The sequence below is a fragment of the Chelon labrosus genome (assembly GCF_963514085.1).
Source record: "Chelon labrosus genome assembly, chromosome: 17".
Taxonomy (NCBI): domain Eukaryota; kingdom Metazoa; phylum Chordata; class Actinopteri; order Mugiliformes; family Mugilidae; genus Chelon; species Chelon labrosus.
This window is the reverse complement of record NC_140350.1, coordinates 8,844,154-8,913,333: the sequence shown is the minus strand read 5'-3', so window position 1 is coordinate 8,913,333 and position 69,180 is coordinate 8,844,154. Positions and strand designations below refer to the sequence as shown.

At 41.4% G+C, this 69,180-nt stretch overlaps 7 protein-coding genes across 8 annotated transcripts; 5 read left to right on the top strand and 2 right to left on the bottom strand.

Annotated features, from left to right (window-relative positions):
* Positions 1 to 13,253: 13,253 nt before the first annotated feature.
* On the top strand, positions 13,254 to 18,191 carry b3gat1b (beta-1,3-glucuronyltransferase 1 (glucuronosyltransferase P) b). 2 transcript variants are annotated; one of them, XM_084565469.1, is made up of 5 exons: positions 13,254 to 14,299; positions 15,815 to 15,957; positions 16,150 to 16,661; positions 17,131 to 17,427; positions 17,737 to 18,191. In XM_084565469.1, exons 2-5 carry the CDS (start codon positions 15,846 to 15,848, stop codon positions 17,821 to 17,823), a joined length of 1,008 nt encoding a protein of 335 aa, XP_084421595.1. In that variant the 5' UTR covers positions 13,254 to 14,299; positions 15,815 to 15,845; the 3' UTR covers positions 17,824 to 18,191. The 2 variants fall into 2 exon arrangements, with proteins under 2 accessions (XP_084421595.1, XP_084421594.1); XM_084565468.1 differs by lacking the exon at positions 13,254 to 14,299 and having other exon boundaries at positions 15,685 to 15,999.
* Positions 18,192 to 19,837: 1,646 nt separating this feature from the next.
* On the bottom strand, positions 19,838 to 28,990 carry LOC311502226 (beta-galactosidase-1-like protein 2; the record flags this gene model as incomplete). The annotated part of the gene is made up of 19 exons (XM_084564352.1): positions 19,838 to 21,310; positions 22,198 to 22,314; positions 23,392 to 23,503; positions 23,587 to 23,674; positions 23,778 to 23,856; positions 23,967 to 24,038; positions 24,602 to 24,748; positions 24,833 to 24,942; positions 25,025 to 25,105; positions 25,287 to 25,424; positions 26,351 to 26,435; positions 26,746 to 26,810; positions 26,886 to 26,967; positions 27,096 to 27,188; positions 27,286 to 27,394; positions 27,692 to 27,787; positions 28,091 to 28,159; positions 28,242 to 28,430; positions 28,899 to 28,990. The coding sequence occupies 19 exons, from the start codon at positions 28,988 to 28,990 to the stop codon at positions 21,224 to 21,226; spliced, it is 1,911 nt and encodes a 636-aa protein (XP_084420478.1). The 3' UTR covers positions 19,838 to 21,223.
* Positions 28,991 to 29,350: 360 nt separating this feature from the next.
* On the top strand, positions 29,351 to 36,412 carry ei24 (EI24 autophagy associated transmembrane protein). The gene is made up of 11 exons (XM_084564979.1): positions 29,351 to 29,621; positions 30,805 to 30,941; positions 32,107 to 32,252; positions 32,706 to 32,766; positions 32,866 to 32,932; positions 33,018 to 33,142; positions 33,536 to 33,655; positions 34,487 to 34,598; positions 34,686 to 34,797; positions 35,339 to 35,413; positions 35,498 to 36,412. Exons 2-11 carry the CDS (start codon positions 30,900 to 30,902, stop codon positions 35,658 to 35,660), a joined length of 1,023 nt encoding a protein of 340 aa, XP_084421105.1. The 5' UTR covers positions 29,351 to 29,621; positions 30,805 to 30,899; the 3' UTR covers positions 35,661 to 36,412.
* Positions 36,413 to 39,947: 3,535 nt separating this feature from the next.
* stt3a (STT3 oligosaccharyltransferase complex catalytic subunit A) lies at positions 39,948 to 45,829 on the top strand. The gene is made up of 18 exons (XM_084564460.1): positions 39,948 to 39,989; positions 40,765 to 40,885; positions 40,968 to 41,028; positions 41,114 to 41,235; positions 41,369 to 41,514; positions 41,846 to 41,936; positions 42,042 to 42,148; positions 42,233 to 42,397; positions 42,556 to 42,736; positions 42,829 to 42,984; positions 43,070 to 43,161; positions 43,358 to 43,513; positions 43,815 to 44,003; positions 44,138 to 44,254; positions 44,362 to 44,464; positions 44,705 to 44,893; positions 45,088 to 45,203; positions 45,467 to 45,829. The coding sequence occupies exons 2-18, from the start codon at positions 40,798 to 40,800 to the stop codon at positions 45,503 to 45,505; spliced, it is 2,118 nt and encodes a 705-aa protein (XP_084420586.1). The 5' UTR covers positions 39,948 to 39,989; positions 40,765 to 40,797; the 3' UTR covers positions 45,506 to 45,829.
* A 135-nt stretch (positions 45,830 to 45,964) lies between these two features.
* LOC311502295 (uncharacterized protein) lies at positions 45,965 to 48,967 on the bottom strand. The gene is made up of 7 exons (XM_084564461.1): positions 48,921 to 48,967; positions 48,684 to 48,766; positions 47,754 to 48,565; positions 47,265 to 47,664; positions 47,110 to 47,170; positions 46,729 to 47,008; positions 45,965 to 46,617 (listed from the first exon to the last, which is right to left on the bottom strand). The coding sequence occupies exons 2-7, from the start codon at positions 48,726 to 48,728 to the stop codon at positions 46,353 to 46,355; spliced, it is 1,863 nt and encodes a 620-aa protein (XP_084420587.1). The 5' UTR covers positions 48,729 to 48,766; positions 48,921 to 48,967; the 3' UTR covers positions 45,965 to 46,352.
* Positions 48,968 to 49,760: 793 nt separating this feature from the next.
* thap12a (THAP domain containing 12a) lies at positions 49,761 to 54,848 on the top strand. The gene is made up of 5 exons (XM_084565341.1): positions 49,761 to 50,262; positions 50,833 to 50,950; positions 51,158 to 51,256; positions 52,005 to 52,041; positions 52,164 to 54,848. Exons 1-5 carry the CDS (start codon positions 50,177 to 50,179, stop codon positions 53,963 to 53,965), a joined length of 2,142 nt encoding a protein of 713 aa, XP_084421467.1. The 5' UTR covers positions 49,761 to 50,176; the 3' UTR covers positions 53,966 to 54,848.
* A 912-nt stretch (positions 54,849 to 55,760) lies between these two features.
* Positions 55,761 to 68,818, top strand: LOC311502923 (uncharacterized protein). Its single transcript, XM_084565379.1, has 11 exons — positions 55,761 to 56,280; positions 58,832 to 58,952; positions 59,961 to 60,065; positions 60,167 to 60,203; positions 60,383 to 62,181; positions 62,272 to 62,302; positions 62,571 to 64,324; positions 64,457 to 64,505; positions 64,607 to 66,405; positions 66,512 to 66,548; positions 66,644 to 68,818. The coding sequence occupies exons 1-11, from the start codon at positions 56,186 to 56,188 to the stop codon at positions 68,173 to 68,175; spliced, it is 7,359 nt and encodes a 2,452-aa protein (XP_084421505.1). The 5' UTR covers positions 55,761 to 56,185; the 3' UTR covers positions 68,176 to 68,818.
* The last annotated feature ends 362 nt before the right edge of the window (positions 68,819 to 69,180 follow it).

The following is a 69,180-nucleotide window of genomic DNA, read 5'->3' as shown; positions in this document are numbered from 1 at the left end:
ATGAAGCAGGATGCTAACTCCTCTGAAGTTCCCTCTGAGCTGTACTCTTTCATGCTATATGTAATATAAGGGATGTGTAGATGACAGGAACAGAATCATCATAGCTAACACTGAGAGCGTTCTCTCTGTGTTATGAATGACCGACAGATTGTATATTTATTTGTATAGCTTCCAGTCACAGGGGAGCAAGTGGTTGTAATGAGATCCTTAAACAATCTTTCACCACTTATTCATGTCTTCAAGAAAAATCACACCAGTCCAGTTGCTTTTGGTTTAGCTATGTTTTAGATAAACCATGATCTGGATGACTGTGAATCCTTAAAACGAGTATGTACTATCAGGCAAGGAAGTCCCACTTAAAACTAATCTGGAAATACAAAGGTATTAAGCTTTTTTGAGTGAGATGTAAGTATTTGCAGCACTGACAGCAGCTTGGTGGTAATGACAGTCAGTCGGTCTTGTAGAAATTAATATTTTTGATGATCCCTTTTCCCTTTGCACCACTGTGTTTCATCTTTAGCCATCACCAGGTCATACGATTAGGTTGATGCTTAAATATCTGCAATACCTTGTACTTTGGATGAAGTGATAACTAGCGGATGTTAGCATGCTAACACACAAATCCAAGATGATATGTGATATGAAAACTGGCATGCTAATGCTAGCATTTAGCATTAGCATCCTGTTCCAGACAAAGTTAATCAAATTTGTTGCCAGAAATTCCCAAGTTCCCTTTTCGCTCTAAACCAAGCTAAAAAATAAACCAATAATATGTGCCAAAAACTGTTTTTCATCGAATGGTCACCTGAGGCTGGCTCCAGAACGCGAGTCAGTCCCCATAGACCTCCATGGTAAAATCTCCAGCTTTAGAACAGTAATAAACATGTCTACGACTGGCGATATATATATGAAAGGGCTGATTTCTTTCACATAACTCACCCGTTTAAATATTATTGATGCTTCAGTTTGTGCATAATTAAGATGTGGCCACTTTCATTACCTGCCCATCTCAGCCTTGTTCTCGCGACATATCTTTGCTCATTTTTGACTGAGCCAGGAGTTATGTGGAATCAAGCACTGCCAAGATGTGGACAGGGCAGAGTACTTCTTTATATGCAATCTAATAGACAATGACCTCTTGTATGTGGGGTGTGTGTGCTTGAGTACACATTAGAGTCTAATGCTGAAGGTTATAGTGTTGTTGGAGTCAGGTAAATCGTCATAAGGAAGGAGTTAGGAACAAAAAGAAAAGCTTTGGAAAGCCATCAGCAGCAGTCAGAAAATAGTTTAACTCTGTGAGTCAGTCATCATATGACCTTCATTACTATAATAGGATATTATGGTTCAGTCGGCTGGTATATACAGTATAACGTTCCATGCGCAGATTACTAATATACTTTACATATCTCTATGATGTAGTAAGTGTTACAAAACAAAATATGTGGCACAGTTCCTAATGTGAAATGTCAATTGGCTCATCATGGACCGTGTGCTCGCACATAAGACTGTTGGAATCAACAACACATTTCACACTATGAGTCTGTTCACACATCCTAATAAAACATAAGTGTCGTGGTGTGAAACTGGCGCATTTCTCAAGTTTTGAATCAGTTTATTCAAACACTGAAGGCTTCCACAAAACTCTCTTCAACAAGCCTGATAGATATTTGTTCACTGATTAACTTTAAATGGGAAGCAAGAGTGACTTCTCAAGAATCAGAAGACTGAACATCCCAATGTATTGCCTAAACTGACATGAAAATTTGCACAAAGCCTCACATCCCCAGATGAAGCTGCCTGGCTTTTCCTCTAGGGCCAGCATGACTGGGTCATTGTTGATAATATCGAAATATTTCTGCAACTATTGGACGGCCTGGCATGACAGCACGCACAAAAAATCCTCACAAGCAGTGAATAGCCCTTTGTCCAGAATGTAAATAATAATAATATAATAAGTCCTCAGACCTTTAGAGGAGAGAGTTCCTAAGAGTGTTTGCTGAAATAGAGCATAGACATTTTGTGGCCTTGTTAAGGTCATGGAAGAGTCCGGGTTAAAAGGTAAATGATGACAGCAATCTCAGTCTCAAGAGCATTGTTTTCTTTTCTTTACCTCAGTCTCCTCAAAACACTACATTTATGGCTATAACTAAATAATTTCCCTTACTATCTTCCTCCTGCAAGATTACAGATTAGATTAGAAGGTAATGATTACAATGCACATTGTAACTTGATTGCCATATTTCTGCAGTTGACTTCACAATCACAACAATATAGAAAATAATGGGTGCAGTAATAACTTTGCAACGTTTAATCCCAGAATACTACAGAAACTGTTATGCAGTGTTTCAGTTTGAGAGAAGCCTCCAACCTGGATTTTATTTCATGTCTCACTAGAGTGAAGAAACCAAAATAAAAAAAACTGATTGCTGACTTTCAGTGGGCTTGAGCTCGAGACCGGGAAGGACAGTTAGAGACAGCACTGCAGCGTGAGTTTCTTCACCTAAATGTGCCATTCTGATTGAGACTGGTCTACTTAAAACTTACTGCACTACTTTTGAAGTTTCTTCCCCCGGGTAAAACACTCTCAACAACAGAGTAACAAGTAAACAAGTTAATATATGCATGTCCTGTATGTGTGTGTTTTTGTAATCAGGATGACGGGCATGCAAGTGGTTGTTTATAATGGAAACGGCCAGCAGTTTGTGTTAGATTGGTGTGATTATTTTCAATGTACTGGAAGATAAAATTGCCTTCGTGGGGGTGCACAGTACTTTCAGACAGTGATTGAATGGTATTCAGTTTTAAAAAGGATGTTAGACGCATCACAATATATACATTTTGTATATACATTTTGCCTACAGTTTCCTTTATTCGAGTGCTTTAAATTCTGCAATTAATTAATCTATAGTTTAATGATTTTTTTAAGGCATAATCTACCGGAAATCAAACGAAATCCCCTTTACTGATTTATACACTGCACATCAGCTACACTGATCTCCTATTTGTGGCTAATACCTAATTTCTTTGAGAAGTGAAGACAAGAACATTTTATTGTCTCTTCAAGGCAAAATGAGAAGCTACGTCGTTAGCCGTAACTGCACAGACTTGTTGTTTCTCACTTTGATCACGAGAATAATTGGATTAAACTAATTGCATGCCCAGCAGAATGTTACACTTTGTGTATACACTGTGATTTTTGATGGAACTAATTGTCTTTGCCCTCCGGCTGCCGATTTGACTTCTATCATAGGGCTGTAGCAGTTCCGACATGGTCATATAAGCATCTTAACATAATTGTGGTCATATTTAGCGGATTGATTCAGCGATAAGTCATGAATTTTGATGAATGTTGATTGCCTTTGGGGAAACAAGTGCATTAGTATTTACTCCGTCAACTAATTTCAGTACGCATACTAGCACAAAAATGGGAATATTAACTGAAGGAACAGCTTTATCAAATTATTCTCAGACCAATTATTCTGTCCGAGTACATGCTGTAATTAGATTGTAGCGTACACATTATCAAACCGGTAAACGTGAATAGGTGCAGACAGTGTTTTGGGTATATGGTAAATGGTAAATGGTCTTATGTTTATATAGTGCTTTTCTACCAACTGGTACTCAAAGTCCAATCTACCTACTTGTTTGCAGACATTCACACACCAGTGCGAATGCCAGACTCAGAACCATATATAAAAGCTAGTTGTCAGAAAAGTTGCTAGTTTGCCATCAAAGTCACATTTAAAGAAGTTTGAGAATTAATGTGGTTTTTATTATTGTAAAATGGGACTCCTCGTACGGGAAGAGAATCAGAATAATTCAGGTTGACATGTGTGAATCCTCTCCTGGTTATTACAAAGGTCACTGAGCCCAATTTGCTTTAGACCTACAATTTTCCTGGTTAAAACCTAAGTGCACATTTTATGTGACTTACAAACCTGCTGCCCACCTTACATGTTTACGTGTCCCTACTGAGGTTTTCTTCCTCTAGTCCAAAGATGTTAGGTTAATTGGTGAATCTAAATTGGCCAATTGGCCTGTGATGGACTGGCGACCTGTCCAGTATCCAGCCTCTTGTCCAAGTTGGGATAGGCTTCAGCCCCGTTACCCTCAATAGGATTAAGCCAGAATCCTAACACAGATACATAACGTAGCATGTTTTTCTACAGCCATACACAAATCTATCACATACCACTTTGGTATTATGTTATTGCTACTGATTGTTTTGAATACAGCTCATATTAATACTATGGTTTTGTGGCATTTTTATATAATAATTATCACAGCTGAAGATTTCTGTTGACTAAAGCTTGGTGTGCACAGGGCTTCAGTGGTCCATATATGCTTGCCAAATGAATTTGGAATATTTACTTAGCATCTTTTGGCTTGTTTTCTGATAGTATGCCAGTGTATTCCTGCATGAGGAGGCCAGCAATAAGCATGATTAGGAACAATGACAGTGAAATGTTTCTTCTGCAAATAGTCGACAACGATCTAATGCCAAGAGCTGTCAAGGCTTATTATCTCTGGTAATTAATGTTCTTTCTAGGAGACACATTATTCTCCTCATTCTCTTCCCTGGTCATGATGTTTGTTCAACACATTTGTGTTTAAACTGAACTAACTTCAGAGGAGCAGTGATGGGGGGTCGGTTTGTCTGTTAACAATTAGGCTAAATTAACCCCAGTAAGATAATGGTCAACCTCTGCCACTGAGAAACTACTTTCACACATAATGATGAAGCTTTGTAATGTGTCTGACAACTCGCAACTCATCGATGCTAAGTTTTCAAACAGAAAATCCAATCATGCAAGTTCAACAACCATCTTGTAGTGCATTGTTCAACTTTGTATGGTTACGGTAAGGCACTCCCAAAACTTTCAGATAGAGCAAAGCCCTGGGGTAGTACACATAAAGTCCCTCATGACTTGAAATAACGCTGAAGTCATTTGTTTACATTTAATCAAAACCCACAAACATTTCATAACCTTAATCAAAGTGTTTTATAACCACCCTGTCACTCTAAGTGTCTACCTATTTCCCTTTAGTGAAAAACGGAAACTCATAGTGGTCCAAACCAATTTTGTACATGTTTCTGTGAACATGTTTTTATTTCCACTATAACGTTTGACATTTTGGACAAGGGAGCGAGGTCAATGGAAATTTTTGAGCCAGCCTCAGTTGGTCATATGATGAACTGTAGTTTTGGCAATGCGCTGGCTTAATTTTTCCACCTCATACAACCTCCTTATTCATCTATTCAAAACAGTCGCTCTGGACGTAATCCAGCCTGTAATTACACTGTGACTACAACATGACTTGGGAAGCAATTCTTTTGTATCGGGACATTATGTAATTTCTATGTAATATCTAGGCGGTGGTAAGTGATTGTACCAAATAAATTGATGCTGCATCTATCTATCTATCTATCTAGTGGATATATGATAATGGTTATTATACCACTGTTCCAAAAGCCAAATGTTGTTTTTAATTCAAACCACTAAGAAGGTAAGGAGGTCCTTGTTGCGAATGCAAACTGTGCTGAAAGTGGGAGCGTTTTTCCTGTCTGAGCTGTGAGCTGCAGTGTTGGCACAGCATATCTGCTACTCATTAACACTTTCACCGAAATGTTAGACTTCGCACCGCCTGTACTTGTAAACATCTTCACAGTCGAAAGCTGTAATTACATACACCCACGTATTAAATTATTAAACACTCACTTGCGATGCTTATTTAGTAGCTTGTGCATTCTAAAGAAGACCATCTAAGTCCATCTAACATCTAATAGATTGGTATTAAAAACAGCAATTATTAAAATTAAAACCAAGTTTGACTTTGTCCTCTTTTTTATTTAACCATGATGCGTGAAAAATATTGAATTTATTGTTAGGACTTTTACTGCAGTATTTTCATATTTGTCTGCCACTGCTGAGTGCATGGTGACAGCTGATAATAAGCTGAATTGATCCAATTCTGAGTGTCCTCTTGGCAAATGTGGACATTCGGGGGAATACAAGCTAATTCTTCTGAAGAATGTGCATGTGCTGGAGGTGAGACTGAAGAGGTCTTTGACGTGCGTTCATCGCCGCTGCACCAGATCAATTAAAGGCGTGTAGGATTTCTTAACGTTGTGATGCTGAACCTTTAATCAGTCCTCGATCTGCTCGTTCAAAAGGTCATCCTCAGAGCTTCCCTGGTGCTCCGGCTAACTTAACACTATCTTTCATGCACCAGTAAAATCTTCTGAGTGGTGCAATGATACAACATGTTGGGGAGCAGAGCATCATTTGTTGTATTTGCAGGATCCTCACACTAAAGCTGGTGCTCTTTGGATGTCACTGTCTGTCATGTGTTGGTTGAAAATCTCAACTGCTACTGGATGGCTTGTAATACAATTTTGAAAAGAAACAGTCCCCATGATGAACTGTAATCACGTGCAAATGCTCTGACATGCTCTGACTCTGTGATGTATTTATTATTGTCTCCATAAACCAATATAACACTATAAACTGTAAGGTAAAAGAGAAATGATATTTGCAGAGAAAGAGCAGTTGCAGCAAAAACCCACTGTTGTTATCAGATGCATATTCAAAGGCCCACCACACAGGAAATTGCAGAAGTTTCCATTATATGTGCTATGCATATGGCTAAAGTCTAAACTATTGATTGAATGTGAAATTAATGATTTGTATTTTAATACCGCACCTACTCTGCTATTTTCTTTTCCTTTTTTTGCGTGTGGCACTTTCGAAATGGCAGCACCATCTCATTAATCAGCCATCTGTTGAATGCTGAACAGCATTTCACACAGGGAATTATCAGATTTATGTTACATTCGTTCATAGAGGGTGTGACAATAATAAACAAAGCAACTTTTTGTTTTTTATTTTTTTGTCCAAACTTCTGGATCATTTCCATCAGCTTCTCTCTATTGATGAAATTCTCACAATATGCTGAGCATGATAAATCCTAAGACACACAATGTTCTTTTTATTGTGAAGTGAACGTGCTGCAGCTTGTAATGCAGTTAATATTCATGGTCATGAAAGACTTTTTAGAAACCCCCGCTCCCTAAAAACATCGCCAACAAGGGCCAAATTATTATTTATTTATTGTTTTTATTTTTGGATTTCTGACTTTATTCTCTGAATTTTGACTATATTGACAGAATACTTACTTTAATCTCAGAATTTTGACATTATCCTCGTAATTCTGGCTTAATAGAATTGACAGAATTCTGACTAACACGTAAACACAGAGGGCGATGACTCATGTGTGAAATGAAACGGTGCAAAGGCAGAGGGCTAATACTGTTCACCTTTAGATATCTGCTGCCTAACCTCTTTAGACAGAGATACATTCATTTTAACTTTTTAAAAATGACACATTTGCCAATCACCTGGGAGGCTACATCACCATACGGAGATCACGTAACACTAATTTGATACGATTATCAAACATGTGGCACCATGTTTCCTGCCACCAAACTGATGTTAATTCAGCATATCTGGTTCCTTAGCTTGCTACCAAATCAATTCCTGGCGAACATTAGCCGCTAACTGTGCTGTTGCTGGAAGGGGTTTATTTTGAAAACTGGAAGACCAGATTATTTGATGATATGATGAACGTGCAAACCATTTTTAAGATTAACACCACCTAGTCGCACCTAATTGATGTGATGTTGATACTGGTTTTTGTGACTAATGTTTCCATCCTTTGTGCTAAGCTAAGCTAACTTGCTCAAAGCTAATCAGTAGCATGTGACTGTGTATTGATATCAACGTGCAAGGGAAATTCCTGCAGTGTACTGTATGCTGAGGGGAAAGCCCTGCTTAAATTTACTCCCCACACACACACACACCTACATTTAATTTCCTTTCAGTCCAGTGACCTTACGGCTCTATTTATGGTGCATTTTTCTTTAATGAGGTTTTACTGACATGAAAATAAATCTTTTGAACACGTTCCTGCTAGGAACATAAGTTGTAACTTGTGCAACAAATAGTACATAATAATTTAATGGTGGCATAATTCAATAATAATAATTCAAGTGGGCCTGTTCTAAGCCTTTGATGTTGTGCATGTAGGCTGTCTTGCAGAGACTCAATATTGGGAAATCTATCTGCTAAATTCTTATCAAAGTAGGAGTCTGCTAACACTGCATTTTTGTTATGGGCACTTCTGCATGCAGTTGGATAGGCCTACAACCAATCAGAGCCAGTTAGTTGTAACTGAGGCGCTCAGATGACGTGCATAACTACAGTGCTGTTACTCTTCTGTCCATCACCCACTTAAACAATTTGATTGGCCGGGCAGATCTTTGCTACAGCAATCAGTTAACAACGGAGTGAACCCAGACGAACTTTCCACTGAAAAATATTTTGTGCCTGGGCATGTGGAGCTGGCTTCCAGGCCAGTATTACTTTTGGTTCTGCAAGATTTAGTTGAGTTGAGTGGAGTCGAGTGATAATAACAGATTTTATTTAGATGCAGTTGTCAGTAATGGCAGTTGCATCTTAATAAACATCCAAATAAAATCAATAAATCCTGCTGTCATCGTTACTACTCCTGAGGTGGACATTATCAGTATTACCGTCTCGCTCCCACTCATCATTACAGTCTGATTGCCATTATTTGAATGGCATTACACATGTGCTTATTCCTGCAAGGACAAGTCATGTCTGCCTTGAGAAGCATCTGGTTGTCACCCCTCTAATGCTTCACACTGGTAGACAAATAAACATTTCTGTGACTGTGACAAGGATGATTTCAAAGTGACTTCCAAAGTCATATTCACTTGTCTAAACCACCGTAAACGGCATATATCACAGCCACATGCCAGTTCTTCTCCATTACCATCGTCTATAGTTACTGATATGAACTGTACTACCTTTCAAGCTGCTGCCTCCTCTCCATCTGTGGAGTTCCTTAGATTAGAGGGATATTTTTACCATATTCTCTATCAGACTTCTCAAGCATAGGAGTCCATTCAAATTGCGCTCCTTTCATATGCCTGTCAGGAAATGAAAGCAAAATGAATAGAAATGCCCTTACTGTCTGACCAGTGGACCATGTGACTAGCTGTTTATGCCTCAGATAAACAACCCCCGTGTTATGCATGGCTCTCTCAGTGTGATCAAATCTCGCTTCATCCCCAAGCAAGAATTCCATTTGTGGGGCTGTGACATTTTTTTATGTGATTTATTCTATTGTCCTGGGTCCTCCGGCCATGGCTGCCCCTCCACCCCGTCCCCTTGCCGTCAGCTTTGACAATCCCAGCCTTTGTTTTTGCAATGTGAAGCAGCATTCTTCCAGAGGGATGACCTACTCTGTCTCTACAGGGGCTGGCACTGAGGACGCAACCCTGCCCGAGGATTGGATAGCACACACCGGATGCTGTGGACAAAATCCACTAGTTGTCACCCCAACTCTGCTGCTACTCGCATGTGTGCCAAACACACTGTCCTTCCGCAGAAAGCAAACTTGAGGGATCCCTCTGTTCATGACAATCCGAGGTCCAGCACGATTATCACGATCATCACAGCAAAACAGGATTGGACTCATCATTCCTTTCTGTAAGTATCCATCTCTCTCATTATTATTATTATTATTATTATTGATTTAATGTATTTTAGAGTCACTCTCTTATTAAAGGGAAAATAAATTCCTTCCATTCTCCAAAAAAAAAAAAAAAGTTTTAGCAGCACCTTTAAGACAGAGCCTGAGACAAAAGATAATAATGTGAAAAACTATTTCAGAGAGACTCATCCTTAAAATCCCACAGCGCCTCAATATTAGAATTCCAAACCTGACGTACATCAAGGTACCCGGCTCGAGTTTTACACCTCAAACCAGTTGAAAGGGATGAGTGCGGACACGAGAACATCAAAAACCAGACACAGTAATACATCAGATTACCTGCAGCTGTCAGTCACATCCAGGAAAGTGCACAGGTCAGGGTGTAGCTGCATGTATTTATTTTCAAGTAACAGTGATGTCTCGATGACTGATTTTACAATTAGATGCACTGCACAGAGAGCGTAACATCTTTTCCATTGTCCGTGACTCATTCTGCCACCTGCTTGGAGGACTGGGGGCTGTGCATGGAACTGCTTTGCAATGAGAGCTTGCCCCGGATAGAGTGTGCAGTGTCAGAGATGACTAATAGGGTTGGAGGTCGTACATAGAAAAAACAATGTAAATAGTGTGGTCACTGACGCTGTTTATCCGGTGCCCGTGTCATAAGCTTATCAGTCTCGTGTGCTACGCTGTGCTCTCACGGCTTGTTACCCTTTAAGTCGAAGATCTTTCATCAGCCTGCCTTCAGTCTGTATCTGCCTCATAGCCCCTAGCAGCCCCTGGCATTTGACTGTCATTAACACAAACAACATTAGTATGGATTTCCCAACTGAGACGGGATTTATGTCGCTGAGAGGTCTGATATCAAGAGAGACCTATTTATAGTTTTCACAAGCTGTGCCATACATTTTAAGAAGCTTTCCTTGTTCGTGCTGAGTGAGGACGGACCCATCTTCCACTGTCCTCCTTTCCACTCCAGGCTCTTTGATCCGGTCAGGGTCCTTCATTGGTGAGCACTGGACTGAAATCCTTAGGCTGGAGATATAGTTCTGAGCGTGATTTCAACATACACACAGCTACCTGTGTTGACGTCTGGCTTATCTTTACAGCTTTATCTTGAGCTTAATTCCATAAAAATGCCATTTTAACGGAATAATTCATTCAGTTGTTCACATGCCAGTACACATGCTGTTTGTAGTTACAGCACAATATTAATGCCAATATACAGAGGTTCTGTGTCATTAAAGGATGATCCCTTATTTTGTAACAGATTTTGGCTCCTCTTAAACTGGCTCAGTGCTTGTGCAAAACACAATTAGCTGAGTCTCAGTTTCCAGCTGGGCTGAAGAATAAAATCAGCTCCACCACAATGGTTATATGTTAGCATCTCAGTGTTTGCGTGCTGACTCATTCATCCCCTGCAGAGGTCTTTAACAAGTGGCAGGGCCCCTTTGTTTATTGATGTGTATGGACGCCGGTGCTGCGCTAAGTGGAGTCTAAAAAACAATCAACTGCCAGAACTTTCTTGGGCAAAAGGATTTGATTAAAAAAAAATAAAAAATCCCTACAAAACAGGTGCCATAGTTAGCATGACCTCTATTATGGTCTCTTCTCCTATTTTTGTGTCATGAAAGTGCTCGCATTAGAGCTGGTAATGGTGCAATCATCCTCCGTGCAGGTTTTAGACATCAATGAACTCAGTGGTAGTTGCTATGCATATTTATAAAAAGAAAGGAAGAAAAAAATATCCAGAACTTTTATTTTCAGTGTGCAATACATTATACTCATACATTATACCAGCTAACTTACCTGTAATAGAACTACTATTGTCACTGACAGTTTTATGCACTGTGCTCTTGTTTATGCCTTTTATTAAATTATTCTTATTCTAATAACTTTATGAGCACTCTGAATACCCACTAAACATTTCTAAAATGAATCATTTGTAAGCTAGCTCTATCTATTCCTATGTATTCATTACTATTCTGTATCATTCATCAGCTATACCTTGTACTCTTGTTTGTATCATGTTTAGATGCTGCATGTATGCTCTAGTCAGATGTATGTATCTCCTCCTCTCTTCTCTCTCTTTTCCTGTCCCTACCTGGCTGGCCTCAAGCAGATGGGTCCCCACATGTGAGCTAGGTTCTGCTCAAGGTTTCTTCCTGTTGAAAGGAAGTTTTGCACTGCCACCATCACCTCAGTGCTTTGATCTGGGGGTTTCAGGCTTTGAGTTCTGTAAAACGACTTAAGACAATTTATATTTTTTTCAGATTAATTATTTACATTTTTTTTCTTTACTTTTACTCTCAGTGCAGGGAAAACGGAAGCAAGGGTAGACTGAAAAACATATGACACACACCAAAGGTCCTCTTGCAGGGGCAAATCATGGACACCATTAGGCCACATTAAAGCGTTACTTCAATTGCAAACCTGTTTTTCTTCAGCTAGACTACAGTAGCTTCCAAGCTCAACAGGAAGGAGACTCCAGTGGTTACTAGACTAGTGAGTCGGGGAAATAATACTTCAATACTTCAATACATTTTAGGACATCCTGCCCTAAAATCCTGCCCTAAAATGTAGTAGGCCAGGCCATTATCAGCATGTCTTTGCTCTACTCTCTCTCCTAATCCCCAGTCTGTCTTCACGGTCCCTGTCAGAAAACACATTTTAAATTTGATGCATTTGAGTTTGAACTTCTTCCTTTTTGCAGTGATGCTTAATGACACAACTAATCCAGTATAATGTTGTCTTGTAGCCTTGTCATACCGATAGAATCTTACTAGTTTGCAACCTATCATTGTTTTAGGAAGGCAGAGGATCATTATATTGTTGAAAATTTGCATGTTTTAAAGGGAATTCTGGTTTGGGATGCAAGCCGTCGTCTTAAAATAACTTCTTGTTTAGATGTGGATGCAATGTGGCCAATCGCCAAGTTGCCAGTTGTTACAATATATCAATTTGTGTAATCATTGATGGAGGCATAATGAATCTACAATTTTGTAATCTCAACTCACACAGTCTAGGGACAAAACTGCAAATCACATGTGTTTGGATGTTACCCAGAACAGAAAGTCATTGATGCCCAACAGACATTCAGACAGCTGGTGCTGGTGGCAGTACAGGATATATAGCTGATAGTGAGAATCTGTGACCCAGTGGGCATGCACCGTGAGGGCAGCAGGTTTGATTGACGGGGATCATTGAGTTTCAGCGCTGCCAGGAATGTGTCATGAAGGCAGCCTAGTTTTAGTCTTTTCAGCATTTCAGCATTTATTACCTCCACCGACATCTTGTCTGCTTGTTTGACTATTACACAGCAGAACATTTCAGGAAAGACTCAGCAGGTTGATGTGTTTTAGATGGTATCTGGTTGAAAGGAAAAATAATTGGTTCTGGACGATGATAGAACATTTACATATTGTTGACAACTCCTGAAATGTGAAATGTACTTGCTATTCATGTACATTAGGACATGCATGTTTTAGCATATAGTTTTAGCATATAGTATTAGCATATCTTTTAGTTGCCTAAGAGGGGAAACTTTTTTTGGAGAATGAAATTTCTTTCAAACATGAAATCCAAATAGAATGACTCATATTCTGATAAGAACTGAGTGTGGCAAGACCAGGCTAAGGATTTCCAAAAGCCATGGCCCCTTTCTACAGCAGCATGTTTGATGAATATTTAAAGTTTGTCAATTTAATTTCTCAAATTAACAAATTTTTGGTATTACATTGTGTATATTGAGAAAATATTATTTTTTTTCCATTTCATGTATCATTTCACATCTGTTTCTGCTGCAGTGGCATTAATTCAGCTCCAAATGGAGATGCAAAACGTGGCGGATGTGGAGTCATTGCTTTTCAACCTGATGTGCATCGATAATTAGCTCGTCTATATCAGTGATGCGCTGTTCAAACATGACCCTATTAAACCTACCCTGATGTGTTAATTAGCTAGCACAACCTTTGATCTCAGACTGGGGTTGATCCTTTTTAATCAGGGATTAATTATGTCTAAAGACTTGTGATTAACCAGCAGCGAATCTGTCTCATGAAAAGAGGCCTGGAGGGAAAGGAAACCAGACAGGGTGGTTGACTGCACTGTCGGGATCACATATATATGGAGCTGTGGTGTAAATTGGAGGCTGCAGGGCTTGTGCGGAAAACAGCTGACCACATGGATAAGCATGGTTAAGCACGTAGGTGTGCACATACGTACAGTATACAGAATATGTCTTTGCTATCAGCATTTCTTTTTGCAAGCTTTTATATCCACATAAGCTTGCACATCCAGCACTAAACCCGAACCAGCTCGTAAAACCCACCACAGCTGAACATGAATGACTCCTAGTGATGATTAGCACCAGAAGCACTGAAATAATGTTAATGAAACTACTGTGTATGCTTTAATGTTGAATGTTAAACATTTGCAACACCTAATTTAATCTTAAGGGGCCAAATCATAGGCTTCAGGTAATCTCGAATATAGATCACTCACGGCAAAAGTGCAACTTCAACACAATACTAACAGACAACAGGCATAGGCACGACTCTCTTGTGATTTCTGACATGCTGTCAAACTGATCTTAATCCTTCATGCGGTTTCTCTCTGCAGGGATAAACAACTGAAGTGAAACACCGGTACATGCAGTCTGCACACAGAGCAGAGCAACGTCAGTCACTGGAATGGCCATGTGCATTCACTGTAAACATAGGTAAGACCAGGTAACCATGCAAGAAGCTGGCCAAACCATCAGGATCAGTTTGTAGTTCATTGTCTCGCACAAGGACTCTACAGCACGCAGAGTTAATTCTTGGGCAACTGTTTGTGAAAGTGTGTTATTTGTTCTGTGATTTGCAGTTGAAAAACATTACTTCAGCTTAATTGTGTTGGAAACTCTCACCAATATCTTGTAAGAATTACATTACAAGATATTTGGTTCTTTGAAGGTAGAGGCTAGCATACATAAAATCTTGGGGAGAAGTTAATTACAACCCTCGGTTTGCATTGAGCTGAGCGAGACCTAAAATGTTTGGCAAGATCTAAATAAAACTAAAAATTCAACAGCCAGGGGACAAAGTATTTTGAATAATGTATCGGCCCAATTAGTGCCTCTGACTTCTTCTCTATGGCAACAACACCCGAGGCTCGTGGGTACTGTAGTGTGTGCCATGCCGATGTGACAGAAAAACAGAATATCTCAGGAAAAGCGATGAAATAATTGAAACGGGTGGTTATGATACAAACATATAGGGTCAATACATCATCTGGGAGAGTGCAGCGTTTCTTTGGGCAGTGAGATTAAGGATATTGTGGAAAGAAAAAGATTAAAGTCATTCAGAAATCATTTTTTTATACTATCTCTAACGCAGTTGTTTCTTCTTTGGCCCTGGTCCTGGTCCTGGTCATTGTTGAATTGAATCAAACTGAAGTAAACATACTGAATCTATCATGACAACATGTAAACATGGAAGAGATTGCCAGTTTACATTAACTGGTGAATGGGGAAATTAGGAATAAAGGCATGTGTACTACCACTGAAGTATAATAGCCACTATTTGAGAATGTACTACATCCAAGTATAAAGACACTACAGACATTAATAGTTGTGCTTTAAGGTTTAACTGAACCTAAAAAAAGAATAAATTCATGATTTCTGTGCCTGTGTCCACAGCTTCCATGGAGGAAATGGCCTGACCCTTTTATCCAACACTGTAGCCCTGCTCAAATCATTAGCTCAATTGTTCTCTGTAGTACACCAGTATGCTTTCAGTCGAGATAAAGAAGAAAGCTTCGAGCAGTTTTTGACCTATATTCTGTTGTGCAGCAGCCCCAGCAGGCTGAGACTGCTGCTTAACAAAATGCCTCCTTCCTTGTAGTTGGTGCCTTGTAGCTACAGTATGTTCATTTGTTCATTCAAGGGTGTATGGAAATCACATGAAGTGGAGGGTTAGGGTTAACAGTGAATTGACAGTGAATTGGCTGCCCATTCACAGTCAAAATAACGATATACAAAAAGTGAAACGAAAACAGTGACTGGATATGCATATATGAAACAGCCACAGAAATATAACCTGAAAACCATTAAGAAAAAAAGGATCCCCAAATTTCCAAATAGATTTTGTTCTGTGAAATCTAAAAATGGTCACTGGAAAGGCTCAGACGATTCATTGTACAGCTATTTGGTTCTCATGATTGTGCACCAAATCATGTGTAGTGTGCCTTACAGGTAGTGACATGACAGAGGTCTGACCCTGGAGATGCCGAAGAGACGAGACATCGTCGCCATTGTGTTGATCGTGTTGCCTTGGACACTGCTCATCACCGTTTGGCACCAGAGCGCCATCACTCCGCTGCTTGCTACTCGAAAGGGTAAAAAAACTATAAGAACGTGTGTTGGTGTTTTGAGATATAGTAAATATTTGTGTCATAGTTGTATGCAAAAAAGGTGCTTGTGTTGCCCACAGTGTGTATCTATGGCAGTTTAGGCCATGTTGATGGGATCATTAACAAGATCCCATCAGTATACAGACGCTGATTGTAATGCTTTTACCTCTTGGCTAGATCACAGACGTGATGGTCACTCCAACTCCAGGAACACCTTTGCTCTCAAGGACTCCTGCTCCCTTCAAAACCGGGACATTGTGGAGGTGGTGCGCACTGAGTATGTCTACAGCCGGCCTCCGCCTTGGTCCGACATCCTGCCCACCATCCACGTCATCACGCCCACCTACAGCCGCCCAGTGCAGAAGGCAGAGCTGACACGCCTGGCCAACACGTTGCTGCACGTGTCCAACCTGCACTGGATCCTGGTAGAGGACTCTCAGAGGAGGACCACGCTGGTTACCCGTCTCCTCCAGGACACAGGGCTCAACTACACCCACCTCAACGTGGAGACTCCAAGGAACTATAAGGTGCGTGGAGACACGCGTGACCCCAGAATACCACGGGGCACCATACAGAGGAACCTGGCTCTGCGATGGCTACGGGAGACCTTCAACGTAAACAACAGCCAACCTGGGATTGTCTACTTTGCAGATGATGACAACACATACAGCCTGGAGCTGTTTGAGGAGGTGAGGAGATATATTTCAAGTCAAAAACAAAAGTTCCTCCTCCTGTCTCCTGCCATATTTTTTGACAAATCTTACTTATATTGTATGTGTCTTTTGCTAAAAACTTTTTTGTATCAGGACCAAGACACCTCCTTTCTGAGTTCCAGACAGTGAATTCATTAAACATGAGTTACACCATAGGCCCACCATACTTACTCTGTCTGTCCCAGTCACTACAATTGCTCTCCTCCTCAGCTCTGGCTATCATTGTTGGTGCATTGCTGTTGGTGCACCAGCAGTGATGTCCCTCCAGACACCAAATGTAAATATAGTTATACTGAGAAACACAGAGAGATTTACCCAAGGTAACTCACCCCTGTGTGATCTCATTCTGCAGGGATTTGATTATACAGCAACTGACATTCATATGTAATAGTCTTCAAAATGTCTCTCAGTGATTTTCATCTCTGTTCCTGTTTTCCACTTGTAGATGCGTTCCACGAAAAAAGTGTCAGTGTGGCCAGTGGCCTTTGTGGGTGGCCTGCGGTATGAGTCCCCCAAAGTAAACACCCTGGGCAAGGTGTATGGCTGGAAGACTGTTTTTGACCCACACCGGCCCTTTGCCATCGACATGGCTGGGTTTGCAGTGAACCTGCGTCTGATTCTGTCCAAACCACAGGCTTATTTCAAGTTACGTGGAGTGAAGGGAGGATATCAGGAGAGCAGCTTATTAAAGGAACTCGTCACTCTCGGTGACTTGGAGCCTAAAGCTGCAAACTGCACTAAGGTAAAGTAATTGTTGTAAACCCCTGATGAGTTTGCAGTAAAACAAGCTGCAGCTATAAGTTCTGGTTGTGTGAGTAGTTGAGTGTTTTGTCACAACAGCTTGTTCTTAAGGCCGGTAAACTGCCAGCTCACAGCCAACCCGTAGCTCATTTAAAATGCAATGTCCTCCTGTTCTCCCTCCAGACACTGTGTGGCATGGTATGATGCTGCATATTACTGCTGCACGGCATCCTGAGCCAAAATGTCTCTGTTAGTGTCTCATCGTGCTGACTGTGTTTCTGCTCATCCACGCCTTTCTCCTTACCCGCAGGTATTAGTATGGCACACACGGACGGAGAAGCCTGTGCTGGTAAATGAGGGCAAGAAAGGATTTACAGACTCTAACGTAGAGATATGACATACTTCATCTGACACAGGTAATGGCAGAGATTTAGAAATGCAAATGACTGCATTTCCACGCAGTGATTACTTTGAGGGATGGGCCAAAGGGGACGCATCTTATTAGTTCTTCATGTTCAGCTTGTACTAGATGAGTTTCTTGCCGAAAGCTTAGGTGTAGTTCTCTTTGCATATTACTTCTTCTGATCGCGGATACAGTATTTGTATGTACATTAAGACACAGGCCTGTGCACACACACTTAAAGATTATTTGTCCTGGTTTGATTGGACTACAGTTTTAAACCCCAACTCACAATAAAAGTATTTGTTATGAACCCACAACATAGAGTAAACATACAGACATGGTCCTTTTTTATATATATAGGTGTGCCTGTGGGTATTCTTACAGCGAGTGTCCAGATGTATTTTACCCAAAGGGGACATCACAAGGTGTCTTAGATGTCACAGCTTAATCCCTGAAGCATTATCTGAGCTCTCTTTGTGTGTGTCCCACTTCCAAAGCATATTTGTGTCTCCCAGAAGATTTTCTGCAGCCTCTCTTTGGGTGGTAAAACAGTAGGGCCATCATCTACTACGTCATCGCCTCCGCTGTGCTGTTATAGTGATGGGGTCGCCTTTAAAAAATATGTAGAATTTTGCTAGAGGCTGCGCTGGAAAGCAGATACTCTTTTCTATAAGCAGCTTTCTGATAGAGACATATGACTTCCTCTTTCCAGTGGGTAATCCTTGTCGAAGAACAATCTTTTCCCTTTCAGGTGAAATTCTTACGTTCTCCCTGTCATTTAGCTTTGGCGATCCATTGCTTCATCTCTTCCACCCATTGTTCCACTTCCTCCTCTATATTGTGATATATGTGATATTGTCTAACCAGTGACTGATGGTTTCCATAAAGTTTGCAAGATAATTTTCACTTCTGGAAAAATGTCCTGTAATATTGTTTAGCGCAATCTCAGCGTGGCATAGAAGCTAGCTTACAGGGTGTCCCAGGGCTAATGTTTATCAGCGTTGTCATTGTCCGCATCTTTTTACGATGTTTGTCTTACATTTTTCTTGAGTCTCTGAGATAATTTGCCTCTAGCTTTTCATTTCTTTCTCCTCAGTGTATGTTTTTTAACTTTAAAGCACAAAGAACCAAGTGTTTGGGAGGTCACACTCTACACTTCCAGTCAGTATGGTGTCTTTTTAGCCAAGCTAACTGTGTGCCTTTACAATGCTGTTGACTCAACTTACGGTAAAGGTGGTAAAGGTATCATTTACTTGACTAAAATATGATATTGTTACAAACTTTTATAATCTTCACATATAAATGTGACTATTTGTGACTGGGGCATCTGTGGCTCAGTAGGTAAGAGCGTGTTGTCCATGAATCAGTTACCTGGTACACTGACCATATGCCGAAGTATCCTTTGCAAGACGCTGAACCCCGAGTTTCTCCCAGTGCTTGGCACTGGTGCATTAATGTGTGTGTGCTTGTTTGAACAAGTGGGTGGATGAGTCATTGTGACTGTGAGGAGTACCAATAGCTAGAAAAGCGCTATATAAATACTAGACCATTTGGTTGGACCAACAGACCAATGTGGTGAAAACAGGGAAAGTCAGAGAAATCTGAGTTCCTAGTTGTGATTGTGACTTATGGAAGTTAACATGAACTTAACATGAGCTACTGCCGAGTTGGAAACTCACAGTTGTAGCTACTTATATTTATTAAGTGTAAACTTGTTGTTTCAGGGGAGGAATTTCTCTACGTTATTCTTCCTGGATTCAAACCAACCTCAGAACTCCGAAAAGCAACAGCCATGGCCAAAAATATAATCACAGCAGAGTAGCTGTGCTTCATCACAGCTTAATCCCTGACCATCCCAGGAGGCAGCATGAAGCCAAGTGCCAGCCACAGGCCATCAAAGCACAAACTGCACACAAAAAACAAGGCAACCCCGTTCCGCTCGGAGCGCTGGCCGGCGCTGGCAGGAGTGGCCAGAAGGAGCTTACCCGCTCAGGTCTCCTCGGAGAGTTGAGACAAATGATGTTGCGCTTAAACTTCAGGAAGAGGTGGAAAAGCAAGCAATAATGAGTCCTCTCAGCACAGACAACACCAGCCAACCGTCCAATCAGCATTAAATAGGGCCCTTTTGTTCCAAAGCTAGCTGGCTGTCGGGTACAGGGCTGCACAGAGGAATACAAGATGTCCTTGTTTGAAATGAGTCAGCACTGACTGACAGATCGCAGTGATGGGATCTGAGCCCTCCCCACTCGTACTGTACAACACTGAGCTATTTAGATAGCACCCTGAACCCAGCACTAATTAGGAATCCTGTTACTCCTCAACACAATTTCAGACATGTTCAACAGTCTCACAGACACAAACACACTGGAGCAGAGATTTATTACAGTGTAACAGCAACGTCCTTTCTCACACTCTTGTACAACAAGCTCCTGTTTATTCCTCAAATACTGTCACACTACTGTTACAGTCCACTCATATTAAAGGGAGGGTTCAGTATTGTGGACTGTCAATTTCACTGGCTGCTTGATAAACTAAGCTACAGATCGAACATTGCACTGGAGGAACTTAGCCGTTATTTATTATTTCAGAGTAACTGGCATCATTTACTTGGTAGTTGTAAACTGTACTTGTGAGAGTCAATGGAATATGAAGCCATTACTCTAAATATGGGATGTGTATCCTTTCAGATAGCTGTATTACACATTCTAATTATCCCCACCTTGGAAGGGTGGCTGGCAAGTGATCGGTAGCACCACTTTTAAATGCAAATGTTCTCTCACCCTCTGGCTTTAACAGCTCGGTTTGTTATCAGCTGGACAGGTATTTGAAACCTTAAACATTCACTCTGAGATAAGGGTCTCATGTTGCTACAATGCTGCTTGGGTTTCATTTGAAAGCTGTTCACATAACTTCTGCCTCAACTCATATTGTCCCATGAAACAGTTTTCTGTTTTTTTTTTTTTTTTTTACAGGCCTGAGATCATTTCAATTACTGCTATGTGACACATTCTCCAGAATATTCACACAAGCAATACAACTGTAACAATATGTAATAACTGCCATCCCCAAAACAGAAATCATTTTTCTAACTGGAAATTCACGGGTAAGAAGATGTGCTTGGAAATTCTGTTCCATGTGTAATAATTCATTGTGATTTAAGGTACTGTATGTACATAGATATAAACTGCTCCCATACAATCATGACTCTGTCTTTGATTGATAGCTGATGTATGTGTACTGCATGTAGAATATATTGTACTAGGTCATATCAGACAATGACCATGGTATCACTGATACTCCTGAGTTTGAGTTTGACCTGATGTGATAAGCACTTTGCCCAAAAAGGCACATTTTTTACACAACAAAACAATTTCCATGCAGGTGATGGTGGCGGTCACTGGATGTCTGCTGCCATGCCAAGATCAGGTGTATCCTCAAAGTAGACCTTGTAGTCTCCCTCTTGCTCCTCAAACACAATGACCTTTTGATTTAAAGAGAAGCTATTGAAACAGATAGATATTTAAGACTTGATTCTGACTTGTTAAAGTTTTCACAAGCTGCGAATGATCACAATCATCTAATATCATTAAAATGCAAAGAAAAAACTTGTTTAACTTAGAAACACGAAGAAGAAACTAACCTGGACCATAGGTAGCAAAATCAACCTCCGCCTATAAAGCCCACTTATTAACATACACCGATCAGGCATAACATTATGACCACCTTACTAATATTTTCTAGGTCTTCATTGTGCCTCCACAACAGTTGTGACTCATCAGAGAATGGACATGGGTCTTCTGAGGATGTCCTGTGGTGTCTGGCTACAGAATGTTGTTAGTGGGGGACTTTGGGTCCTTTGGGGCTCTATGGATCATCTAGTGAATTTGGAGGCCAGGTCAACACCTTGTGCGGTTTTCATGTTTGTTTGTTTTTTTTTTTTGTTTTTTTTTGTTGTTCCTAAACCTTTTTTGTGTGTGTGTCTATGTCAGGCTGCATCCTGCTGGGGATGGCTGCTGTCGTCAAGGAGTGTCATTGCTATGGGGTGGGGGTGCCTGGTCTGGTCTAGGTGGGTGGTACATGTCTAAGTAACATCCACACTAATGCCAGGTCCAAAAGTTTCCCAGTAGAACAAGATAGTCAATGTTATTCACTTCTCCTGACAGTGATCATAATGTTATGACTGATCGGTGTATCTCTCTTGTTTAAACTGTACAAAAAGCATTAGCGATGCTAGGCCAAGCTAACTGTCATGTAGTCTCAAGACATGACAATGGCATCAGTCTTCTCTGGGAAAGACACCAAATAAGCATGTTTCCCATTATATCAAACTATTTCACTAGTGAGGGCTGGGTTTGTGCACAGCTGTACCTGGTTGATTCCACTATTGAGAAAGGGACCAGGGAGGTATAACGTCTGCTGGGGGCCAATAGACCAGTAGCGGCCCAGATTCAGACCATTGATGAACACAACACCTTTCTCCCAGCCCTGTGGACAGCAAAGCATGGACACATTAAAATATCTAAATAAGAGTATGTACAAATACTTACTGAAAAAATCATACAGACAAGCAGACAATTGATCCTCTTGAAACTTTTTGAATGTATCGAATCCCCCCCTCATGACATTTCATTTGGATTTAGCCCTTTAGAAGATTTGCTTGTATGCGTATAATCATAATCCAACATAAAGATGCATATCTGGTATAAAGTCAGCTTCAGGACGAATGGCCTCGTGTTATGTTCAGGCACTGTTCGGTATAATGCAGAATTCATTGCTAAAACAACAAATGTGATGCCTAATCATCATCCTGATTGCTTAGACATGTCTTCTGTTACTGTGGCAACAAACAAATCTGTCTTTGATTAATCTGTCCAGAACACATTATTCTAAAAGGTCTAGTCTAGTCTTTGCCTCTATGTTCTTGGCAAACCGTGTGCTTTGCTCCTGTAATGCAGGTCAGATTTGTGCAATATCTTTCTGATTGTAGTTACGGCTCTTCAATGGAGCTATCTGCAGATGGTGTGATAACATTTTGGGGTCTTGGACACATCCTTTTGCATCATACCGTCTGCTCTTGGGATGATTTTGCTGTAGCAGGAGCTGAAATCTACGACCGCTTTCATTTTTTTTTTTCTTTTTTTTTACTCTGGAATGATTTATTTGAAATAAATTGGAGATATTTTTACATCCTGTGCCAGACTCTTTGGTGTTCACAACTTTTTTAATGAAGGTTTTAGAGAGTTTTTAAATCTTGGCAAAATAACACCACACGCTTGAATAGCAAAGAGAAAAGCAGAGCCTAGACAGCAGAGCTTCTCATCATTTGTGCCAATTTCATGGATTTCAATGTGGAATAAATGTAGGGGTGCAATTCTAATTCTGTGCGATTTAACTGTTTTCCATTTACGTACATTGTGAAAATATCAGCTAAATGTCAATGTATGTGTTTGTCATCATTTCAAAGAGGATCAAGCGTTTGTTTGTTCAAATGTGCTGGAAGAAGTCAGGAATTTCTAGAGGTTGTGCTTTTTTTCACATGACTGTATGTTTCATTATACTTACTGGCAGCTTCACAAATGTGTCACTTGGATACCCATAAGCAAACAGCCTCCCCATGTAAAATCCAGGGAACCTGGGAGTTTCAGTGAGCGTTTTCCATGGTGCCTGATAAAGACTGAAATAAGGCTACTTCAAACACACTGTTACAGACAACTGAAAGTGATATGCAACACATTAGATTCAATAAGGTGTACAAACCTATCAATAAAGCTGGGTTTCATATCCAGGCTGTATATTGTAAAATCCCGCAAGGGGATATTGTTTAATAAAATGTCTCCCACTAGCCCTGCAAGAACACAAATCAAAATTGACTTGTGCACTACCCACAGAGTGCTTGCATGATTTAATAGCAGGCATTGCAATGAACTGCGAGTTTTCCTGTCGATCACCTTTATGTTGTTTGTCAAGGTCCCTTCCCTGGTGAACTCGTCCACAGTTCTCCACCAATAAACTCAAGGTACGCCGTCCCTGCAGGGATCGATCACTTTTATGTCTTTTTAAGGCCTCAACAGTCAACACCTCAGCAGCCATCACAACCAATAAAGCATTTGCCGTCATTGCTCTGCTTGATGCCATACCTTACCATCAGGAACTGCCAGCTCCAGGCTCTTGCGCTTGAAAAGGCCAATGTAACTTCTGTCTACAAACACCTGGGGCGATAAAAAACACTGTCAAATATCTGCATTATGGGTGCAAAACGCATTCAACTTGCCTTGAATGCAATATCCCAATGGTTTCAGTTAAACTCCAGTATAATGTTACAGCCAGAACGAGGAGGAATTTAGCTTATCTTAGCGCAAAGACTGGAAACCAAAGGACACAGCCACTCTAACTCTGTAAAACTCTGTATTTTTAAAAAGAACTTCCATATAAACACCTCCTATTACCAAACCTTTATTTGAACCCTCATAATGACAAGAACCCAGGTGGCAGGAAACCTGTCAGCACACGAATAAACACGCATACTTGTCCTTACATTTTGGTTTTTGTGTGGATGATAAAAACAAAACATAGCATAGTAATTAGTTAGTTTTGAAGTTGGTGGACTTTTGTTTTAAAAACTAGGCTAGTTGCTCCAGTTTCAGTTTTTATGCCAAGTTAAGCTGTCTCCTAAGAGTGGTATCAGTCTTCTAACTTTCAGCAGGACAGCATAGTTCACCGGTTGTCTTTTTTGGTGAAATCATGCCTTCATTAAAAACAAAAAACGACTCACCAGGGCACGGTCTCGGACATTGTCAAAGGACTTCAACAATCCCCCACAAGTGATGGTAGTCTCATACAGAGTGTATCCATAGGACTGGCCATTCTTGTTGTTCACAGGTAGGTTCTCCATGTTTATCGGCTCGGCTGACTTAAACGGCTGCAGAGAAAGCATAAACACTGAAAAGCAAGTGTCTTTTCATTACATATATATATATATATGATAATCGTACTAAAAACATACCCCTTCAGTGAAGCTTAAAGCATCCCACAAAGACAGGTGCTGGTACATGATAGCTGGCTCATAAGCCTCCCTATAATGCAAGGCTGGCATGTCAGGAAGATCTTCTCCTGCTGCACAGAGACGACAAAGTCAATTATACACAGAGGTCGGTCACAGATCTATTCACATACTATATTCATATGTTTAACTTACGGCTGTATCGAGAAAGTAAATCCTTAAGAAGGTGGTACTTTGGAGTGTATTCCCCAGCTTCAGACAAGGGTGCGTCGTAATCTGCGGAGCGTCACACCATGAGATTAACTGTCATGTGCTGCCACCTGCTGGGTGTTTAAGTCAATGCTGTTCTTTAAAAAAGTTCTCCAGCACTGACATGCCAGTGCTTCACCATTCAAGCCAAATCTTTTTGAATTTTCATCAAAGTCAACACTGGTGCACACAACACAGAGGAACCAACCATAGCTGGGGACTAAAGCTCTGTAGGAAGGATCAGCCAGTGCTCCACTCATGAAACCAAAGCTGGATCCCCCGTGGAACATGTACAGGTTGACAGACATGCCTCTCCTCAGAATTTCCCTCACGGTGGACACCATATCTGACGAGAAGTTAAACATTTTCATAAAATGTAAAAGTTAGAGTGCCTGGATATTACTGCAACTGAGAAATCACGAGCCTGGTATTTTTGATTTAAATGTAAACTTAGATATTTGCTTTTTAGACCCAGGTACTTTCAGTCCTTTGTACTACAGCAGCTTACTGATACCTTTTTACCTTTACCATTAATGTCAAGTCACTTTACGTTGCGGTGACACGCTTTAGATGTTTTTTGCATGAAGAACGCAACTACATGCCAATGGAAATGCAAATGTAAAAGTCAGGGTTGTTCTTAATTTGAATGTGTCACTCAACCATCTGGTAAATACTGTAGGTCGGCCAAGGGTCAGAAATGTTAGAAATAGTTCTGCTTCTGTCTAGAACTGGGTTTTATCTGGATGTGTTTTTGAGGATGATGAAGAACAATATTTATGGGTTCAGCTACTCACATTAAATCAAGAAATACTGGGAAAAGGGATAACCTTTTCAGGAAGAAAGAATCAGAACTACATCAGAACAACACTCTAAAACAACCACTTTAGACCTTCGAAACAAGAGAAGAGTTTTTCATAATCAGGTCCTTTTAACTGAAATGGGTGGTTGAATAGCGCAAGCCGTTGTCATAGTTGAGTGTTTTCATACTATGTAAAAAAATAAATAAAAATAAGAACCTTTGGAGCCTCATAAAAAGTACTACTTGGGCTTCACTTCAAAAACCTATTTCTGATTATATTTCAACCAAAGCAACAACTTTAACACAAAATGTATTAATATTTTTCATTAATATTAATGAAATTGGAATTTCCCTTGAGCCATCACTGTATCCAGGGACAACGAATGTTAATTAAACATAGGATTTGGGAATGAATAGATAGGTGTCAGTTAATTTATCTATAAGCCACTGATAACAAAGAGAAACCTTCATACCCTCTGGGGGCAGCACCTGATGGAGGTCCCCCCACACATCATACCCCCCAGTCCAGTAGTCCATCACCATTGCAGGGCTGTTGGGCTGAAAACCAGAGCAGAAAATGTCCTTAGCTATGCATATTGGGGTTGCAGTGCTATTTGTTGTCTTATATAGCCAGAGTCAGGTGTGTGTATGGATATTTTCTGTGGGTTCTCATTCTCAACCAAAGAAAAGGGGAAAAAAAGACTTCAGTTGCCCTTTCTAGTCAACAGTTTTTGATACTACACACCTGCCCTAAGAACATTTGTGTGTCTGCATGCATCATTGGAGTTTATGGTATCTATGAGCAGCTGTTCTAAAAGCACAGCTCATGTCCATGGGGAAAGGTTGCGGGAAGGTAGGACACACACACCTGAATGGCATGCAAATCCTGGATGTCTCTCTGATTTAGCCTCTGCAGCTTCACTGACCTGATGGCTACAAGACAGGAGATCACGGGTTAAACTGTGATTATGTGCGCGAGTGGGTGTGTGCATTGATATAATACTGTACCTCCGCTGACGCCCCCGGACTTTAATGTGTTGTGCTTGTCTGCCGTCAGCAAGAGCTCGCTGATCCCTCTGGACTGTAAAGCCTTTCAAAAGAGTGAAACAGTGTCACAACAGAAGAAGTGAAAATCATAAGGCCTTTCCATTACATCCGTATTGGTATCTGTCCGTACACATCTGCAGGCATTTTAATGAAGCAAGGCTATCCCTTTACCTCTTTAATGAACACCATGTAGCTTTGATCCTTTGCAAAAGATCCATACTCGTTTTCAACCTGCACAGCAATGATAGGACCGCCTTTCTTGAACTGAAAAACACAAAAAATAATTTTATTGTAAGGATGAAAAGCTGAATAAACTGGAGCGGCGACAGACTTGTGTCCAGTTCTGCTGATGGAAAGTGACCTGAAGCGGAACCACTTTTGGTATAAGTTTGTCAAAAAAAGTGTTGACAGCCTGAGTGAAGCCTGGGTAAGTCGTCCTCAGTCTCATACTGCCGTCTTGGAGGAGCCAGCTGCACAGAGACAGAAAACAAGATGCTTAGTTATGGCTGGAGGCAAAGAGCTTCAAGAACAAAGGTCTAAAGTACTGGACAAATCTTCACACAGTGGGTATGTGTTCCCTCACAGCAAAAACTGGCTGCCCTCAACAAAAAAAGCCACTTTTGTGCTTTTGGGTTAAATTCACATACACACTTCATTTCATTCCTCAGAACAAGCATTGAACATTGGAGTTAAAACCACATCCTTTCTCATACATCTACAGAAATCAGGACTTCTAATGTTGTTCTATACATTAATTCCAGCGCTACCTTGGCAGTCCTCCTAGGTCCAGCTCAGAGGAAATGTAGGGCCCCGGACGTAAAATCACCCACAGTCCCAACTCTGCTGCGAGACCAATGTAGGCTCTGAAACCCAGACGCAAAAACACAAAGTGTGAAAAGCGCCTGGCAACAACAGCGGCAGGCTGAGGCGTCGGATCCCTGTTCACTTATCGCCGCTGCGTGGTTAATTGCTTGATAAGTTGCTGTTGTTATGGAGATGCCGCTGTTGTCAGGTGGGACTCTGCCTCTTGTTTCTCCCCTGAGAACTGGGGCTCATATGATGAGAAGAAAAGGAGAGTATTCCCAACACACCATAGAGCAGGTAATGATGTTAAAACAGTTAGAGAGATGGAACAAGGGGCTAAATGAGACAGAACTTTTCCTTACTCTAAATCCAGTTGTGTGTGGAAGTTAAAAACCCCTCTCTCCGGCTGGTGCAGGTTCCACGGCACATATCTGCAAAGATACAAGATGCTCTCAGTCAACATTCAACTGGTGACCAGGCTTGTGACACAAAACACAACTGTAGTCGTCCTACGTAGTGAGGGTGTTGATGCCGCAGGCCTTCATCTTCATCAAGCGGTCCCTCCAGTAGGCCCTGGGCACTCGGAAATAGTGTACGGATCCCCCTAGGATGCGGAAGGGCTCCCCCGCCAGGGTGAACTGGGACGTGTTAGGGCTCAGGCCCACCTTCCTGCTCATCCTCCGCCCCCTCGGGCCCGGCACGCTGGAAGAGACGTGGATTGTTTATGTCACATTCACATAATTGGGCACACAGGCTATTGTGCTAGAACCGACCACATGACATGACTGAAAGGAATTTGCAGACATCTTGACCGGCAAAACTCAGTCACACAGGAGTAGGAACACATCATAATTTAGAAGCAGGGTAGAATTGAATTCAAAATCAAAACTTGTAAATAGATTTATATTTCTCTACATCATCTATTATTCTGTACTTTAAATTATTCACTACACTGTGGCGCATTACATTTTATGAACTATAGTGACACATATGGTAATACAGAGAAATTGCTGCACTTTATTGATTCTGTGACACCACTGTAATATTACTATAGATATAGCATAGTGTGTCTATGCATAAACTTGCAGTAATGTACTGTATTAAGCACAAGCAACCTCTAATCAGCTCCAACTGAAACACATTAAACAATATAGTGAGAACACATCTTACCTAAGATATCTGTACATGGCGAAGACAACAATGCACAGGCAAATGAGAGTATATTTCCTTTTGTGCACATTTCTTATCCTCAGGACAACCATCTGTGGTGAGTAAATTTCCTTCTAGTAACATAGAAAGCAACAAGGCTAAGTCCACAGCAGCATCTGAGAGCAGCATGATGCTGGCCTGAACAACGCGCCGCCCCGTGGGTGTGCCCCCGTGAGAGCCATGGAAACTAACGCACCTCATTAACAGGTTTTGCTCGTGTGTCCGTGTAATTGTGCTTTACACTTAACAAAAAAAAACTGTGTCGTATCTTCAAAAGTAATATCAGTAAATTTATATTATATTTTATATAAACCTATACAAATGTACAAATTTAGTAAATTATATTAACAGCTCTAAAATATTTAATATACCATTTAAAATTTAAAACATCAGAAATGACAACAAATCATCACTGTCGCCTCAAAAACATGTTATACTCTAGATATAACTAGACAACTACTTAACCATTTGCGTTTCACGTCAATATGTATCTCTTTAAACCGCTAAATTCAATGTTTCTTAACTGTGAGGACTACATTTCCCATGTTCCCTTAGAAGTCCGAGCTTGCGCAATATGTTTTCCACGGCCCTGGCTGCTGGCAGTGGCGTGTTTGTTGTTGTCACGTTAAAGGGGAGAAAGAGAGAATTAACGAAGTTAATATAACCCCGAGTCTGTCGCATGAGGTAAGGAGGGTCGGGTGGTGAACCGAGTGCTCTGTCTCTGGCTTCTCATCTCTTGCTGAAGCTCTGTCTGGACGAAAAACACTACAGTTAAATTAGTTGCTGGGCATTAACAGTTAGCTAGCAACACAGACAGACAGACAAGCTAGCTAAGCACTTATCAGACCACCGAAAGTCAAAGATTATGAGGCCAGAGGCGTCGTGCTGTCTGCATAAAAGGCTCTTCGTGTATTATATTTTTAGGACTTTTCGGTATGTCAGCGAGAGAGAGAGCTAACTCTGAATGTGCGCTACCACCTATTTGAGCTAACACACTGAGTCAGCTTGCTAACGTTGACTTACTCTAACAGTATCACCAGGAGGTATTAGCTGAATAAATGTTTCACCCTGCTCTTGTTTGAGGACAAGACAGGAGACAACGCTGCTGTATAACGTTACATTGCTGCAAATTCATGGGTTTGTTAGAAACCAGTACAGTAGGTTGTGTTAAGTGAACAGACCGAACATTTGCTAGCTATTGACGTAAGATCCAGTTTGACTCAGTATTTACGAACTTGTGGACTAGTTTGTTATTTTCTTAAAGAGTTAGGATTCCAAAGAGCAATGCAACCGTGCAACCATGGCACAGGAAAGACTCATTACTGATACGATTCAATGCTTTTTAGAGATAAGTGATAGATATAGATATAGAGATGGAGATATCTTTTTCTCAAATGTAGTTGATGTTTTGGAGTGATGTCTATTAAATGAGTTAGATCATATGTGAATCAGCACAAAATGGCTACCAAATATCATAGACACTGGAAAATGTGCCAAACATCTCTTTATTATTGGACAGTTCTGCTTTTTGCAGTGCACATAATAACCTCTATGGTTCATTAATGTAAGGTAGTAGCCATGTGTTGCTGGAAGGTTGGATTATAATGTGAGTGAAAAAAAAATCCAGACGGAACCCGCTGCATAGAGGACTGATTTTGTAAAGAAGTGAGAGCAATGAAGGTTATTATTCTGAACATGACTGGAGCTGAGGCAAACGTGAAAACTGAGCAAACAAGCTTAAGCTATGGCACCTCCCAGTACACCACAGAGAGGCTTTGCAGATCTGCCTTTCAAGTTTATCGTACGTTGCTAGAAAGCGGCCTGCCTATTTGCTCCTGTCCTCACTCCATTTCCTTGGTTTCGGCAGGTTACTGGGTGAGCCCCTCCCTGCCATGAGAGCGGACCACCAGGTCACCAGCCCCCCCTCCTTCTGCAGTTGATGGATCTGCAGCTGGTCCAGAGATGACAGACAGCGTCAGGGCCTTCCTCCGCAATGTTGCGACGGTCAGCAGACACGACACACTGCACTCACACATGACATGGCGCACAAGTATGTAGAGTACACATAGTGACACCGAAGTGCATTCAAAACATTCAGCCCGTACAGCATTATTTTTGAAATGGCAGAAAGATATCTATCGGCTTGTTTATCTGTTGCTGAATAGATAACAAGTATAAAATTTACACTTGACACGCTGGCAAACAAATCTTGATGTAGATATATTCCAGAAATATCTGATTCCCATATGGGTTATGCTGAGAAAATAAAAGGCCTGACCACATCATAATTCTCTCTAATAATCCTGAAGTAGACGGTACCCTAATTCAGCATGTAATGTAAAATAGTTTTACTGTGTCCGCAGAGATTCTCTGCATAACTCGATCAACTCTTTGACTAAAGCTTGTGTTTGAAAAACTTCACACAAATGCTCTGAAGACCCACGGGTGCTTATATACTTTTGTTCAGGCCAAATGAGGATGGTTGAAATTCACTATCTATTTGTTATCTTTATGTACCATCAGCAATGTGGCCTGGTTGTTCACCAACAATAAAGTTTGGACTAATTTTAGACATTTCTTTTGTCATACCATCAGTTGTGCTGCTGTTACCTGATTTAATTGAGCATTCCATTACACACTGGTGTATACCCACTAAGTGTTTCTACACTATTGATACTTTGAATTCATCCATTATCAGTTTTTCATGTATTATGCATCACATAGTCTTGTTTGTATCATGTTTAAATGCTGCATGTACGCTTTCTCCAGATGCATGTATGGATTAATCTGCTTCTTTGGGCTGCTGTCCTCTCGTCCTCTCCTCTCTTGTCTTTTTTTTTTTTTGTCTCTACCTGGCTGTCCTCAAACAGATATGAGCTGGTTTCCGCTCAAGGTTTCTTCCTCTTAAACGGGAGCTTTTCCTTTCCAGCATTGCTTTAGTGCTTGCTCTGGGGGTTCTAAGGCTCTCAACTCTGTCTTGAGTCAGTTTGGATTGTTATCGATCCTATTTAAACCAAATTAAACACAGTACAATAGACATTGATCAATATTATATGACTAGATAACTGCTGAACAAAAACGTAATCTGACACTAAAAGGCTCTGTTACAGAGTTGATTTTTACAAGTTAGGAACAATCATCTTTAACATATTCACTCTTCGTTCACTAGGGGATCAAGGACTCCATATTGGGGATTGGAACGATCTCCAAGCTGGATGCCCGCATCCAGCAGAAAAGGGAAGAGCAGCGGAGGAGAAGGGCCAGTGGGGCCCTGGCACAGAGACGGGCACAGAGTGAGGAACGCAAACCGGACAAGTAAGGCACAATAAAATATGTGTACTTTGGTTGCACTGCTACTAAATGTCTCACATACAGTAACCAGAGTCAGATGTGTGTATGAGTAGTTTGGGTTCTCATACATAGAAAACCAAATAATCTTTCAAACTGGCTGTGACTTGAACTCACTTTATTAACACAAAAAAAATAATTTGGAAATTCTTGTGTCTTCTTTGCAGCAGTTACCCCAGTCAAATGGTTACATTCACCTCAGCTTATGATGCATGCCATGTATCATGCTATGTAGACCTGCTATGTGTTGCTATGGTATCTTGATCTATCTAGCTTGAGTAAACTCTGCTATTCCAAATACCTTCAGTCTGCAAACAGCTTCCAACAGTTTGTCTGACTCTGGTGAAGTAAGAAAAGTTAAACTTGAAAAGGTGAAATGAAAGTCTCCCGTTAATATTCAACATTGATATTCTCTTTCAGCGACCCCAAAGTAGCCAGCAGGATCTTTCAGTGCTGTGCCTGGAATGGAGGAGTGTTCTGGGTAAGCTCTTCTCTCATACAGTATTGAAGGTTCTTAGTTTCCACTGCTTCTGGTTGGAGGTTTTGTAGCTAACTGCAGCATTTCTTTTTCTCTCTCCAGCTCAGTCTGTTTCTCTTCTACCGGGTGTTTATCCCTCTGCTGCAGACACTCACGGCAAAAATCATTGGTATGTATAGCTGCTAGTTAAACCGGGGCAGCTTCCCTGGTATGTGCTAGAAAGCAGTCAGTCAACATAGCTGTTTTTGCTCCAGGTGACCCCTCCCTCCATGGCAGCGTGTGGTCCTGGTTAGAGTTCATCCTAACCTCTGTCTTCAGCGCACTCTGGGTTCTTCCCCTGTTTGTCCTCAGCAAGATAGTCAATGCCATCTGGTTCCAGGTTAGGCCCTGCTTTGATGTCCTAGATCTCTCTGACATGCAGTATCCGCAAAATGATCAAGATTGAAGTCTTAAGTTGTTTAGGTGACATGATGCCTATGGCTTTTGTTAATTGAATACACTTAACATCATAATTTGCTGCAGTGCAACATGTAAATGTGATAATAGACTGGGATTCTTCTAGAGCAGTGAGTTGTACTTATTGTTTGTTCTCGTTGTTTCTGCGTTAGAGGATGAGGAAGTAATAGTCCTGAGACAGAAACAGCCGTCAGTGTCAAGTCAAGCTTTATCTCCTGTTATCTCATATTGATTATCCCAAGGCAAAAGGGAATAGTCTCAATAATGTAGCTTGTCGACAATGACGCAGACCTCAGTGTATTTTTGTCTGTTGCAGGATATAGCTGACCTTGCATTTGAAGTGTCTGGCTGTAAAGCTCAGCCGTTCCCCAGCGTCAGTAAGATCATTGCAGACATGCTCTTTAACCTCCTCCTCCAGGCACTCTTCCTCATTCAGGTACATTATGGCACACTGGTACCTCCTCCTCCTCCTTCTTCTTCTTCTTCTTTTTTCTTTTTCGCAAAACTGCATACTTGTCTGTTTCTCTGTTCATCAGTAAAACAAAATCACACTACTGTGCTTAAAGCTGGAGGCTTCTGTCTGATTCTCCTCAAAGTCATTGCACAGTATGTTTGAGTTGAATAGTAACAGTAAAGCTGCTGTCTCACATTCAACAAATGTGAAAATTGTATCCTCGTTCTGATTCAGAACGTCTATCAGAAAGCAGGCAAACTATTTAACTCCCAGACTCTCCTCAGGTCAGAAAATATCCATTAATTCATTCTATTTCATTCTGAAATCTTACCACATACTGGAGATAAGGGCTGCCATTACTTTAAACTGAATTAATCTCTACACAAATAGTACAACATTTTTTCTCTATAATGTAAGGCAGATTACATATAAAGGCGGAAACCACTTCCGCAGTAGCCTAGCATGTTATCAGACTCTTTTCTTATTGGAATGAGTCTGATAACACTGCATTTGCATTTAAATTATGGGGTGTGTTTCAACTGAGAAAAAATACCTCTGCACACAACCATTTAGCTGTAGAGAAATTCAACTCTCCCCGCACTTAAACATATGTGTATATGAGCATGACTACGTTGCTGTTCCTCTTCTGTCCATCACCACATAAAACCTGCCCAAACTATTTGATTGGTTCCCGACAGAGGGGTTCCAGACCAACTTTCTGCCACAAAAATGTATGGGCGTGGAAGTTGCTATTTCCTCTGTGCATTCTTGGTTTAAATTTAAATAAGTTTGTATATTTTCGTTCTACCCCAGGGTATGATTGTTAGCCTGTTCCCCATCGATGCCATTGGACAGATGGTTAGCCTCCTCCATATGTCTCTGCTCTACTCCCTGTATTGCTTTGAGTATCGCTGGTTCAACCATGGTGAGATACTTTTAACGTTTTCTACACGCATTCATTAAATCATCTCTATTAAGTGTGAAACTCACTTACTTTTTGTGTTTGTTTAAGGCATTGAGATGCACCAGCGGCTGTCCAATATTGAGAGGAACTGGCCATATTACTTTGGCTTTGGCTTGCCCATGGCTTTGCTGACTGCCCTGCCCTCCTCATACATCATCAGGTTAACACAGCTAATTCTTCTCTAAGAACTGACTCACATGTGATTGTTAGGTGTTACTGTTATTAGTTATTGTTCATGATCTGCTGCTTTTTCAGTTCCATTCAGTATATGTTTATGAGATGATAACATATGGTGAGAGACGTGTTTTAAGAAGAAATTTAACAAATAGTGTTTGCATATGAAAAGCAAATTTTGTTTACACTCAGTTGTTAATGTTGTGTCAGAGCCTGATGAAGCTAGTGACAGTTTGCATACTGTAAACTGTACTGATGTACTAACTACATCTGCAGCAGCATGTCTGACGGAGCATCCTGTCTGAACACAATTATGAAATACATTCAAATATGTAAAAGTGATACAATGAGACATCTGGATTTTTAACATCTTCATGATCATTGCAATCAATTTAAAAACACTGTATTGGGCTGATGTTCAAACTTAAAACTGGCTTTATTCTGCACGCCGTTTAGAAAGCACAAGTAATATTCTGTGTGGGTTGGTTTTAACTACATGTATTCTTTTATCTTTCTTTTCTACATAGTGGCTGCTTGTTCTCCATCCTCTTCCCTCTATTCATCATCAGTGCTAATGAGGCAAAGACACCAACAAAGCTGTAGTAAGTGTCAAATAAAGGCCGCCTGTTGAAGAAAATAAGTTTCTCTTATTGTATGAGTTACTGATCACATTTCCACTCTTCCAGCCACTTCCAGCTGCGTCTGTTCTCTCTGGTTGTGCTGATCAGCAACAAGCTTTTCCACAAGACTGTCCACCTGCAGTCTTCAATGACGGGGTCCGCCTCATCAGAGAGGCTGTCCTCGCCCCACACCTCACCGACCCGTCAGAGACTGCTGCCCACCCAGTGATGGATCCACTTGAAAGAGGGGATAGCGACCGATGAGTGGCTTCACGCAGTGTGGAAAAAGTCCAGAAGGAGTGCCCCTCATGAAGATGAGATGCGGTTAAGGACGAAAGGGTTTACGTGTTTTTATCTAATCTCTGTCCCTTTTGTTATTGATTTGCAGCACCTACCAGATACATTTCTAGTGTGACACAAAAATCGACTGCCCTGTGCCTCACACTAAAAACACATTGTATTCTCAGCTCTAGATATCTTTAGTATTTTTTTTTCTTTCTTTTTTGTATAATGTGCCATTTCAATTACTCTCCTTTAATAAATAACAGCACAAGAGATCATGTTAGTTTTAAAATGTTTAAGCAAACTTGTGACTAAAGAAGGCTTTTTGTAACTTTGAAGGGGTTCGTTCGCTTTCAGAAGCAAAGCACAGTGGTGTTTACCTACAGTATGTGTTTTCTTGATGTTGCGAGTCACATTCCTTCATCACAGATTGAATGCTTTCTTGCACATAGAAATGTTCCTGTTTCATATTCTGGTGTCCTAGCATTTCCAGGGACAACCTTGTACAGTTATGAAGGGAGGCTTTTTAAAACCTGGAACCGTTTTCTTTTCAGTAGAAGTTACACATCAGTTCAGGAGCTGCTGAACTGAAGATTGGTGACCTTTTGTAATGGAAACCAAATGACAAAGTCACTCCAAATCTGTTGGATAAAGTGTTGCTTGGTGTCTCATCCCATATTAAAAACTCTCTCTACTGTCTGATATTGCAATTCACAAGGTGACACCAGCAAAGGAAAAGCTGCTGACGCCCTTTCTGTTTGTGTGAAGTTAGTAGGTGATAAGTGAGATGACACTGCCAAACTACACTACATTGCTAAGCTTTGTAACCAAGGAAGGAGTCCTAAAATCAAAACCTTTACATCTTAACAAACTAGTGACCAGCCTTGACTTGCTTGCTCTAGGTTACCCCCCAGAGAGCTGAAGTGAATATAACTGGTCCCCAGAGATCATTGGCTGTTTAGTTTTTGTGCTGTAAATAATGTTAATACCTCCTGAATATTCAGTCAGAAGCCCACCACCACACAGACCCCAGACCTTTCACTCACTCAGAGCTTGTGGCTGTGGGGAGAGAGGGGCTGTGATTTTTGAAAAGTGGTGTGCAGTTGTTGTAAGAAGAGCATAGTGTTTGTGCAGACTGATACTTGTGAGTGAGGTTTTGTAAAAGTAATACGTCTAATTTCAATAAATTGGTCAGTATTCAATATATGATTTCTGTGTTCAGGGTTTTTCCACAGGACATAGTAAAAAAGGTGTTTAAAGATCAGGATGAAGAAGAGGGGCGGTCAGCATGAGAGCACAGAGACAGTGAACACACTGAAAAGCTATCAAAAATGCAAAAACGTGAATCAAAGAGGAAAGTGTAGTGTGAGATACTGAATTACACTTACCCCTGATTTCAGATATACTGTATGTCAGTATAACATCAGGTATGACGGCAACAGGGCTAGAAAGTGCAAACATGCAAGTTAGAAAAAAACGTTTTTCAAAAAACAACTGGGAAAAAAGTGAAAATATATTAAAGGTACATGAAATAAGAAATAATAGGTATGGGTATTTGTGTTTATTGGTCAATTTTATTATTCAAATATTTTTATTGATTTTCACATTATACACTCACAGTAGAACTCAATACCCCAGACAAAAGGGAAAGCAAAAATAAGTAAATACATGAAATAAAGTATATAAATGACAATAATGCAATATTCATAGTAATACTGATAGTCGAAAATAAATGAAAAATCAGGAGAATAAACATCCGTTACTCAGTATCAACAAAGTAGTCAAATAAACACGCATATATATTTATTTTCTTTTAACATAAAAAAAAAAAAAAAAAAAAAAAAAAAAAAAAAAGGGGGGGGGGGGGGGGGGGGTTGCTACACTATGTTAAGGGGAATTCATCTTCAAAGTACGATAGGAATGGTTGCCAGACTTTATAATATCTTTGTGTAGTGCCCCGGGCAGTGTATTTAAGTTGTTCAAGTTTGAGGTGGGACATCACGTCCTCCACCCAACGCCTATGAGAGGGGGGCATGACCTTCTTCCAACTAAGGAGTATCAGACGTCGAGCTAGCAGAGTGGAGAACGCTATAGCCTCAGCCTGGTGCCTAGATATTGGTGTCTCCTGAGGAACGACCCCAAATAATGCAGTCAATGGGTTGGGACTGATAACTTTATTACACATGTATGAAAATGTATCAAATATATTTGTCCAAAATATCTCTAGTTTCGGGCAAAACCAAAACATATGACTGAGGCTAGCTGGGTCTTGCCTGCATCTGATGCAAGTTGGGTCTAAGCCAGGGTAGAGTTTGGCTAGTTTACTCGCAGATAAATGCAGCCTGTGTAGAACCTTAAATTGCAGCAGCCCATGCCGGATACAAATTGAGGAAGAGTGTATCAATGAAATTGCTGTCTGCCAATTTACGTCTGAAATGGTGGTTCTTAATTCCACCTCCCACTGCCTTGCTAAACGGTTAAGTGATACGACTGCAACCCTCTGGATATTATCGTACAACCCAGACACCAGACCTCTGTCAACTGGATCTATGGTCAAACATTCATCTATCCATGTCCTCTGAGGGGTTGTCAAAGAGAAGTGTTTTTTAACATAACTCCGCACCTGTAGATATCTAAAGAAATGTGACTGAGGGATGCTGAAGTCTTTCTTTAACTGTTCAAAGGAAATGAAGTGCCCTTCCTTAAAAAGGTCCATCACACATTTAATCCCTCTCCTATGCCACAATTGAAAAGATGGATCTGTGAGAGATGGGGCAAAATTGATGTTCGCTAGAATAGGGGAAGTGACAAGAGCTTGTTTATGCTTAAAATGAATCCTAAACTGCGACCATATCTTCAGGCAGCCAGAAATTATTGGGTTGTTCGTCCAACAACGTTTACTTAAAGGTAGTGGGGAACAAATTAAAGAGCGGAGCGAAACTGGATTGCTCGAATGCTGTTCCATCTGACACCATACTGGAGACTCATCCTCTGATGCATCAGAGACCCAGAATATAAGTTTGTGGATATTGGCTGCCCAGTAATAATACAGAAAATTGGGTAGGGACAGCCCACCATCTCCCTTCTGTCTTTCCAAATATTCCTTCCGTATTCTGGGTACTTTTTTATTCCAAATAAAAGTTGATATGAGCTTATTTAAGTCCTTAAAAAAGGATTTAGGTATAAAGACTGGTATTGCTTGGAACAGAAATAAAAATCTGGGCATGATAGTCATTTTAACTGAGTTAATCCTTCCGGCAAGTGACAAAGGGAGGGTTGACCATCTCTCCATGTCCTGTTTAGCTTTGTTAAACGCTGTTTTAAAATTGCTGTCAAATAGATCCCTATACTTTTGAGTGACACAAACCCCCAGGTAAGTAAAACTATCGTTATTGACAGAGAAAGGGAAGTCCTGGAATGACATCTGGCGTGCTTTGTCATTTATGGGAAATAAAACGCTTTTAGTTAAATTTAATTTATAACCTGAAATTTGACCAAATATTGTGATAAGCTCCAGAGCAATAGGGATAGTAGTACATGGGTCCGAGAGAAAGAGGATAAGGTCATCTGCATAAAGAGATACTTTATGTGAATACCCTGACCTTTGTATTCCAACCAGGTTAGTGGTCTTCCTTAACATTATTGCCAGGGGCTCGATGGCAATATCAAATATCTGGGGGCTCAAGGGACACCCTTGTCTTGTCCCTCGGAAGAGAGGGAAATAGTCGGATATTATCTTGTTCGTTCTCACGGAGGCGTGAGGTGCCATATAGAGAATTTTAATCCATGTACAGATATTGGTCAATTTTATTTCTGGAGAAAGCCATCTGATCTGAACCCAAGGAGAGATATTATGTGATATGCTGTATCTCTACAATCTACTATGCTTGCATCTTACATTTCAAAATGGATAAACGAATATATAATGACATATATTATTTATTACGCTCACGATTAAATTAATTAATTTACGGTTATTATTTAGTTTTTGTCTGTCTTTGGTGTTAAGTAATGACAATTTATGAAATGAATAGAAACGGCTTTGGGCCACCAGGGGGAGACATATTTTCTTTTCTCTCTAAGGACACGTCACTACACCACAGCGGCAAGGCAGGGAACAAAATTTGAGTGACAGCCAAACAACCAATCAGATTCATGCAAGGTCACCGCGGACTAACGCTAAACCAATAAACGCGCAGCATAGCCCGGCTGGGGCGGGATTAGTTTAAGGTGAAGTTTGTGTGTGAAAAGTGTATGAGTAACAGGAGCGGAGCGGGTGAGTCTTACTAGACATTGTAATAATAGTATTTGCTTATTGTAGGACTGACACTTTTTATTTTAGGATATTGTCCTGCTGCTATATGTAAAGGACTCGTTGCTCATTTTAAAACAAACCAGCAAAAAGGTGCGTAACTAGGTATTTCATTAAACAGCGGCTAGCAGGTTAGCCTCGCTAGCTTCTCACATTTTAAACTGAATGGAATCAGCATCAGTAGTAGCCGCCCGGCCTGGTGACTAGCTATAAGATGCTGTCCAGTCTATAGCGGTGCTTACATGCATTTTAGATGTGCACATGATGCATTTTAATGGCGAGTTAACAGTGAGTAGCTGCTGCTCATTTCTCTGCTTTGAGATGTTGGCCAACTGTCAGCACTACTAAGAGTCGCAGATGGCGGTGCTGCATTAAAAGTTAGCATTAAATAGAGATCAGTGGAGCTTTGTGGTTTAGCACCCCGCGTTGCATGTTACTTTTTAATGCAAACGAGGAGTAAAACGGCCATAAATCCCTGCACGGAGTTTCTAGTGTGGCAGCTTCCTGGTTCCTGACGCCACATCTTAGTGCGTGGCCTTATCTGGTTGGGCTGGACATGGAAGTTGACTCCTAACTCTTTAAGCACTGACTTTGTCTACGGTGTGCTTAATTTGTTCTTTACTTTTTCGGGAAAACAAATTATTTTGCAAGACTTATTTTTCCAAATATATATTAGCTGGTGTCTGTCTGTAAATGCCCCTGCACAGTAGTCTTACAGTGTTTGTCTTCCTCCCATCAGGTAGTACGGTGAGCTGTCCCTAACCTCGCCAAAATGACCAAGCTGGGCTTCCTGCGTTTGTCCTATGAGAAGCAGGACACGCTGCTGAAGCTGCTCATCCTGTCTATGGCTGCTGTCCTCTGTGAGTCTTCTGCTGTCCCTGTACAACCTTGTAAGTTACAAAGCGAACGCAGCGTACTGATCCATGTGCTTCTCCTCCTCAGCGTTCTCCACCAGACTTTTTTCCGTGTTGAGGTTTGAGAGCGTCATCCATGAGTTTGACCCGTAAGTGCTTCTTCTGTGATTGTTATTTTAATAGATTTACCTCCTTTAAAATCGTGTCTCACCTTCACTTTTATGTAATCTTCAGGTACTTCAACTACCGTACCACCCGCTTCCTGGCAGAAGAAGGGTTTTATAAGTTTCATAATTGGTTTGATGACCGGGCATGGTATCCTCTGGGGAGGATCATTGGTGGCACCATTTATCCAGGTGGGGCTCTGATCATATACTTTGTGTTCCAGCCATTTCTTGAGTTTAATCACAAAAGTAAAACAGAGTGTTGCATAAAGTTCAGAAAACTGATATCAGCGAGTAATTGTCTCCGTCTCTTCTCCTTCACCAGGACTGATGATCACGTCAGCCGTCCTGTACCACGTTCTACATTTTTTCCACATCACCATCGACATCCGTAATGTCTGCGTCTTCCTGGCTCCCTTGTTCTCCTCCTTCACCGCCATCGTCACCTACCACTTCACCAAGGAGCTGAAGGTAAAACGCGAAATCCTATTGAAGAATCCCACTGACATTAAAGGAAGGGGTTTTCTCCAGAATGTAATATTCTTTGAGAAGTCAGTGTAATGCATTATACAGAGAGATGTTTCAGTCATTTAGCTTACCCACATTGATATGAATGGGATGGATAATGTAATAGAAACACCAATCAGTTCAACGGCACCAAAAATGGCCATACAAGTGAATCAACTCTTCTGTCTAGCTTTCATATAATAATGATTTACCACAGGACTGCATTAGTTTTAGCTAACAAACTGCCAACTGAGTGTGTGTGCGTGCACCACTTGAAATTCTTTTGTTTCTTTAGGATGCGGGTGCGGGGCTCCTGGCTGCTGCCATGATTGCCGTGGTCCCTGGCTACATCTCTCGATCTGTTGCTGGCTCCTATGATAATGAAGGTGAGTTGCAAGTTGTAGGCTTTACATCTGGCGTGGATTACAATGTAATTTGAGGAAAATATCACCAAAATTGTTAATCTAATCCCTCTGTGCTGCCCCACTCAGGTATTGCGATCTTCTGCATGCTGTTGACCTATTACATGTGGATCAAAGCTGTCAAAACAGGATCAGTGTACTGGTCGTCCATGTGTGCACTGGCCTACTTCTACATGGTAAGGACATCTGAGACTCTGCATGTGGAACTGAATGAGTTTGGAAATTATGGAGGTCATAATGAGGTCCTTGTGTGGACTTAGGTTTCCTCCTGGGGTGGTTACGTGTTCCTGATCAACCTTATCCCGCTCCACGTCCTCGTCCTGATGCTCACAGGCCGGTTCTCTCACCGCATATATGTGGCTTACTGCACAGTCTACTGTCTGGGCACCATCCTCTCCATGCAGATCTCTTTTGTTGGTTTCCAGGTAAGGTGAAATGTTCTGACTTGTCATGACCAGAGGCACTCTGCTCTCTGGAAATGTGTAAATAAAGATTAAGAAAAGCTGAGAGTCCCATGATGGGGAGAAGAGCTATGACTTAGTTCTGTAACACACCTCTCTGTCTCTTTTCCCTCGTGAACCAGCCGGTGCAGTCATCAGAGCACATGGCAGCCTTCGGCATGTTTGGCTTGTGTCAGATCCATGCCTTTGTGGACTACCTTCGCAGCAAACTCAATGCCCAGCAATTTGAGGTGCTCTTCAAGAGTGTCATCTCTCTGGTGGGCTTCATCCTACTGTCCGTGGGCACCGTTCTCATGCTGACAGGTAAGAGGTTTGACAAGGCACTCCAGTAGAAATACTGGCAAAGATCAACTTAATGGATGGGGGAAAAAAACGTATTTTCACTACTTCCTTAGGTAAAATCTCTCCATGGACCGGTCGTTTCTACTCCCTGCTGGACCCCTCCTACGCCAAGAACAACATCCCCATCATCGCCTCCGTCTCTGAGCACCAGCCCACAACCTGGTCCTCCTATTACTTTGACCTCCAGCTGCTGGTCTTCATGTTCCCAGGCTAGTACACTCTCTGAAAAAAGGACAGCAAAGCACTAAAATTTTAAATTAGTTTTTGTTAACAGTTACCTTTCCTTCTTTACAGTTGGTCTTTATTACTGTTTTAACAATCTGTCGGATGCCAGGATCTTCATCATCATGTATGGAGTCACCAGCATGTACTTCTCTGCTGTCATGGTACGTTCTGTACAATATCATATTTATTTGTATGTAGATTTATATCTCCCCCCCCCCCGGGTGTCTCAAAGGACTCTCCTTTGGAATCGCCATTTTTTTATTTGCCTAATGGTTTATTCCCTTATCACTAGAAGATGTCAGGTAGCATTAGATGTTACTGAAATAAATTAAATGTCTTTTCACTACCTCCCCTCAGGTGCGTCTGATGTTGGTTCTGGCGCCTGTCATGTGCATCCTGTCGGGCATAGGTGTGTCCCAGGTGCTAACCACTTACATGAAGAATTTGGATGTGAGTCGGCCAGACAAGAAGAGCAAGAAGCAGCAGGACTCCACCTACCCCATCAAGAACGAGGTAGGTGTCTGGCAGGCTGGCTGAGTGGGCTGTGACAGCGTGATAACATTTTGTGAACTACACATGCATTGTAACGTGAAATCATTTAGTCAGACTAAATGACTACGCTACTCGGGAGTTTCCAGTGGTGAAGCTTTACCGCACTTACTTAAGAGTTATTCTGAGTTACACTTTATGCAACAACAAAAAAAAAATCCATGGCAAATATTATAGTTTTTATATCTCAATTTGTTTTACAGATTGAGTTACTGGCTGCTTTTCTGATTAAAAGTTTACATCATGTATTGTGTGTACCTACTAGGTTGCCAGTGGGATGATTCTGGTCATGGCTTTCTTCCTCATCACGTACACTTTCCACTCCACCTGGGTGACCAGCGAAGCCTACTCCTCTCCTTCCATTGTCCTGTCAGCCCGTGGAGGTGACGGCAGCCGTATCATCTTTGATGACTTCAGAGAGGCCTACTATTGGCTCCGCCACAACACTCCTGAGGTCAGTCATCCCTGCAGAAACAAAGAATAAGTTGCACATTAAATTAGGATATGGAGGTGGTTGTTGTTGTGAGTCGTACACAGTCAGAACTGTTTGGCTAAATGTTTCCGTTCAATTTCATTTTGTCCTCCCAGGATGCCAAAGTCATGTCGTGGTGGGATTACGGCTATCAGATAACTGCCATGGCTAATCGAACCATTCTAGTGGACAACAACACGTGGAACAACACACACATCTCCAGAGTTGGACAGGTGAGCAGGGTTAACGCTAGGGTAATCATATTTGTAGTGCTGTGCAGTGTTGTACAGTTCAGCTATATAATGCTGCTGTGTTGACTGGTCTGTTGTCTGCCCTGTAGGCCATGGCATCCACAGAGGAGAAGGCCTATGAGATCATGAGGGAGCTGGATGTCAGTTATGTCCTGGTCATCTTTGGAGGACTGACAGGCTATTCCTCAGATGGTACGTCTCCATATTACTATAAGATTGCTCAAGTAAAGCTTTTAAGGCGGTTTATTGTTTATTATATTGTCATACAGGCTTCAGAAAATTTGAGGGTTTCACTGATTTTTGAAAATATTTGGTTCACTCATTCATCACAGAAACATTGTTGTTTCAAGTATGAAATGTTTTGTAATTTTTATTTTTTTGCTTTTTTGTTTATGAGCACCTGTCTAATCAATGCATCTCTTTTACTGACAGACATCAATAAGTTCCTGTGGATGGTCCGTATTGGGGGAAGCACGGACACAGGAAAACACATCAAGGAGCACGACTACTACACTCCCACCGGAGAATTCAGAGTGGACCGTGAGGGCTCACCCGTCCTGCTCAACTGCCTCATGTACAAGATGTGCTACTACCGCTTCGGACAGGTCTACACAGAGGCCAGTGAGTAACTCTACAGCTCAGCTTCTGATCAGTTATTTACCTCGCAATCAGAGACGTGTTGCAAATGTAAGCAATGTGGTTGTAGTGACCAGTGGCACATATTTTTATCGTAGTTTGAACTGTTGGAAAACCCACGAAAAATAACACTAACAAAAACAAATTTTGTTCTGTAACTCTGATGCTCTTCTCTGCAGAGCGCCCACCTGGCTATGACAGAGTGAGGAACGCTGAGATTGGGAACAAAGACTTCGAACTGGATGTGCTGGAGGAGGCCTACACAACAGAGCACTGGCTAGTTAGGATATACAAGGTAAACCAGCCACATATCTGTCTGTTATGATCCCAAACTGGTTTGTTGAGACCCTCTGATATTTAGGAACTCAAAGTAAAAGGAAGGGTCAAATAATTTTTAATATCCCAATTTATTTATAAATGGACATGCATATAATACATTCACATACATCAGACTGAAGAAAGCTTATTTTTAAGAGATAATTGGGGTTTTCCCATATTCCACAATGTAATCTTGGCAACTGAATTTTTTAACAATGTCCATTGTGTTCCATCTCCTAGGTGAAAGATCTGGACAATCGAGGTCTTTCAAGGACATAAAATCTTCAGACGGCTAACGGCATTTAAAGCTCACAGCACTGAACGCCTTCCCCTGTGGTCTGCAGATGAGCGGGGAGGGGGAAAAAGTACTTTTTATACTTTTTGTTTTGGGGAAGAAAATTGCATCAAAGAGATTTTGTTTTTGTGGATAATCATTTTTTTATTTTGTTATAATGAAATGTCTCATCTGAGATCAGAGGGAGCTGGTGTAAAAAATGTCCAGTCCAATGTCAGGAAGCATACTTTGCCAAGAATAAACCAGTGTTCGTCTCTGAGCGCTTTGAATTTTTACAATGTGGTCAATTAAAGTGGGATTAAATGTGATGAATTTGTTGTCTTTTTTTCCCTACTTCTTAAGAAACTTTGAATCTGGGTGAGGCCCACAGCTGGCGACCAAATCAGATTCCAGTGGCAGTTTTCCACGTTTCTGGTGCCACAGACTCTGCTGGTTAAAGCTACTCAGCCGTTATTTGTTCCTGCATTTAAACATTAGCCATGACTATATACGACTACATAAATAATATATATTTAAGACTTTATGATCAACTTCACTGTGAAGCCACAACTTATTTTTAAGTAACGCAATATTTTATTTAGTGCATGTGGCAATACAGGTTAGCGTTATGTTAAAACAAGTTAAATGAAACTGTTACAGAAAATACAGGTTAAATAACAGTTCTGCACACATGCAGTCACGTCAAACAATCTTAAAGTAGCAGTATAAAGTGTCCATTAGCTTTAGCCTTGTATATTCGTATCAAAGACATTCATTGGTTCCCCACTGGGGATCAATAAAAGGTTTACTTTTTTTTTTTTTTTGTTCAACAGCACAAAAATACAGCAGCCCTCACAGTCTGGGCTTGTCAGGCAGATCTTCCAGAAGTGCTGTGTTTTTTCTGTAGATGTAAGCGTTGGGATCATCGTCCAGTGTAACCAGTTCAGCCAGCGACGACACGCAGGGATCGTGATCGGTGAGCATGGTCGGCAGGCAGGAGGATTTGCGCTGGATGCGGCAGGAGCGGCGCACTGGTGTCAGAAACTTGAGATCTTTGATGTTGCTCTTTCTTCTGGATCCACTTGCGCTGATCTCACCTTCAATTGTTTTTTTTACACTGCACGTGACATTTCAAGAAGAAAAAAAAATCAAATGAGAAACATTCTTCATTGTTTAATAATTAAATCAAGAATGATTGTTTTGTAAATGAAAGCTTATGGCCTCTCACCTTTGCAGGTATGGAGTGGTCTTCACACTGTATTTTATCACTGAAGCATCTTTTATTTGTGGCGTCGTCTCCATCACACAATCATCATCACTTTCTACTTCCTCATCGTCCTCAGCCTTCACTTTCTGGTCATCACATTCCTCTGCTTCATCCTTCACTTCCTCAGTCTTTGGCTCCTCACCAACCTCCTCAGGAATTTCATTTTTCAGCTCCTCTTTTTCACATGCTTTACTGCCCTCCATTTCAACGTCACTGCACTCATCTGTCACCTGTGCGAGTTCTTATGGAGACAAAAAGTTGTGTCAACGGGAGCAACGGTGTAGTTACTATATTTTATGACCAATTAACACTCAAACACAGTGGAAATGTGCAGTAACTTACCATCTCTGCTTTCAGACAGTGTTGACATGGCCTCCAAAGCGTCACACAGGTTCACAACAATCTGTCAGTAGAAAGAAGAACATGGTATATCATTGTGTGGAGTAATATTTTAAACCCAGCTAAAAACCCAACAGGAACCCGGCCCATCTCCTTACATCATCCACTCTGTCCTGTGGCTCAAAGGACACATCTGCATCAGAGTTTTCAAGCATGTCCAGGGTGGTGTTCATGATCGCTGGAGTTTGGGTGGGTGCAGTCTGCTCCGCGTCCTTGACATCTGCACACTGAGCGGCTGACTCCAGCTCGTGTGCTTCCAGACTGGCTTCAGGTTGGCAGTGTGCTGCAGGCTGAGCCTCAGTGTGAGTCTGAACCTCAGGCTCAGACTCAGGCTGAGCCTCAGTCTGAGCCTCAGTCTGAGCCTGAGGTTCGGGCTGAGTTTTGACATCAGCTGCAGGATTTGCACCTGCTTTGGTTTTTGAGGGGGCTGCTGCCGTTGCCATGGCGGGTCTTTTGAAAGTCTTGCCCTTGGAAGCCATCCACTCTGCCAATTTTGCCCTGTAGAGGGAACAGAAATATTTTTGAACATTCCTGATGTACAGTAACACCAAGGAAAACATTGTGTGTCTGTGTAAGAAAAATGTTACCTTCTCTCCTCTGCAGTCTCCACGTTGAATCTGTACTGGCTCAGGGTTCTTGAGACAGGAGGCTTGTTGACCTTCTTGTCCGTCACTGGAACCTTTGGCTTAGAGTTCTGAGTCCCATGTACCTTAGTGGGAGCTACAGTAGTGTTCCTGGAGCTGGTAGCGGTAAGTGTTGCTGGGACAGTTCTCGTAGGAGGGCAGTATTTAGCAGGAGGACGGCGGGTAGTGGGGGGCTTGGACACCAGAGCAGATCTATCAACAACTGACTTGGACCTTACTGTTGCAGGTCTCTGTGTGTTATGCCCGGGCATGTCAGTAACTGATTTGGACCTTGGTTTTGCCACATTTCCAGCCCCTTGCTTTTCTGTTTTGGGCACTGATGGGTTGAGGTCTGCTGTACACAAACTGGTACTTGACTTCCAAATAGAGCCAATCTTTGACTGGATAATCTTGCCTTTGTACATACCTGGAGCAGCTTTCAATGAGGACACGGCAACTGGCGGCTTTGGAGCCTGTGCAACAATTTTAGTGTGCCTCACAGCCTGTTCCGAGTGAAAGGCCTGGGTATGCGTTTGTCGTTGTTTAACACCAGTAGCAGCTCCTCTCCCTTCTCGTTGCAGAGGTTTTGTATTTTTCAGAGCCACAGCAGATGCTGACCTCACGTCAGCCTGATTAGCTTTGGCTTTAAGAAGATCATTTTTTGGCAGGGTGTCCTCTTTCTTGTTGCCTTTCAGTTGGAAGGGGGGAACGTACGTCTTCTCTCCTTTGATAAAGGACTTGCTTCCATGTACAGGCTGGGCGTTTTCCTTGTTTCCCTATTAATGTTAAAACAGTGTAACTATTAGGTAGGCTGAAGAAGAAACTCTGAATGTAAGTTTGCATTCAACGCATTAAAACAGGTATTACATTTGATGTTCACCAACATTAACTTACTTTTTTATTGGTGTGGTTTCGCCTTGAAACTGCAACACTGTCCATGGTGTAACCCCAGATATCGGTCAATCTAGTGAGAATTTCTGGAAGGTGAACAGAGAAACAAATATAAAACCACGATTCAACTGAACAACCGTCACACCGTGTGTACACCGACGTTAGACAAAACGAACATTAGCATATTTCCGTTCTACCTACGGTATCCTAAAGCATTGTCAACAATAAACGTTGACTTACCTTGTTGTATCTTTCCTTGCAATAGAAAGCGAGAAACCTCTGCAATCGCCCACAGCTCTGGAATAAAAAAAACAGTCGTCGTGTGTTTTTGAGGAAAACTATTCGGTTTGACTTGGCCCCGCTGCGGTTCTATTGGTCAGGTAAGTATCGCGAGATAAATTGACCAATAGAATATCTCGAAATTCAGAACGAGAGTTGAAGAAGACTGCCTTTATTCTCTCATCCCAACAACTTCTCATTCCTTCTGTTTGAATGTTTGAACGCAAATAAGATTCCTCTTATACCGGTTCATGCTGACAGCTACACGCCCAATGCGGCCTTTGAAAGAAGAGCTAAGTGAAGCAGCTGTCACTCCCAGTGGTTTTCTAGAGACACAATATATTAGCATCACGTTGCTATACTGTATGGGTGTCTAAAGGTTAGACATCAGCAGTAAATTTTTAACCTTTATGGCAATATATATGAATAAAGGTAAATGCACTATTAAATTAAATATGATACTCAATTATTATGCGAATACTATTTTAAAACATGAACGTGACTAAACATCATAATTTAGATATGTCCCGACATGTTTTCAAACTCAGACTTTGAAAAGACCGCTGAGGATTATGGGTCATAAACGAACGGCGCGCTCATTTGAAGCACGTTGCGTCAAGCGTTGAAGCGAGAGGCGAATTTACTTTCAGAATAAAATTACAATCATAGTTGTAAAAGTAGTAAATAGTAAAAGTACGACAAACATCCTGATTTCAAAACCCCACTTAAGGAGGAGTATTATTAAAAATGCACTTAAAGTATCAAAATAAAATCATTTGTGCAGCAAAACGGTTAATACTTGTGCGACAACGTGCAAGTTGTAATGTGTTGCTGTAACTGCTTAAATATGTTTACTAGTTTCCAGCCTTGGCTGGTTCAAGGCTTCCCAGAATATTTCCACATGAATCTGGGTTTCTGAGATAATTAACAGTAAAGGAGGTTTTGCATACGATTTTGGTAACTTTTTAGTGGAACACTTTTCCGACAACAGGACAAACGCCCTTGATGTAATTTGCCACAAGTCAAAATTGATTCAGTAATCAACAATCAGATGTTTTGATAAGGTAAAATCCTAATCAAAGTGATTTATTTTATTTTGAAAGAATCAGTCGGAAGTCATTTTGTTGTTCTGCACCTGTGTAGCTAGCGTTAGCAGTTACCTCCGCTATCCCCCGAAGATTTCACTGCATACGCCTGATTTATGATAAAAACCTAGAATGCAAAATCACTGTGCTGTGCCAGACTGTCCCGGTGGAAAATCCGACCCTCAGCCCCTTTTCCGGTTTCCATGTGATGCAGAAAGGTAATTAATGCTAGCAACGATGCTAAAGCAACCAGGAAACTTTAGCCAGCAAGTGGCAGGGGTTTGTTTTCAAGTTACAGATGCAAGTAGGGTTTCACAGTTCACTGTGGCGTTAATATGTTTGTTTTAGCTAAATTTATACTCAACCTTCGGTCACTTTTCAATATCACGTTTGTCAGGTTCACGTGTTCTGTCGTTCGTGTCAGTGTTTTGGTAGAGCCAGTGTTACACACCTGTCCTCAAACTTAACTACACAAAACAAGAATAGTAGTTTCAACATCCTTAGCCGATCACGAATTACTACCGTATTCCTGAACAAGACAAATCCATCACCTTGAATAGTCCCCAGCTTTAGAAATCTGTCAAAATCTGTGTATCTGTGTTTGGCACACAATACGTCCATCTGAATACTCAGATATGTTATCTGATCATGCTATACTCTCGTAAAGAGACAACGTGGCACTAGTTTGATAATTAATTTCTAATACTTATTTTAGTATTTCACATATAGAAATATAAAACTTACACTGAAGCCAGAATTTGAGTTGACTTCTAAACTCCAATTTCCAGGTCCAAGAAGTGGGTTGAAAAATGCCAGAGGCCAGATCTTGCAGACAAGTCACCAGCCCAGCTATACAAATACTACAGACTTTGTGGAAAGCATTTTGAATCGTCTTTGATTGATAATGTAAGTGGTGAAGATGCACAGTCTTGTAGAAAAATGTCAAAGGATAAGGTGACCCCAGGTCATGCAGTGTTTTTAGTGCAATTTTCAGTCGTTATGTCAAATGTGATGAGGTCTTCACCCATGTCTTCATGTTATGAATAATTCACAGCACATTATATAGCTTTAGTTATGTTTTGTATTGGATCATCATATGTGCTTTGGTTACAGGTTGCTCAAACCGTAGTGTTAAAGGATGGTGCCGTACCCATGATCTTTGATGTGCCAAGCCAACCTCAAAACAAACAGATGAAACGCAGTCAAGACATGGTGGGTAAAAGACATCGAATTAGAGAAGATTTTTAACATTTAACCCTACACCCTTTTCCCCAGAAGAAAATACACGTTCAGATTTATTATACAGGTGGCCCATATTCAGTAGGACAGACTCCTGCATCAGGCAGCGCCATGTTGCCTCTGGATTCTCCAACAGCCTTATCATCTTAACCTTTTTCTCAGTTACAAAACCTTGTTCTTATACTTTCCTTTTCTTGTAATCCAGACATGAGGTAGATCTTATATTTTTGAGTTAAAGTTTTTAATTTCTAATTTTATCTTTTGTGAATACAGTGCACAAAATCACTAGCTCGGAAGTCAGACAAACTTTCCCGCCCACAAAGTTTTTCTGGTGGAAAGTTGGTCTGGAGTCTCAAAGATCTCTCAGGCCCCATATTACACCCCATATTGAAATCCAAATGGAGTGTTACCAGACTCAGATTCTGATAAGGTTACGGTAGACGAAATAACAGGTACACTTTAGTCTTCAGTCCAATCCAGTTTGAACAGCACCACAGTAGCAACAGTTGAATTACCACCTTTCTGACACTGTTTCAACATAAACTAAGAACAGTCATAAAGGCAGAATTAGTATAGGACTCTTAATCGGCATACATTTGTTTTCACTAAGGTGCAAAATGAACTGGGCACGGGTCGAGATAGATTATAATGATCTACAATGTGTACAATAGATTTGTAATTTTGGTGTAATCATTTTTAATATATCTGTTTATTTTTGTAGAGCAAAGAAAATGAAACGGAGAGTAAGGGGAGGAAGAGTAAGTAGTAATATCAACACATGCATGGTTATTATTTGTCAGTGAAAAATGAATCCCAGAGTCATGTGTGTGACAAGGTGAATGCTTTGAGTTTCTGTCTTATATGTCTGTTTCCCTTACAGAAACCAAAAAATCTCAAGCTGACACAGCTAGAAAAGAGGCCCAGGCAGTACCAGAGCAAGACGAGTACAAGGAGTATCTCAGGTCATTATTTGAAGTCCTCTTACTGTTAGGAGAGCAAAGCATTCCTCCTACAGGGCCCGCTGATAATGCAGAGGGGGACCTTAGTTCAAGCAACATTCAGGCTTTGCTTGATTATCGCATAGCGTGTGGAGATGAAGTCCTAAAAAATAAGGAGTGCTTCACCTCAGAACAGCTCAATCAGCTGATTGAGGTGTGTGAGAAATACATCCGCAGTCAGCTGGTGGACGAGGTGAAAGAGAATGGCTTTTTCTCTTTACTTACTGATAATCCAGTGAAGTTCTCTGGTGAATGGTACCTCCCCGTCTGTCTTCGTTATGTGGACCAGTCCAACTGCCAGCAGGAGAGGTTTGTAGGTTTTTTGAACTTTGAAGGAGACGGAGAAGCCCTGGCAGAGAGACTGCTGTCTGAGATGACAGACAAATGGGGTTTGGATATGGACCAGTGTAGAGGTCAAGCCCACTCCTGCTCCGGGACACACTTTAGTCAAATAAAAGCATTTGCTGCCAAGCTCATTGAGAAGTATCCAAGGGCAGTGCTTTCGCTGAGATCTACTCATGCCTTGAACGTGTCACTGGCCAATAGTATGGCTTTGTCGGGCGTTCAGCTTGTCATGTCCACCTTTAAGAAGATTGAGTCATTCTTCAGTCAGTCCCCTCTACAGCAGCTAGAGTTGGAGCACGCCATTTCAATTTTCTTCCCAGACAAAGAGGAGAAAGCCAATGAGCTGAAGGAGATCTGTCGAACCAGCTGGACCAGAAGACATGATGTGTTTGAGGTGGCATTAGAAATCCTAGAGGCACTGCTGCTTTGTGTGGACAGCATGCATGACAATGAGGACATGAGGTGGAGCGATCAGGTCACACATGACGCCTTGGAGATTTCAAAGGCCCTAACTGATTTTGAGTTCATCATGGCGTTGGTTGTGCTTAAACATACTATGACACTTACTCAGGCCTTTGGCACAAACGTACAAGGGAGCGCAACAGACGCACATTTCGCTGCAGCCAGCTTCAAAGCCGTGTTACATTCCCTGAAGGAAGTGGCTGACAACATTGATGTGTATCACGAGTTCTGGAACGACGAGGCTGTTAATCTAGCCGCCGGCATGGATATCCCAGTCAAAGTTCCTCGGCCATTCTTGAGGAAGCATCAGGCAGAATCTGGATCCATTCGACCCGAGAGTTATTACAAGGAGCACCTTTCTGTTCCTGTGGTGAACCACATCATCAGAGAAATGAAGGAGCTCTTCAGTGAGGACCACCTGAAGATTCTGAGATGTCTGACGCTGGTTCCTGCCGTCATAGAGCAGCGCAAGTCCACAGAACCCGAAGAAGAGAGTGTGCAGGTATTTAATGATGACATCCCTAATGCAGCAACCCTCTCTGCTGAGCTGCACTGTTGGTGGGTTAAATGGAGTAAAAAGGGCAAAGGAGAGAGTTTTCCCTCTAGCCTTCGCGAGACACTGGAGCTGGCCGACATTAAGTTCTTCCCAAACATGCTCGCTGTCCTTAGACTCATCGGCATCCTCCCCACCCTGGCTCTGGAGGACAGCTCCAATGTGGCATATAAGCGCTTCAGGATGTACATGAACAACATGCCTGACAGGTTCAAATCAAAAAGCCTCGCTCTTTTGAATATGAACTACGACATTGAGTTTGATCTTGATGCCATGGTTGAAAGCTACATGAAGACATACCCTGAGAGGCAGGAGGTGTCTTAGATGTTGAGCATCTAGACCTCAAATTAAAGCAGCATATTTTCTGGGCTGATTTGTTTTCTTGTGATTAAATGTAGAAATGAAAGAAAGAAGTGGACATGTACAGACATGTTATAACACGCTCAACACCCATTAGGTTCTTGGACTCAACTCTCCAGTGGATCTGTGACATCCCCACAACATCAGACAACTCACTACTGAGGAGCTGAGCAGTCTTGCTACCTTCTACCATTCCAAATTGTTTAGTTCATACTTTTCTAAGCATTGCTAGTGTATTTTTTGTCACTAATGGGTGTTTAATAAGCACTCAAGGGGATCAGTTATAAATCCCTCTCTGCCTGTGTCAATAAATGTGTAGGATCCTTATTCTTGGTCCTTATTCTATGTTTGTATTGTAAGCTTTTCTTCACCCTGTTTTGGACAAAGGCTGTTCCAGAAGTGACGCTCTTATGCCGGAATAAAATATAGCATTGTCTTCACAGTTAGAGGTCGGGATAGCTCCACCCCTAATAGTGTCTACCACTGTCTTGCAATTTGTGGATTATGTTTATGAATGGAATGTATACTTGACTGAAGTGCTGAGTCACCGTCTGCCCGGAGACTCACATTTCTACGGTAGTGTTTGGTGTTAATGAAATCTGATATGACTGAAGACCAACCAGTTGGCCTGTTTCCACTGTTCACATGATCCCTTCTCAGCCATGCATTTTTTTCTCATTACTTCAAGTAAATTGATTTTGTAGCTTGTGCGTAAATGGGAGATGTTACTGTATGTTGTTGTTCCTCCTCAATCACACAGTACATGTTGACTGCCTGAAGTTTTTTAAATACATTTCTGTAATTTGGATGTATTTTATTTCTTTTGGTGAATAAAATCATAAAATGATTCAGATGATGATTTCTTCCTTGAATTAGGCCCTGTTCTGTGGATATTTTGAGTCAGCACAGCAGGAGAAAGCAGCACTTAGCTCAAAAAACAAAGATGACTGCTGTGCATCATCAGGTGGTCCTTGTTCCACAGCCCTGAGCAAGATTGCATTGCAATCTCCTGCGTGTTTTTCAATGATCAACGATATCTTTATAGCACACATTTCATCCCCTATAACCATCAATACAAACAAAAAAGTTGAGGATGTTGTGTTTCTAGATAAAAAGATAATACTTACAAATTACATCTTTAATTTAATAATTACAAATCTTTCCAGTACTACATTGTAGGTCCCAGTCATAGAGTGTGTACAAAGTCTATGGTTCCAGTTGGTGTTATTTTCTGTCAAGACACATGGTAGCCATAATTTAATGGACACAAAATGTGATAAATGTATTTGGAAAACCATGACAAAGAAAGCCTGTTGGGTCAGGAAGATTTAAATTCTTGACGGGACAATAGGCAGCATGTGTATCCAGGGTCTATGCACTGCAACAGCAAAACACCACAGAAACGAACCAAATGTGCCTACAGTGGGAAGGAAACGGAGCTGCAAGTCCAAATCAGAGAGTATCAAGTCAAAACAAGAGAAGTACTGCGCTTCTGATTAATGCTTCTGTAATATCTGGTAGGACGTAATCACATCGGCATTTTTAACGAAACTATAGTCGCCATGTATGGTATTTTAAGGAATCACAACTTGAATGGAAACAAAGTGATGTTGATTCTTCAACGGGGACGTTTCACAGCAATGCTATAGCCCAATCAAATATCAGTTAAATCTATTCCAAGATTGAGACTTTTTCGCTATTGTAGTACGGTGGAAAAACTCAATAACAAAAAAATACTACTCTCAGCTTCACAAAAGCAAACATAGTATTTATTATTTATTTTAATTTTGTATTTATTAATTATTGCTGCGCCTGGTTATGTAAAGGACAGGAGTCATCTTGACCGTGAACCTCTTTGTCCAGGCCCGGCGGGGACATCCTGCCCTCTGCTGGGCCACATTTTGTACTGCACGGTCTAGTTCCTGGTTGATGGGATAACACGCTTTCGGCGACTCTTAGCTCAGCACGCAGCATCAACTTTTGAAAGAATGGAAATAGTGGGTTCGTAGGTTGCCAAAGAGTCATTACGCGAGGGTAACACTGAAACTCCATTGTGCCGGTTGCAAGTTTTGTCCGAGGCATGACTCTGTAGATTCTCCTGCAGGTTTGCTCACAGTAGGCTTGCCAGCTTGCAACCGCCAGCTAAGCTAGCTAACTTGCTCGCTAGCTACATTGCAGTCCAAAATGACTGACTGCTGCGCCGCAGCGAATTGTGATTACCAGCAACGGGAGTCCGAAAACACCACTCCACTTTTCAGCTTTCCTTTGGATCCGCAGCGGTAAGACTTGTGCTCATTTCATTGAGACGTTTGTTAGAAATGAGCCGCCGAGCACGCAAAAGGAATACGTTAGCTCCACAGTGGTTAGCGCTGGCGTTAGCTCACCATCATGTTGGCTAATAGTGACACAACTCTGTGGAAAATGGCGCAGACTTGCGTTAGTGTTGAAAGAAAAGTCCGTGTGAATTAGCCCCCGTTCGCTCTCTCGGGCTCGGAGACCGACACTGGTGGCTGATATTGGCCCTGTTAGTGTAGCTACGCGTTCAACCATTATGCACACTAAAATAAAGCAAGAGTTAAAAACTTTTTTTAGTGCTATAATTTAAATCGCCATCGGTACGCGACACCTACCGTCCCAGCACTGGCAGTAGGAGGACTGACGTTGGCTCAATGAAAACACCTCCTTTTGGTGATGTTTGGCCTTTCTTTTTATAGTTAGTCATTCTGCAGTGCAGCTCATTGTGAACTGCATCATTTTATTGTGACATTTAAGTTGTGTCGTTTTAACAGATGATGACTGATGTGAATGATCAGCAATCTGCCACTTTCATTTACCCTGGCTCATACTGTGTTTCACTTTGACATTTATATGTTTGTATTTTCACTTTAAACACTATAATTTAGTAGAATTATTGCAGGGGCCTTAACTGAATTCATATCTATTTGTGTGCCTTCTTGTAAATGGCACCCTTATGATATTGTGTTTGCGATTAAGGAAGTAAATCTGATTTACTTGTGGTCAGATTTGTTATGTGTATGTGTCAGTAAACATCAGAGAGGGGAAGAGGTTTGTGGGACACAGAACAGTCTTGTGTAAAATGTCCAAAGCGTTAGTCAGAAATCGTTTGCAACTTTGTTCTTGTTTAATTTCTTTATCACTACCACCACTGAGGTAGTATTATGTTGGAGAGGGTGTCACTGGGTGTGCCAGATCCTTGTATTTGTCTCAGACCAGACTTCTTTTAGCATCACAGCACCATGAATGTGCAGTAAGCAAAAGGGCCTCTGACAAACAGAGCTGTGTGTTTGTTTAAAATATATGCAGACCAGTGTAATATCAGCGTGTCTGCAGGTTTTAAAGTTAATCATATACACCGATCAGGCGTAACATTATGACCACATTCCTAATATTGTGTAGGTCTCCTTTGTGCCTTCAGAACAGTTGTGACTCATCAGAGAATGGACATGGGCCTTCTGAGGGTGTCCTGTGGTGTCTGGCTACAGGATGTTGTTAGTGGGGGCCTTTGGGTCCTATGGGTTGGGGAGAGGGGGCCTCTGTGGATCATCCCACAGATACTTGATCAGTTTGGGGTCTAGTGAATTAGGAGGCCAGGTCAACACCTTGTCCTGTTTTTTATTGTTTTTTTTAGTTGTTCCTAAACCGTTTTTGTGTGTGTGCCTGTGTCAGGCTGCATCCTGCTGGGGATGGCTGCTGCCATCAAGGAGTGTCATTGCTATGGGGTGGGTGGTACATGTCTAAGTAACATCCACACCAATGGCAGGTCCCAGTTTCCCAGCAGAACATTGAATTGTCACAAGATGGTCAATGTTATTTACTTCCCCTGTCAGTGGTTTTAATGTTGTGGCTGATCGGTGTATACTTTACTATATTCTACTTTTTGCCATTGATTGGTTGGGCTCTTAGCTTGGTATCTTCTACAGTCACCATTGCACATACTCCAGTTGAAAGTGATGTTACCAGCACAAGATTTATTGTTTTCATTTCTGAGGAAACTCCTGCAGAACCAGTGAGTGGCACCTGTCTTATGGTGGTGCTTTTAAAATTAGCAATATAGCAATCAAGTTCCAATCTCATTTAATATAAATTATTATTGTTATATTAGATATAAATCAACAATAAAAAAAAAAATAGATGAATAAAAACAAAAATCTATACACAGTATTTACAAGACTTACAAGATAAGTAAATATTAAAATAAGTAAATATTAAAAAATTAAATTGTAATGAATTTACAACCAATAACCAAACAACCATGTGCAAATGTGCAAAAAACATATATGTGCAAGATTTACATTTTATTTAGCAACAATAGTCTTTTTTGTGCAAAATAAATAACAGTAATGAAATTAAAGGTGTATATAGGCTTTTTATAAAGAAATGCCACACCAGACTTATTTATTTTTTATAAATAGCGGTGTATAGTTTAACTTTCACACTGAAACAACAAATTTTAAAAAATGCCTATTCTGCTTTGTAAAACCAGACCAGCATTATAAAACTAAACAGCAGAAAGCTCTTCTCAGTTCTGTAAAGTTCTTCTAGTCAGCTGACTTGTTGAGTCACTCTGGTTTTGGTTTCCGGATCAGGCTTGGCTACATTCTAAAACTGATTGTATAATTTTGAAACTGCCTTGATCGGCCCCTGATACTGATAGAGGCATCCCTATTTACAATAAACACGGTAAAAATTTTAAGTGAGCTTTAATGGATGTTAGTTGAGTCAGTATTTGGTGTTTTGGCAGTTTTAATCATTATTCCTTCACTTGTGACACCAAAAAATTGATGCCTTTTCTTCTTTTGTATTTTTCAGCTGCAAGCAATGGCTGAGCAACTGTCGTCGTCAAGATCTGGCATCAGAGCCTCCTGAACAGTTGCATAAACTGTACAGACTATGTGCAAAGCACTTTGACCCCTCTATGATCTCTCACCAGGTAAGAGACAAATCTGTGGTATCTAATACAGTGCAAGTAATAATAGCATGAAGTGTCATTTTGTACTTAGCACTGTTACAAAGTTCAAATAATACATGCTACTTGTTGCACTATTTTAACCTATGCATGGCTACCCTGCAACACCTGTTTGTTTGGTACTCCTCAACTGTTAAATGCAATTTTGTACAACGGCCAGATGGTAATTTCTTCCTCTGTGAAGCTCATAATGTTTAACACGCAGGTGTTTCTAATATTTATTTGCAAACACACAGGGAAGAAACATTTCTGCAATTACATTAACTCAAGCAGACCCAATACAGAGCTATATCAACGCCACTCTCACCAAGTCTTTCTAAGCTTCAGATAAACTATTAAAGGTGTATGCGCAAGTACAGACTGCATGTATAGTGACACTGATTAAACTGCGTTGGTGTAAAATTAATTGTTAGAGAAGAAAATAATATTTGTTATCATCAAGTATTATGTCACTTATATTGGTTTAATAGCAGACACAAGGTTGTGATTCAGTTCAGTATTAATACATTTAGAGGTGTTATAGATTCAGTGCAATTTTGCTAAGTTATGAAAGAGATTTTCACAAAACTAATGTTGTCATTGTTTCCAGCGCATTCTGGGACACACATCAACTTTCAGGCCTGAATGTGCTCTCATAGTTGGAGATTCTGTCGTGTTTTGCATGTCCCTCACACATGGGCTAATCTCTTTGACTAAAAATCAGTGTCCTGGGAATGCACCAAGATTTCTAACGAGAGAATGCAGGAAATGGCGTCTATTTAAAGTATTTTATGAATCCATATTGGATCTTTCAAATTAAGATAAATTTGAATTGGAAAATTTCTTTTTCAAACCCAGCCATATTTAATTGCGTGTAATTTTTATTAAAACTACAGTGCTTCAGCTCAATACCACAAGGTGTTGATGGGGAATCCCCTGTTTCACATGCATTATTGAGGATAAGTATATAAATGCCATCTACTTGTTTTTCAGAGCGCCTCCAGTTGTGTCTTAAAGGAAGATGCTGTTCCAACAATTTTCGACTTTACGCCTGTCAACAATCAGTCAGCCTGCAACAGGAAACGTGCTGGAGATCCTGTAAGTGCCTCATTCAGTGTTTAAAATGACTCTTGTTATTTTTCAATGAACTTTAAATCACTACAAATGCAAACCTGTAATTATCCCCTCCATCTACCTAGTCGGAAGAGGAATCTACTGCTGTGAAGAAAACAAAAGGTACAGTAACTGGGCTGATTCATCCTTGAAAAATACATTTTATTTAATCCACTTGGGCTTTGGTTGATGTTTAAATGTTTTAGCTGGTGTTGTAAATGTTGATTCACCTATACATTTATTTAAAAAAAAAAAAACACACCCTCTCAACATTTCAATCAACATACTCTCTTTCATCTCAGAAAGCACAGCAGCAGAAGTCACAGAGGAGACGAATGAAGCCTCTGGAGAGAACAGTGCAACCATTGAACTGCACATAGAGAACATAACCCCAGAAGATGTAGCCAGCTCCAGAGCAAAAGAGACTCTGAAAGTCTATTTTAAGGAAATCCTTGCACTGACTGGATTCAGCATCAATGGCGCAAATATCAATGCTGATGAGTCAATCGGAGGTGCAAGGGGCCGTCAGGCTCTCAATCGCATATGTGTGGAGAAAATTGACAAAAAAGAAATCCTGCAGTTCAGCGAAGACCTCATGCGAGAGGAGATCCAAAACAGCCTCAGACAGGCACGATTCTTCTCCATTCTGCTTCAGGATGTGACAAGCATAGAGGGCAAGGAGCAGATCCCAGTGTTCATCAGGTCTGTCACAGTAGCTGGGTTCCCACAAAAGCACCTCATTGGGTTCTTGCCATGTGACATGGATGCGGAAAATTTGTTTTACATGCTCCTCTCTGAGCTGCGAAATAAATGGGGGCTGAGGATGGAGCATTGCAGAGGACTCACTTATCTGGTTACAGGGAATATGTGTCAGAAAATGCGAGATCTTACTTGCAGGATTCTGCAGGAGTTTCCACAAGTAGTTCTGTCACCAAGTGACCCATATGCCTTCAACATATGGATCATTCGCTGCATGCCTGTTCCCTCCATCCAGAAGGTTGCAGACACTGTAGAGGAGGTGGCCTTGTTACTCAGGAGAACACCAGAGCTGTGCAAACGCTTGGAAGGTAAGATCCAGATGGCATATGGGCACGTGAAAGGGGAAGTGGACAGGATCAAGGCAGCCATCAGTGGGAATTGGGAATATGGCACTGATGCCTTCCAGACCATGCTAGATATTTTGGAGCCCTTCCTGAACTGCATCAATGAGACCATTTCGAAAGTAGACGAAGAGACTGCTGAACAGATGGCCAAGCTCAAGCCAGTTATGAAGAATTTCAATTTTATCATCACACTTGTTGTTCTGAAGAACACCCTCTGTTGTGTGAGCATACTTAACTCAAGTCTCAGGGGAATAATTAGCATCAGCAGTACCTTGCAGTACACAATTTCAAATGCCTTAAAGCTGGTAAGCAAATACCAACAGGAGCTTGCAATATTCCACAGGAAGTGGTTTTCAGATGCAGTTGGCCGTGCAAAAAAGCTGGGAGTGGAGGTCAGTAAACCAGAGATGCTTCAAGAAGACAAAGCTGAGACGCCACTGGAGGACTTTTACAGGGAAACTATGAGCCGCCCTATCTTGCAGTATCTTGTTGCAGAGGTGAAGAGAGTGTTCAGTACAGAGATGGTGAGGATTCTCAGATGGCTCTCACTAGTACCATCTTACATGGCTGACCACAATTTCAGCATTCGGAGGGATAAAGTGGCAGATGCCAACTTGAACAACCTTGCTCGGCCTGACACATTCTACGAAGAGCTTGGTTGTTGGGAAGTGAAGTGGAGACATGCAAGCAAGCGCAGAATCCTACCAACCACAGTGTTTGCTACACTCAAGATTCCAGATATTGGCTTTTACCCAAACGTGCAGAGCTTGCTGAGGGTGTTGGGCACTGTTCCGTGTGTAAATGCAGAGGCAGATGTGTATGGCCAATACCACATGGTGCTGGAACGATGCCACTCTTACCTGAGTGAAACACCAGTGGACCAAAGACAGTGCAGCATGGCATATGTGTATGTGAATCAGGATGTGCACTTCAGCGTCGAACAAATGGTGGAGTCATATGTCCAGAAGCATCCAGACATCCTTAAGCTCCTGCAAATAGTGAGTATACTTTTATAAACTGAATACTGTAAACTCCTAGCTCACTGTTTTTCCTGAAATCACATGATTGTGTGGCTGTTTGTGTTACAGGATGATGACAAAAAAGAGAAGCCTCCCCAAGGTGAGATGATTTGCAAGTTATTAATCATATTTTCAAGGTTCTGGTTAATGGTAACTGTGTTCACGTCACTATTCTAACACCTGAAACCAATATATACTGTTTAATTGAATGTTGGAAGAAAATGCTGTTGCATACACAAAGCTGGACATCATGCACAATAATGACTGCATTTAACACAAGTTTTGGTATTATATGATTCTTGGATATAACTATTTCATACTGCAAAACGTGGTGTTTACCATTGTGTTTAACTGAGATCTCATTACAGTGGCAGTCCATGGAAACCATGCTGAAAAGGACACTGAAGAAGAATTGCAGCTCATAAACCTAGAGATGGATGCCGATAGGCTTGTGGAGATGAAGTGTGCAGAGACGGATAGAGAATCTCTTAAATCTGCTTTGCAGTCTGCGGTAACCTCGGCATACAGCAGTCAGAGCAGGCTGCATAGTGCTGCTCAGGATGGTGAGGTCGAATACGTCACCAAGTCTGAAATGAAAGAAGTTCTCACTGTATGCGAGAACGCTGTCAGGGAGGGAATTCTTTTGGAAGTAGGGACTTCTTTCTTTTCCTTGTTCATTGACCGTGTTGTGAAGCTGGGAGAGAACGATTATCTTCCACTCTTCCTTAGGTTTGTGGACAGTTTTGATGTCATGAGATTGGAGTTGATGGGATTTCTTGAGGCAGATCTTGATTGTGATCTCATGGTACGACGTCTTCTGGAAATAGTGACAGTAGAGTGGCATCTCGATTTGAATAACTGCAGAGGTCAAGCATACTTAGGCTCTGGTGACGTTTCCTACAAGCTGAAAGCCTTTGCCTGCAAAGTCCAGGAGAAGCATCCTCTTGCTATAAGCACTCACTGCTCTTCCTACTCTTTCAACACATGGTGGTCAAAGTCCATCCCAGTGCCTGCTGTTAAAAGAGCCCTAGATACATTTGAAGATGTGTTGATGTTTTTTGGCAACAGTCTTGCTCTAGAAAAACAGCTCGACTACGTAATAGCCTATGGTTTGAGAGAGAGCTATGAAAAGGTCCTGGAGTTACAAGGGACGTTCTGTAGCCATTGGCAAGAGCAACATGATTCTTACGAGGTGTTTGTGCAGATGCTGGAGCCCTTGGTCGAATGTCTAGAGAAAATCAAGAACAACCCACAGAGATGGAAAGCCTTTGTGTCTGAACAAGCAGGAGCACTTCTCCACAAGGTCATGGAATTTGATTTCATTATTGCCATGGTAGTCTTGAAGAATGCATCCTCTTTCACCAGAGAACTCAGTGCAGGTATCCAGAAAGACCAGTTCAGTGCTGCATCTCAGCTTTGCCAAATCAGTGGGATTGTGGCCACTCTGAACAGAGTTAAAACAAACATGAAAGTGTTTCACCAGAACTGGTTTGATGAGGCCTGTGCGATAGCACAGAGTCTGAGAGTCCAGATTGAAGTGCCTGAAAACTCATTGCCAAGGGATGGCATGATAAAGCCAGTCGGTTATTACAAAGATGGCTTAAGTGTGCCCTTAGTAGACAACCTAATCAATACTGTGAAAGATCATTTTTCAGAAGACCACAAAGAAGCTCTCAACTTTCTCTCCCTGGTCCCGGGCTCTGTGACAGTCAGTTACATGTTTGAGAGCTTGAAGTCAAAGCCTCCTCTCTACACTAGTGATCTCCCTGATGCAGACAACTTCCTCACAGAACTGTGCTGTTGGAGAGTAACTTGGAAGACCAAGTCCGTGACTGTTCCAAGCTCCATTTTTCACACATTGCGTCTGCCACTTATGCAGTACTTTGGGAACATCAATACACTGCTGAGGATTATGTCTGTGCTACCCAGCACAGCACTGGAGGATTGTGGAGTTGTGATGCGCCACAAGAAGTTCCAAGACTACTTGAGAATCACAAATCCCAAAGATAGGTCCCCGTGCTTGGCAATGCTGCAGGTGGGCACAGACTTCAATAGAGACCTTGACCGCATGGTGAGCCAGTGTTTGAAGTTTACTCCACAAGCCTTGGAAGGGATCTGTCTGGTATGTGCTTATATTCTTTCATAAAAAAATTACATTTTTGTTTTCTTATTTCATTCATATACATTCATCCATGTTCCTGTTATTTATTATATGAACATCAGAATCATTATTGTATGCATTTGTATTTTGCAGGACAAGGAATCCAAGAGTTTCATCAAGAATTCGGAAAGTAATATGGAAGGTATGGTTGTTCATGTATTGTTTTTTTTAAATGCTGTTTTTTGCTGTGGTCATGTTATAACCCAAACCTTTTTGGTCTCTTTTTCTTCCTTACGTATTTAGTTGATTGTATCAAGGAGGAAGCCGAGGATCTCAAATTAGAACTATCTCCGGATAAGATGGAGATCCAAGACGTGAAACCGGCAGATGAGAATGGGCACTCGGGAGATAATCAACAAAGTCTGGCAACAGTTTTCAGACTGGCTGCCCTTCTGGGGAAAAAGAATTGCACTCTCTATGACCTCCCAGAAGAAGACAGAGAGGTTTTTTTCCAGGAGCTCAGCGTATGTCACTGGTTTGGAAATGAAAGCAAAAACACACCTTCTATAGGTCATGATGAAATGGTTAACCTCCTCATAAATGGAATCAGAGATGTCATACTGAAGGAAATCCAGGAATCTCCATTCTTCTCGCTCATCACAGACAAACCCGTTAAAATTGCAGACAAGACCCACCTACCTGTTTTTGTCAGGTACGTCAGAGAATCTGCCCCAAAAGTTGAGCTCATGGGTTTCCTACCATTTGATGAGAACTGTCATGTTGATAGACAAGCAAGTAACCTTGCAAAGATTCTCACTGAAAATTGGGGATTGCCAATGTCTCAGTGTCGAGGACAAGCGTTCATGCACTTGGGCTCAGGTTATCAAAGCCTGAAGAAAATGTCTTTGGATTTCCTCAATAGCTATCCTCTCTGTGTTGTGACACCCAGTGAGTCTTGCGGCCTTGCCCATTGGTTGGTTGGAAGTGTGCCTTGTCCATCAGTAGCTAAAATGCTGGATATCACAGAAGATCTGCTGCTGTTCTTTGACGAGTCTCCTCGTCTGGAGGGACAGTTAGCACAGGCTGTTGATGGGCTGTTGAATATGCCAAGAGAGGCCCTTGAGGAAATCCCAGAAACATGCTGCTCGAGATGGAAAAAGAGAGAGGACTTCTTTGACATACTCGCAGACACATTTGAGGGCATTCTTAGCTGCCTGGATGCCGTTAGGTCTAGTGCCACAGGTGCCAAGTCAATGCATGCACAAGTTCTCTCTAGTGCTTTGAGAAATATGGATTTCATTGTCACCCTTGTGATTTTGAAAAATGCTTGCGCTCCTCTTCGTAACTGTAGCACTGTCTTCCGTTGTGGAAACCCTGCTGACATTCTCTGTGAAGTGGACAAAATCCCTGCGATCATAGAGACTCTTAACAAAATGCTAGAAAATGTAAGCTCTGTGCACGCCACTTGGTTTGAGCATGCATTCCAGCTTGCAACCAGGGTCGCCCCTGAAGAAGTGTGCTTCTCTGAGGAAGTTAACAACTATGAATCTCTCGAGATATATTACAGAGAAAATCTCAGCGTTCCCCTCCTCCAAAGTCTTATTGAGGAAATGAAGTACAGTTTCTCAGACAGTCACTTAAAGGCCCTATCGGTCCTGTCATTGTTGCCCTCCTGCAGTCCACAACCCATGCTGTCAGAGTCTACAGACAAGCCTTTCAGCCTCTACCTTACAGATCTTCCTGAGCCTGAAGCGGCCGAGCAGGAAATCAACGCTTGGGCTGCTGTGTGGAGCGATAAATACCAAGATGTTGCTCCTCCCACATCCATCGCTGAAACCTTAGTCCATCCTGAGTCTAAAAGCCACCCAACTGTTACGTTACTACTTAGACTAGTTGCGGTCCTGCCTAGTGTCAGTATGGAGTGTGACCTGATGAAGACCACTTTGAATTTAATGAGGGATCTGTTCAAAAATACTGTGTGCAAAGGCAACCGAATGGATCATGTGATGCTCCTCTCCCACTGCACGACACTACAAAGACTGCCAGAAGTTATGGAGAAGTGCATGGAGGTGGATCCAGAGAGTAGGCCATGTCTGTCCCAGGTAAATTTAATACATCAACTCATCATCATCATTGTCAGTTACACTATTTATATTCTGTTGATTAGCATTGCAATCTATAATATGTGACTGACGCTCTGTGTTTCAGGTGATGGGAACTCTACAAAAGCTGAAGTTGGACAGCAGTAAGTCCATTTATGTCAACTTTAGCTAAATGTTTAAATGCATGCAGGTTAGCGTGGCGTATTAATTCATTATTTACTTATTTCATTGAAACCAGGGGGCGTTGAAGTAAAGACAGCAGCAACCGAATCAAACTGCTCCACTGTAGCAGAGAAATCCACCGATGGAGAGGCGAAATCGGCAGATAATGAAGTGATACTGGAGGTTGTTACAGGACCAAGAACAGCGGTGTCTTTCTACGAGCCTCAACTACGTGAACAAATCCTGAAGGAACTCTGGGACTCTCAGTTCTTCACAATTATAACTGAGCAAACGGTTGAAATTGACGGTGAGCTCTATGTGCCGTTGTGCATCAGGTACTTAAACAAAGAGGATGTCCAGTGTGAGGAAACACTGGCTTTTATCCCTTTCAGTGATGACCCAGTTGTTCTTGCAGATGCTATTGAAACTGCCCTATCTGAAAAGTGGGGGCTTAACATGGAGTTCTGTAGAGGGCAGGCCTTGCTGAGTGTTGGTGAAGTAGGAGCTCAGATGAGGGTTGTCAGTTTAGCTATAGCAAAGAAATATCCACAGGCCATGAGAACTGTCAGCTCTTCTTTGTCCCTCAACGTATGGCTGGCTAAATCTTCTCCCACCGTAGAAGCCGCTGATGGGGCAGTCCTCATAGGTAAACTATTGCACTGGCTCACAGAGGATGCAGAACGCCAGAACAAACTGGAAGACATGATCATTCACGTGTTCCAGGACGATGAAACAAAGGGCAACGAATTGAGGGACAAACTTATCAAGAACTGGGAGAAGAGTCACGACATGCATGAAGTGGTGATAGAGATTTTAGAAGCAGTCATGCTCTGCTTGAATGAGCTGAAAGGAGAGGGAAGTACTTCAAACCAGCACCAAGCATCACAGTTCTTTGATTCAATCAGAAACTTTGAGTTCCTTCTATCAGGAGTGGTGCAGAAGAATGTCTTGAGTGTAACTAAAAAGCTAAGTCAGTCTCTCCAGGGCAAACCTTTAGATATGTTGCTTGCTGTGAATAACTTGCCTGATGTCAAAGCATCCCTCAGTAACCTGAAGAGCGACATTGATTCCCATCACAAGGCCTGGTTTGAGGAGGCCTTTGCCCTCGCTTCTAAACTCCATGTTAAAATGTTGCACTCAGTGCTTCTTGAACCGTTGAGTGAGTTTTACAAAGAATCGGTTAGCATGAAAGTGGTAGAGCACTCAATAGCAGAAATTGATGACCTCTTTACAGAAAAGGTATTGGATACATTGAGGTGTCTGGAGATTGTGCCTTACGCAATGTCCAAAGTAGAAACCAGCATTCTTAGTGGTCTTGTGTTCCGCCTGTACAAGGAGGACTTGCCAGATCAGGCCTCCCTTCACTCTGAGATGAAGCTGTGGAAGGAGAAATGGTTGGATCCTCTGGCAGGCTATCTTCCAACTACTGTGCTTGATACATTAAAGACGTCACAGATTAGAAGTTTTAGTAACATTGAGACTCTCCTCAGACTTCATGTCATCTTGCCATTTTCAAGGAAGGAGAGCAACTTCAGGCAGGGAAAAAGAAGCTTACAGGAGTTTGCTCAGCAGGAAAAGAGATCCCTCACTGAGCTACATCCTCTGTAAGAACTGCAGGTCTTCCGTAATGGCTAGCAGATTTGAGCAATGTGTTTGCCAGTCAGTGCAATGCCACCATCATCATACTGAAGAACTAATGTATCCAACCCTTACTGACTACCCAAATTCTGAGCTCAATATTTCTCTGTACATAAATGATCTAAATTCTTTGAGATTTCATTTGGTTGTTATCCTGCAAAGCCCTGCTTTGTTTTTGTTTGTTTTTTTATTCTGTAGTTTGTACAGTTGTACTGCCCAATGGGACCAATGTCTTGGGAAAAAAAAAAAAAAAAGCAATGCTCCAATGACGGTTATCAATGCTTGTGTGCCTTGATGCAAAATTAGTAAATCACCCCATGTATCATGATAATACAGATGTTTAAAAATGTCCCATTGGCTTTTGAAACGACTCTATTTTTGTCATTATCCGGAATGACCAGACTGACTCTTGTATCATTGTCATGAATTGATTCTAATTATGAAATTGCACCCTTACCTTTCCTGGGCACAAATATTGTCTGATAATTCCCCATATTTCCTGTCTCTTTGCAGGAATGACTTTGCTGTAAACGTATCTTTGAAAGAATGTTTCCTTAATAGGAAAACCTTCATATATATTTGTCAGAAAAGTAATAAAATGCTCCAAAAATAAGTTTTGGCTTTTGGATGTTTGACTTTTTCTGCCCTGTATTGTAATGTCAAGTATGTAGTCATATCATTAAGTCAACACAAGGTGGCGCAGCAAGGCTGTAAATTGCCTTGAGGGACATTTCCACTTCACATTTCCATCCTATCAAGTTGGCAAATTAAACTTCACAGCTACAGAAGTCAATTGTGAGGAAGTTAAGAAAGGTATTTTGTCACACACTACTGATATGACTATACATCATTTCAGACATGCTCTCTGTTCAAAATATGTGAATTCACAATGCAACCGGCCACCATAAATGACTGCAGATTGCAGGTCATGACGTACTGAATCAAACTCGTCTTGCTTAATCTGCTTGATGATCA

Bases quoted from the DNA above. Each gene is read 5' to 3' on its own strand.
- b3gat1b (XM_084565468.1), top strand. From the start codon at position 15,846: ATGCCGAAGAGACGAGACATCGTCGCCATTGTGTTGATCGTGTTGCCT. The intron at 16,662-17,130 runs GTGAGGAGATAT...TTCCACTTGTAG, and splicing joins GCCTGGAGCTGTTTGAGGAG to ATGCGTTCCACGAAAAAAGT. The intron at 17,428-17,736 runs GTAAAGTAATTG...CCTTACCCGCAG, and splicing joins AAGCTGCAAACTGCACTAAG to GTATTAGTATGGCACACACG.
- ei24 (XM_084564979.1), top strand. From the start codon at position 30,900: ATGACAGACAGCGTCAGGGCCTTCCTCCGCAATGTTGCGACG. The intron at 32,767-32,865 runs GTAAGCTCTTCT...TTCTCTCTCCAG, and splicing joins GGAATGGAGGAGTGTTCTGG to CTCAGTCTGTTTCTCTTCTA. The intron at 33,143-33,535 runs GTTAGGCCCTGC...TGTCTGTTGCAG, and splicing joins TCAATGCCATCTGGTTCCAG to GATATAGCTGACCTTGCATT.
- stt3a (XM_084564460.1), top strand. From the start codon at position 40,798: ATGACCAAGCTGGGCTTCCTGCGTTTGTCCTATGAGAAGCAGGACACG. The intron at 41,515-41,845 runs GTAAAACGCGAA...TTGTTTCTTTAG, and splicing joins ACTTCACCAAGGAGCTGAAG to GATGCGGGTGCGGGGCTCCT. The intron at 42,398-42,555 runs GTAAGGTGAAAT...CTCGTGAACCAG, and splicing joins TCTCTTTTGTTGGTTTCCAG to CCGGTGCAGTCATCAGAGCA.
- LOC311502295 (XM_084564461.1), bottom strand. From the start codon at position 48,728: ATGGACAGTGTTGCAGTTTCAAGGCGAAACCACACCAATAAAAAA. The intron at 47,665-47,753 runs GTAACATTTTTC...TTCCCTCTACAG, and splicing joins GAGACTGCAGAGGAGAGAAG to GGCAAAATTGGCAGAGTGGA. The intron at 47,171-47,264 runs GTAAGGAGATGG...TTCTACTGACAG, and splicing joins CACAGGACAGAGTGGATGAT to ATTGTTGTGAACCTGTGTGA.
- thap12a (XM_084565341.1), top strand. From the start codon at position 50,177: ATGCAAAATCACTGTGCTGTGCCAGACTGTCCCGGTGGAAAATCCGAC. The intron at 50,951-51,157 runs GTAAGTGGTGAA...CTTTGGTTACAG, and splicing joins AATCGTCTTTGATTGATAAT to GTTGCTCAAACCGTAGTGTT. The intron at 52,042-52,163 runs GTAAGTAGTAAT...TTTCCCTTACAG, and splicing joins GGAGAGTAAGGGGAGGAAGA to AAACCAAAAAATCTCAAGCT.
- LOC311502923 (XM_084565379.1), top strand. From the start codon at position 56,186: ATGACTGACTGCTGCGCCGCAGCGAATTGTGATTACCAGCAACGGGAG. The intron at 56,281-58,831 runs GTAAGACTTGTG...TGTATTTTTCAG, and splicing joins TTTCCTTTGGATCCGCAGCG to CTGCAAGCAATGGCTGAGCA. The intron at 60,204-60,382 runs GTACAGTAACTG...CTTTCATCTCAG, and splicing joins TGCTGTGAAGAAAACAAAAG to AAAGCACAGCAGCAGAAGTC.